Below are 72,089 nucleotides of genomic sequence, written 5' to 3'. Positions count from 1 at the left end.
CAGCCAGAGGCTTCCAATGTATCAGGGTAGATAGAAGGGAAGAGATGCAGGAGAGAACACATAGGGTCTATTGACTAAGGATTTGCGTGGAGCCTGGTTGGCAGAAAGCAATATATAGGTATATGGTATATCTTTAGCACAAACATGTCCATAAGGGAACCATTAAAAATGCCACGTGCACAGCATAATATTGCGCAGTGAGTGCCCATTGTAGATCTATGCACAAAGTCCCCAGTTTGTAATACTTTTGGGACATCAATATTAAATGTTTGATTATGAATGTGTATTAGTAAAGTACTTTACAATCATTAATTTCTTTTTTGTAAATTCAAATTCATTTTTTTCCTATTTGAAAATCCTCATACATTTTTTTCCAGCTATCGAAAGTAAAGATGTTCATTTGGTTGTTATATCGTTAAAAAACGTTGCAGCTGAATAAACCAGCTTATCTGACTTCCACACACAAAACATCTTCCACCATACTGAATTTGATTAGTGTACAAAATCTGACACTGGGAACCACACAACTCAACACACGAACAGCAGCCACACAACCAATTTCGGAGCTGTAAATCTATTTTGAACACAATCCCTTCAACTGTTTAAATCTTTGGGCCATATGTATGAAGCAGTTTTGCAATCGCAAACACTGCGAAACGCCAAAAAACAATGTTTGCTATCGCAAAACACAGCTTCGCTATGTAAGAGACACATTTGGTACGCAATGTTGCTAATCGCAAAATTAGCGATTAGCAAATTCACGAATCATACTTCATTGCGATTTATTTGCGAAATCGCAAAATGTGATACAACAATAGCGAAACTCGCAATTGCCAAGCTCGCATTTTGCGATTTCGCTAAACGGAATGCATGAAAAAAACGCAATTTGAGAATTATCGAAATTCGCAAATTAGAGAATCTCAATTACCACCAAGTCTGAGCAGGTGGTAACCAGGTGAAAACTATTTAAAGAGGCCCACAATGCAACATATTTTTTCAACAATGGCTGGGCTGAATGTGATAGTCAGGAAGCTGCGACTCAGCTGCTGCACAGAGAAGGAGACGCAAGGAAAGCATCATTCGAGCGCGCATAACCCTGTTCCAGCGGACTGAGAAATAGATCCATACTAACTACAGGCTGGATGAAGAGAGCATCCAGGAATTAGTAGCGGAGCTCAAACCTATACTTGAACCCTCCACACGCAGGACACACACCATCCCCACCCATATCCAGGTACTGTGCTCACTGCACCTCTTGGCATCAGGTAGCTTCCAGGGAGTGATAGCCGCAGTAGGAGGGGTCTCACATAGTGCATTGTCACACTTTTTCCACGCATTCCTTGATGCTATGGGACAGAGGCTGCATCACCACATCCACTTCCCCAGCACACTACAGGCACTAGACCAGATCAAGCAGGAGTTCTATCAAATTGTTCAGGAATTTAAAATCCTATCATTCCCTGAACATACAGGTGGTTTGTAATGTCAAGCACATTACCACCAACATTGTTGCAAAATACCCAGGCAGCACACACAATGCTTTCATCTTCCGCCACAGTGGGATACACCGTCGACTCACAAGTGGAGAGTTTGGTGAACGATACCTACAAGGTAATTGCATTTGTTCGAAGGACACACTAGTAGAGGACAGCATTGGCAGGACAGTGTTTAACCATATTCCTCCCACCCCACAGGTGACAGTGCGTATGCGGTCCGTGAATACATGCTGACTCCTTACCTGAATCCTGCCAACGCTGGGGAGCGGAGGTACAACAGTGCCCACATAGCAACCAGATGTACCATTGAGCGGACCTTCGGAATACTCAAGAGCTGTTTCCGATGCCTACATAAGAGTGGAGGGGCACTACAATACAGCCCCCAGAACGGTTGCAAGATAGTGGTAGCGTGTGCCATGCGGAACAACATCGCCACCAGGAAAGGCACACCAGTGGAGCTCACTGAATCGGAATCATCAGATGAGGAGGGGCCAGCTCCAGGACGCATGCCAGGCAGTGTAATTAGTGCAGCTGCTGGGCACCAGAGGCGAGATGAGATCACAAAGAACTAGTTCTAGGTAAGAAAAGATGACACAATGCTAAATATCTATTACAAGGCTGTGTTTAATTTCCTTTAGTACAGGATATATATCGGCACACAGCCTGTGTAGCACACAAAGTATTGTTCAATGTCCAGCACATGTTAGATTCACAGTGCAAATGAACAATCTTGACCAAGTGTCTGTGTACACTGGGTTGATGCACCCATCTCCATGTCCAAGTCTGAGCACCTCAACAGCGGCGCCGTTGGCCTGTAGCCCCTCGCTGTGGGTGCACCGTGCCCTCTTCACCTGTCTCAGAAGTCCTTCTGTGATGCACACTACGGCGCCTGTCCGGTGGGGGTGGGGGTCTAATGCTGCTCCTGCCAGATTTGGCGTCCTTGTCTGTTGGAGTGAGGACTCCTGGGTCAGTAGTGACGGCTGCCCGCAGCTGATCCACAGCACATGTCACCTGTACCAGGACCCTTTCCACATTCTGGCTGCAGTGTGCCACCTCATGCTGTATATTGATGCTGCACATTGACAGCACAGAGGAAAGCCGGTTGACCGCCCTGGTGTAGAGGTCTAGGCGCCGCATATCCCTGCGCCTAGCAGCATGATCCGCCCTCAGTTCAGCACCCGTCATGCCCATGAAACCAACCCTGATTTGCCTCTGGATTGACCATATGTTTCTTGCCTGCAGGCGCTGGACTTCTAACATGTGGCCTCCAGGCCCCTGAAGACTGTGTCCTCTCCTGTGACTGCTGCACTGGTGGATGCACATGCCCTGCGCCTGGATGGTATTGGCTGTATTGGATCTGCACGTGCTTGAGCACGTTGTTGTGGTTCTGACTGTCCCTGGACTGGTTGGACATTGGCATCGGTGTCTTGGGCTTCCTCCTCCAGCGGGGGAAATGGTGGCACTGCAATCCGCCTGCTGGCATTTTGAAGGGATAACTGGGCTTCCCTCCTCCTCCATTTCCTCCTCCTCCTCTTGCCCTGTCGCCTCTGGGTTGGGGGATTCATCCTCGCCTCCACTGATTGTTCCCTGTGTTTCTGCTGTTGCTATGGACGTAAATGCATTGATTGACTTTCTGTTCTGCCTTGCATTTGTCATGCATTAAATTTCACTGTTTGGAGTTACGTGGGTCCTGTCTGTCTGTATTTTGCCTTTCATGATCCACACATACTGGTTGAGACTGAGTGGGTGTCAATGCTCGACTGTTAGGTGCATGTGACTACATCTCCCATAATGCATTGCTCTGTGTGTTTGTGTACCTGCACTGGACCTATAGGTCTGTTGTGCCCCCGGGTCTCTCCTGGGTGTGTGGGGGAAGTAGGGAGGTATTAGGGGTGTGATGGCATGCTTCTTACCTTGTCTTTGTTCCAGGGGGTCGGAGCTGTCCAGGTCTGCCACGCCCATAACACTCTCTGGAAGCAGGGTCCTCTCAACCATTTCCTCGAGTGGTGTTGAAGCAGTGGCAGTAAGGTCCCACCACCAGTCTTCTTAGCCTGCTCCAACCTGGCAGCAACCTTCTCCTTTGAGCGGTGGCGCATGTCATACCAGTGCTTCCTGAGGCCTTCAACGCTTCGGTGGGTGATGAGAATTGCGTTGACTTTAAGCTGGATGTCTGCCCATAGCCTCCTCTTGCGTGTCTCAGGAACACGCAGGGACTTCTTGCCAAGGAGAAGCTCATGGCTAACAACCATCTCCTGAATCAGGACCTCCAGCTCACTTTCTGAGAACTTGTCTTTCCTTTTTCTGGGTGTCTCCCCCGGCTGCTTGTCCTTGCTGGCCATGTCTCCAATTTCTGCCATTGAGTGTAGCACTGCAGTGATGCCTCACCTCCACTCCTAGTCTCTCACTCTGCTTCTGAAACTCAGGTGCAGCATGGGTAGTCACACTTCCTGGTTGTGATGTCATCAAGCTGCACCTGAGTTTCCGATTCTTAGATTTGCAAATTCGCTATCTTGAGATTTTTTAATTAAGGAATCGCTATTTGGCAAATCGCAATGGAAATAGCGATTTTTACGGAATCACTATTTTTTTGTGAGTTTTTATTTAAATACTGTTTCTCGATTCTCAATTTGCGATTCGCTATAAATCGCTAATTGGGAATCGCAAAAAGGAAGTTTGATACATATGGCCCTTAATCATATAGGGCCAGATGTAGATAATTCTCATTTACCGATTCATAAATACCGAATTTTACCGATTCGGTATTTATGAATCTGTAAATGAGATGTAGATAAAAAATACCGAATTGCTAAGGGGGACAGGGTGTCACTTTGACACCCTGTTGCACCCCTGTAACTAGCTTTTGCGCCATGTGGCACACATACATGCCCTTAGGGTATATCTGTGTGCCACATGGCACAGGTGTACATGCACAGATGTGCATGTACACAAGAATTCGTAATTTACCATGCAATTGTATTGCATGGTAAATACCGAATTCTAAAGGCCCTGTAGCACAGTTAGAAGTGCTACCTACATCTCAAAATACATATTCGGTATTTTTACCGAATGTTAATTTTACCGAATCGGTAAAATGTACAGATTCTGTAAATTTACCGATTCTGTAATTTTACCGATTCGGTAAAATTACCGATTCGGTAAAAATACCGAATATGTCCTTTTTGTGAGCCCCTACATCTCCATAGCCCTTTACCAGTCGGAAACGGCCGAAAATCGGTATTTTTGGCCGTTTCCGACCGGTAAAGGGCTACCTACATCTGGCCCTTTGTGTATAAAAAAAAATCTTTCCTCTCTAAACGCTGCTAAAATCACTCATCATAATGTGCTCAAACAGAACAGAATCTCCTCTGAACTCTTTTCCTCTTTGTCGCTTATACTTTCACTTTTATTCTTCACTTTCATTGTTCTTAACCTCCAGTATGTCAAATTGCCCACTCTTTTATTTTTCTTTATATTTTTTCCTCTCCACCCCTGACTGTCCTCCCATTCTTGGACCCTATTCCTAATTCAATTTAGCCTTACTTCCTCTCCTTTCCACTGTCATGCACTCCCCTACCCTTACTCAGTTTCTTGACTTATCACGGCCCATTCTGGATCCAGCCGAATGATGTTTGCTCTGCTATTGTTTTTTTCTTGTTCAATTGTTAAGTAGGTGTTACTTCCTTTCCTTTCTATGTATGTTGAACAATATGTCTTCTCTTTTTTCATGTACAGCGTGCTGATACCTCAGGGTTGAGTGTGCTTTATCAAAATTCATGAATAAATGATAATCTAAAAACACTCTATTGTCTCTATGAGAATCTACAATGATTTAAATGTACCACTCCAAAAGGGGTCTGACATGCTGGAGGAGAGAGATGGCAAAACCCATACCATGCTGCACTTGTGTAGTATATAACAAGTAAAAGAACAGAATAGCATAATGGTTCTCTACAAAGTAAGGTTTTGTGTTCACTACCACATGTTAAATTTGGCCAACATTGAGATTAATTTGTATGTATTGCATACTTCTATAGCGCAACACTGTCACCCAAAGGGTATCCTGGCGCTTTGACCATACATAGCTAATGCACACCTACAAGGATCATACTGCTCTTGGAAAGAGGTAGGTCTTCAACCCTCTCTTAAATGGCAAAAGTTCTCCCTGACTCCTCAGGGAAAACGGGAGAGAGTTCCAAAGCTTGGCAGCTGAAAACCCGAAGGAACGGCCTCCTATCCTTAACCTCTGGATCCTGGGAACAACTACCAGACATGCAGAAGAAGATCATAGAGTTCGAGAGGTAGAATACCAGGAGAAAAGATTTTGCAACAAGACATGCCCCTGTCCATGCAAGGCTTTGAAAACCAAGCAAGATGCTTTAAAAAGAATACGCTGCTGAACAGGCAGCCAATGAAGGTCTAACAGTGCTGTAGTAGAAGAGGCAGCATGTGATCGAGAGAGTGCAAGTTTAGCTGCCATATTTTGTATGCACTGCAGCTTACCAATCAGATTTTTAGGCGCTCCCAGAAGCAGTGCGTTGCAGTAATCTAACCTACTAAGAATAATCCCACGCACTACCTCTGATCTAGCCTGTTCCGGAAGCATAGGAAGAACTTTCCGCAGCATATGCAACAGCATCATGCATGTGGACACCGTTTTATTAGCAAATGCGTCCAGTTGTAAATTGGGGCCAAACATGACCCCCAGGTTACGAGCAGATTCCGCTGCTGTCACCGCTCCCAACAAAGAAGTAGGCCAGAAGTCCTCTGGCAGGGAGCGCGGAACACAGTCGTTTGAACAGTACAACACCTCTGTCTTAGACCCATTGAACTGGAGAGAGTTGGAACGCAACCAGTCTGCTGTTGCTGTCATACAGCGATGAAAAGTCTCCAGAGATACCGCATCTTTGCCTTCCAGGGAGAAGACCAGCTGAGTGTCATCGACGTAATCAATTACTGTGACACCAAAAGATCCTATCAGGTGGATCAGAGGGTGGAGATATAAGTTAAACAGGATAGGGCTTATGGCCGAGCCCTGGGGCACACCCTGTCCCACTTTATGGACTCCTGATCTAAAAGGAGGCAATGCCACCACCTGTTGCCTATTGTGGAGATACGAGACTAACCAGTCCCGTGCCAACCCTGTTACCCCAATCACCTCCAGTCTACTAATGAGAGTAGTGTGGCTGACCGTGTTGAACGCGGCCGACATGTCGAGCAGCACTAAAAACGCTGCCCGTCCAGTGTCGACACTCGAACTAAGATGGTCCAACACGACCACCAGTGCGGATTCCGTACCATGCGCTGGTCGGAAGCCGAACTGGGCCACATCCAGATAGATGTTATCTTCCAGAAATCTGGACAGAGACTGGGTGACCACCTTCTCCATGATCTTAACCGGAAAAGGGAGCAGGGAAATAGGCCGATAGCTTGCTAGACAGGTGGGATCAAGCGTAGGCTTCTTCAGGAGAGGAGAATTCCCTTTCCAAGTCTATTACAGCTACATCATTGACCTTTCCTATCAATTGAATTGAATTGAAATTCATCTTCTTTTGTATGGTTAACAAAAACCCTTTACAAACACACAAAAAAAACACTAACACACACAAGCGAAACCAATAGCCCTCTAAAAAGAAGTTAAAAATAGTTAATGAACACATGACACACATGGGTTCTGTTAGACCTGGCATCATTGGCACGAGTCTCTCCTCCATTTCTTCAGTTTGCCTCCTCTGTTTACGATGTTTTTGCTGAAATATTGCTTTGGGCACTGTGCCACTGCTGATCAGTGCCTTAGTGCAAGTGCTCCCTATGGGAAATTGATATTGATTGGATTCCATGTTTGGCTTATTTGGTTTACTGTCAGTCCCTAGTATAGTGCACCAGGAGTGCCAGGGCTTGTGAATACAAATGCTGCTAGTGGGCTTGCAGCACGTGTTGTGCCACCCACAGAAGCAGCCTGGTAAAATATGTCTAAATGTCTGCCATTGCTAGACCTACGTGCAGTCTGGTACTGTCATGCGGGCTGCGCAAGTACACCTACTTGCCAGTCCCTAAACCTTCCCTTAACTTCATGTTAGTCACCCCTATGGTAGGCCCAAGGGCAGGGTGCATTGTAAGCGTAAGGTAGGACAAGCCCTGATGTGTGTGGCATGTCCTAATAGTGAATTACAGCCATCTTCGTTTTTCACTATTGTAAGGTTACCTGCTCTCCATAAGTTAGAATGGGCTGCCAGGATTATTACACGCTATAATCCTAGCGGGCTCAGGGAGCATGGTACAATGTCGAGTTTGGTACCCTTGAACTCAGAGTTTAATAACGCATCCGTTTGGGTGGATGGTTTTTAGACTCTGTGTTTGAAAATAGCACTATTAGAAAGTGGCTATTTTCTTCTCTGACTGACTACTGGTCTCTGCTGGTTTGGTGTGTGTGTAACAGGAGCTGGGTGGCTCCAGAGGTCTGAATGAGTCAGTGTGGGGTGAGTGAGGCATTTGCATTGAGAGTATGGGAAGAGTAGCTCCTGATAGCCTGCCCTGCCTGACACAATGGTGGCTCCACCTCCTGCCGGGCGACTGATGGCTCTGTGCCTGCCAGGGACAATCCTGGCTCCACCTCCTGCCGGGCGACTGATGGCTCTGTGCCTGCCAGGGACAATCCTGGCTCCACCTCCTGCCGGGCGACTGATGGCCCTGCCCCTGCTAGTGACAATGCTGGCTCCACCTCCTTCTGGGCGGCTGAAGACCCTGCCCTGCACAGTGAATAGGCCAGGTGCCTCGGCCTGGCAACACCCACAACAAACCCAGGATGGGGGGAATTCCCCTGCATGGACAAAGGGATCAAAGCAGAAAAGGGGTATAAGAGAAGGACCCCTAAACCAAAGATTTAGATCAATTCTGACAAGGAAACCTGAAACAAGGACAAGAAGCCAGCTGATCCAAGGACTTGCGTACCCCTTCTGCCAGTGTGCTGTTTGCTGGGGGGAATCCTGCAGTCACTTCTTTATTTTTGCCAAGGAACCAGGAGAGAGGGACTGAGTGTGTACTCTCAAGCTTTGCCAAGGAAATCTCAAAGGGCTGGAAGAGTGCCAGCCTCCTGTTGAAGTCACAGGGCTAAAGGACTTCACCATTTGCTGAAAGTGCTTGTTGCTGGAACCTGAAAGTCCAGCACCTCTGAAGGATCCAGCAATCCCGACGCCGACGGACGCCGCCGAATCCAGTTTGACATCGTGAGTGCAGCTCCAGTGTCCCGCACCTTCGACGCCGGCCACTGGGCCCGATCGACGCTAGTAGCGAAGCCGCTACCGACCGCCTCGACACCGAGCCCTCTCGACGCCGTGAGCGCCGCTCACTCTTGCAACATCAACATCGACGCCGCCGCCGTATCCTGCTTCGCCTCGTGAGCGCTGCTCCTGCCTGACATATGTCGACGCCGCTGCAGATCGCCCCGACTCCAAGGCCCGATCGACGCCGAAGCCGCGACGCCGGGACACCTCGACGCCGTAGATCATCGTTTCTTCGTTTTCCAAGGTACTGTGTTGTGGGGGTCTGTTTCGACTCCGGGCTCGACGTAGTGCTCCTTGCGGTCGACGCCGAACCTTTGGATTAACTTTGCCTCGACGTCGTGTGACTTCTGTGGGGGTTACATTGTTGCCAAGAACTGTGATTTAAAGAAGAAGAGTCGCTTTTGTTAGTAAAGACTTTGTGCTAAAAAGAAACTACACTTGAACTATTATTTTTCCTTCCAAGAATATTTATTAAGATTGAGGTATATTTTTGTTGTTATTTGGTCTTGTGCTAAGCCTTATATAAACATCCTTATTTTTATATTACTACTGTGTCGTGTCCATTTGTAGTGTATTCACTTTATTACTGTATGTGGTCATAAATGCTTAACGCACTGCCTCTGAGATAAGCCTGTCTGCTTTGCCAAGCTACCAAGGGGGTGAGCAGGGGTTATCTGAGTGTGTGATCCCCTTGCCCTGACTAGAGGAGGTGGGTCCCTATTTGTCAGAAGTGTATACCTCTGCCAACTAGAGACAGCCGATTCTAACATTGGTGGGTCAGCGGTGAGGATTTGAACTTTGCAAATATGACCCATGTGCAGTGATTAGTGTGCGCTACATAGTGAAAGCAGACCATAGCGCAGCCACAATCTGTTTTGGTTGGATATTCTATTTTTGTTCTCCGCTTTCCTGGAGCTTGATTTTTGAACACTGCCAGCTTTGACCATGAGTGATGCCAGAGGCACTACCCCTGTTGTTGTGGAGGAGTTTGATAGGAGTAAGATAAAGGACTACAAGAGGAAGCAATTAGACCATTTTTGCAAGCAATTGAAAGTTCCTACCACAGGCTGCAAAAATAAAGAGGAAGTTCTCAAAGCATTGGAGGCCTGGTTAGAGGCCAGAGATCCCTCTGTTCCAGTGGTGGTACCGCCAGGGGAAGGGGAAGAGGAGGTGCCAGTGAATGGGCCTGGGTCCTCTCCCGGCAGCAGTGTTTCCTCTAAAGGTCTTTCTCCTGAAGAAATAGAAGACAGGGTGAAGGAGTGAGCATACCAGATAGAAATCGCAAAACTTAAGATAGAAGGGCAGTTGGAGTTAGAAAATGCAAGAAGCAGGAGAGAAGCTGATATGGAGATCAAAAGGTTGGAGTTTGAAAGAGAAAAGTTAGCTTTTGAACATGAGAAAATGGTGAGGGAGATGGAGCTGAAAGCAAAGAGTTTAGAGCTGACTCCCTCTGGTGGCAGCTTCCCATCTGTGCCTGCAGAAAGTAGGTTTTATTTTCCCAAAGATGTGATAAAAGATTTTCATAAGAATGAAGATATTGGCCAATGGTTTAAAGCGTATGAGTTAGCATTGTTGGCCCACCGGGTCCCTGAGAAGGATTGGGAAGCAGGGTTGTGGGGTCGCTTTGTGAATGAGGGGAGAGATACCCTGTTGGACATGGCTGTTGAGGATAGGATGTCTTATACTCATATGAAAGATGCTTTAATGTTAAGATATGGCCTAACCCCAGAAAAGTACAGACAAGCATTTAGAGAATGTAAGAAATTGCCTGGTACTACGTGGGTTAAATATGTGTCATTTGTTTGCAGAGCCATGGATGGTTTGGTAAAGGGTAGCAAAGTGGAAAGTTATGATGCTCTTTATAATTTGTTTGCTTGGGAGCACTTGTCTAATAACTGTTTTCCAGAGCTACACCAGCACCTTATTGATAGCAAGATATCTAGCCCTAGAAAACTTGCTGAGGAGGCGGACCGCTGGGTCAGTACCAGGGTCCACAAGGGTCCAGTGGGAGACTCACCCAAAGGTGGGCAGGGTCCCAGCAGAAGAGTGGGGGGACAAGGGTAAACAGAGGGAGTTTCAGAAAGGGCCCCAAAGTAATCCCCAAGGGAACCAAGGGAAGGGTTCCCAGCCTCCCCCAGTGAAGAAGCCAGAGGCCCCGACAGGTGAACTGTTCATAGGGGCCCAATGACCTGCTACGCTTGTAAGCAGGTGGGACACCGTTTTTATGATCCCCAGTGTCCCATGAAGAACTCTAATGCACCACCAGGTGTACCCCCGTCAGTTGGCGAGTGTAGCCCTGGGAGGGGAGGAGATGGTTGCCCCTGGTGGGAGGGGCCCCGCAGAGATGTCCCTGGTCTCTTTAGGAGACATGGAAATGGTCCCTCCACCCCCTCTGCCTAGTAACACTAATAAATATAGGCAGTGGGTGACCATTAATGGCCATAGGGTGGACGCTCTCAGAGACACCGGAGCAAGTGTGACAGCTTTCAAGTGTCACTTGGTGTCCAGAGAGCAGGTGGTCCCTCATGCATTCTACCCTGATATAGCTGCTGACAACTCCCAGAGAGAGTGTGAGGTAGCTCAGGTTCCCTTTGAAAGGGGGGGGGGTCTCGGGCACTCTTCAGGTTGCTGTGAGGCCCGCCATGCCTGTTGACTGTCTCCTGGGCAATGATTTGGGGGACTCCCCTTGGGTTAAGGTGGAGCGAGAGACACATTTGAAAATGTTGGGTGTGCCATAGTGGGTGTGTGCAACCACTCGATCGATGACAGCAAGTAAGGGTGTTGTGGGGTCCCGGAGCCTGAAAGTATGGCCCAGGACCCAGCTGTGACGAGAAGAGGCAGGGGGTGCGGGAAACCATCCCCCATAGTTCCTGTGGTCCAGGAGGAGGCAGACTTTGAGGGGGATGCCCTGGAATCCACAGGGGAACAAGTTGCTGAACTGGGAGACCTGCCCGAGCTGACCCACTGGCAGCAGGATGGTGGTCCCTCCAGGGAAGAATTTTGTGCTGAACAAAAAGTGTGCCCTTCTCTTGTGGGTATGAGGCAGTAGGCCTGAGCCCAGACAACAGGTGATCAGTCAGGGTCACATTTGGTCTACTGGGAGAACGATCTCCTGCATAGCGTGCTTAAGGCTGCTGAGCCTGGGTCAGCCCGTGTGCTGGTGGTACCCCAGCTCTTCAGAGCCTTCCTACTGGGTTTGGCTCATGACGTTATGTTAGCTGGACATCCGGGGCAGGACAAGACCTATGCCAGGCTTGTCACCCATTTTTATTGGCCTCAGATGAGAAGGGATACAGATATCCATTGCAAAACCTGTCAAACTTGCCAGGCAAGTGGGAAAAGGGCGCAGAAGCAGAAGGCTCCCCTCCAACCTTTTCCCGTCGTCAGTAGCCCCTTTGACCGGGCAGGGATTGACATTGTTGGGCCCCTGGACCCCAAGACAGCCATGGGCAACAGGTTCATCCTGGTTTTGGTAGACCATGCCACACGGTACCCGGAAGCCATCCCTCTCAGAACAGTGGGGGCCCCGTGGTGGGACGGGCACTGATAGGTGTTTTCTCCCGCATGGGGTTCCCCAGAGAGGTGGTGTCAGACTGGGGCACCAACTTCGTTTCCAATTATATGAAGTCTCTGTGGAAGGAGTGTGGGGTAACCTACAAGTTCACCACTCCTTACCACCCTCAAGGTAATGGGTTGGTTGAAAGATTCAACCGAACCCTTAAAGGCATGATTATGGGTCTTGAAGAACCAATGAGGCGTAAATGGGACGTCCTCTTGCCATGCCTGCTGTTTGATTACTGTGAGGTGCCACAGAAGTCTCTAGGGTTCAGCCCCTTCCCTTTGAGCTTTTTTATGGACACCCGGTAAGAGGACCTTTGAGTCTGGTCAAAGAAGGCTGGGAGCAATCTCCCAGGAAACCTCCCCAGGATGTATACAGTTACATGCTGGCCTTTAGGAACCAGACTCGGCGCTTCAGAGATCTTGCTCAGGCAAATCTGGAGGCCAGTCAGGAAGAGATGAAGCGGTGGTACGACCGGAATGCCACTCTGGTGGAGCTTCAGCCTGGTCAGAAAGTTTGGGTCATGTCCCCTGTGGAACCTTGTGCGCTCAAGGGCAGGTGGACTGGACCGTTTGAGGTTGTGGAGAAAAAGAGCGATGTCACCTACATGGTGGACTTGAAGTCTCCCAGGAACCCCTTGCGGGTCCTGCATGTCAACCGTTTAAAGCCCCACTTAGAAAGGTCCGAAGTGGGCATGCTCCTAGCTACAGGTGCTGGAATGGAGGAGGAGAGATGCCTCTTCCTGACCTCCTGTATGCAAGAGAGCAAGATGGGTCAGTGGATGGTGTTGTCCTCTCTGACACACTGACCCCTGAGCAGCAGCAAGATTGTCGCCAACTGTTGGGACAATTCCCTGATCTGTTCTCCTTGATTCCTGGTGTCACTCAGTGGTGTGTCCATGATGTGGACACCGGGGACAGCACTCCTGGGAAGCACAAGGCCTACAGAGTGACTGACAAGGTCAGAGCATACATCAAGGAGGAGGTCTCCAAAATGTTTGCCTATGGGGTGGTTGAGTCCTCTAGCAGTCCTTGGGCCAGCCCAGTGGTATTGCTCCCGAAGGCTGCAGCGCCTGGTGCTTCACCAGAACTTCGGTACTGTGTGGATTACCGAGGACTCAATTCAGTCACCAAGACTGACACACACCCTATCTCCAGAGCTGATGAGCTCATAGATCGGTTAGGGGCTGCCAGGTACCTTAGTACGTTTGATCTAATGTCTGGGTACTGGCAGTTCACCTTGACTGATGGGGCAAAAGAGAGGTCAGCATTCTCCACACCAGATGGGCACTACCAGTTCCGGGTTATGCCCTTTGGGATGAAGAATGCCCCTGCCACCTTCCAGAGGTTGGTCAACCAGGTATTGGCTGGACTGGAGGATTTCAGTGCCGCCTACCTGGACAACATAGCAGTGTTCAGTGCCAGCTGGGAGGAACACTTGCGCCACCTCCAGGAAGTGTTGTTGGCCCTGCGCAGAGCAGGCCTCACAATCAAAGCCAGTATGTGCCAGATTGGGCAGGGTTCAGTGGTGTACTTGGGGCACCAAGTAGGGAGCGGCAAGGTGGCCCCCCTGCAACCCAAGATTGATACCATCCTGGCTTGGGCACCACCCAAAACCCAGACTCAGGTGAGAGCCTTCTTAGGTCTCACGGGTTACTACAGGAGGTTTGTCAAGGATTATGGCAACATTGTGCACCCCTTGACTTCGCTGACTTCAAGAAAGCAGCCAAAACTTGGGTCTGGACTGATGCCTGTCAGACGGCCTTTGACACCCTGAAAACTGCAATGTGCACAGCACCCATACTCCAGGCACCCGACTTTTATAAAGAATTTGTTGTCCAGACGGACGCTTCAGAGCATGGCATGGGGGCTGTTCTAGCTCAGGTGAATGAAGAGGGCCGAGACCTGTTGCCTTCATCAGTAGAAGGTTACTTCCCAGGGAACAGAGGTGGAGTGCGATAGAGCGAGAAGCATTTGCTGTGGTCTGGGCGCTGAAGAAGCTAAGACCCTACCTGTTTGGGACTCACTTCCGGGTTCAGACAGACCACAGGACCCTCAGATGGTTGATGCAGATGAGGGGTGAGAATCCAAAACTGTTGAGGTGGTCCATTTCCCTACAGGGGATGGACTTCACGGTGGAACACCGCCCTGGTACAGATCACGCCAATGCTGATGGTCTGTCCAGATTTTTCCGCCTTAGTGATGAGAACTCCCTAGGTTAAGGGTAGTTCTCCCCACATTTCAGCTGGAGGGGACATGTGTTAGACCTGGCATCATTGGCATGAGTCTCTCCTCCATTTTTTCTGTTTGCCTCCTCTGTTTACGATGTTTTTGCTGGAATATTGCTTTGGGCACTGTGCCACTGCTGATCAGTGCCATAGTGCAAGTGCTCCCTATGTGAAATTGATATTGATTGGATTCCATGTTTGGCTTATTTGGTTTACTGTCAGTCCCTAGTATAGTGCACCAGGAGTGCCAGGGCTTGTGAATACAAATGCTGCTAGTGGGCTTGCAGCACGTGTTGTGCCACCCAGAGAAGCAGCCTGGTAAAATATGTCTAAAGGTCTGCCATTGCTAGACCTACGTGCAGTCTGGTACTGTCACGCGGGCTGCGCAAGAACACCTACTTGCCAGTCCCTAAACCTTCCCTTAAGTTCATGTTAGTCACCCCTATGGTAGGCCCAAGGGCTGGGTGCATTGTAAGCGTAAGGTAGGACAAGCCCTGATGTGTGTGGCATGTCCTAATAGTGAATTACAGCCATATTCGTTTTTCACTATTGTAAGGTTACCTGCTCTCCATAAGTTAGAATGGGCTGCCAGGATTATTACACGCTATAATCCTAGCGGGCTCGGGGAGCATGGTACAATGTTGAGTTTGGTACCCCTGAACTCAGAGTTTAATAACGCATCCGTTTGGGTGGATGGTTTTTAGACTCTTTGTTTGAAAATAGCACTTTTAGAAAGTGGCTATTTTCTTGTCTGACTGTCTACTGGTCTCTGCTGGTTTGGTGTGTGTGTGACAGGAGCTGGGTGGCTCCAGAGTTCTGAATGAGTCAGTGTGGGTTGAGTGAGGTATTTGCATTGAGAGTAGGGGAAGAGTAGCTCCTGATAGCCTGCCCTTCCTGACACAATGCTGGTTCCACCTCCTGCCGGGCGACCGATGGCTCTGTGCTTGTCAGGGACAATCCTGGCTCCACCTGCTGCTGGGCGACTGATGGCCCTGCCCCTGCCAGTGACAATGCTGGCTCCACCTCCTGCTGGGCGGCTGAAGACCCTGCCCTGCACAGTGAATGGGCCAGGTGCCTCGGCCTGGCAACACCCACAACAAACCCAGGATGGGGGGAATTCCCCTGCATGGACAAAGGGATCAAAGCAGAAAAGGGGTATAAGAGAAGGACCCCTAAACCAAAGATTTAGATCAATTCTGACAAGGAAACCTGAAACAAGGACAAGAAGCCAGCTGATCCAAGGACTTGCCTACCCCTTCTGCCAGTGTGCTGTTTGCTCGGGGGAATCCTGCAGTCACTTCTTTACTTTTGCCAAGGAACCAGGAGAGAGGAAGTGAGTGTGTACTCTCAAGCTTTGCCAAGGAAATCTCCAAGGGCTGGAAGATTGCCAGCCTCCTGTTGAAGTCACAGGGCTAAAGGACTTCACCATTTGCTGAAAGTGCTTGTTGCTGGAACCTGAAAGTCCAGCAGCTCTGAAGGATCCAGCAATCCCGACGCCGACGGACGCCGCCGAATCCAGCTCGAATCGTGAGTGCAGCTCCAGTGTCCCGCACCTTCGACGCCGGACGCCGGGCCCGATCGACGCTAGTAGCGAAGCCGCTACCGACCGCCTCGACACCGAGCCCTCTCAACGCCGTGAGCGCAGCTCACTCTTGCAACATCAACATCGACATCGACGACGACGCCGTATCCTGCTTCGCCTCGTGAGCGCTGCTCCTGCCTGACATCTGTCGACGCCGCTGCAGATCGGCCCGACTCTGAGGCCCGATCGATGCCGAAGACTCGACGCCGGGACACCTCGACGCCTTAGATCATCGTTTCTTCGTTTTCCAAGGTACTGTGTTGTGGGGGTCTGTTTCGACTCCGGGCTCGACGTAGCGCTCCTCGCGGTCGACACCGAACCTTTGGATTAACTTTGCCTCGACGTCGTGTGACTCCTGTGGGGGTTACATTGTTGTCAAGAACTGTGATTTAAAGAAGAAGAGCCGCTTTTGTTAGTAAAGACTTTGTGCTAAAAAGAAACTACACTTGAACTATTATTTTTCCTTCCAAGAGTATTTATTAAGATTGTGGTATATTTTTGTCGTTATTTGGTCTTGTGCTAAGCCTTATATAAACATCCTTGTTTTTATAATACTACTGTGTCGTGTCCATTTGTAGTGTATTCACTTTATTACTGTATGTGGTCATAAATGCTTAACGCACTGCCTCTGAGATAAGCCTGTCTGCTTTGCCAAGCTACCAAGGGGGTGAGCAGGGGTTATCTGAGTGTGTGATCCCCTTGCCCTGACTAGAGGAGGTGGGTCCCTATTTGTCAGAAGTGTATACCTCTGCCAACTAGAGACAGCCGATTCTAACATGTTCAAATAAAAAATCTAAAAAAATGTCACAGTTTCAAAAAGTTACCAAGCTATGGAAGAAGTCTCGGAACAATAACCATAAACATTACAAATGTACAGCCTCTCTGAGAGTAGTCTCCTTTCATAGAGAAAAGAGCTGCATTATGAAAGGAACGCACACTATGCCATGCAAACAGGGGCCTCAGTCAATCTCTGTGATCTCTATCGAGCATCAGGCAAGTAAAAAATACTCAGACTAAGGATTCTCTTTGTAGTTGCAATACTGGATTTCCTCCTTAGCAGAGACAGATTTTCACTAAATCTAATGTAGCCAAACATTGTTACAAAACATTTTAAACTGATTAATTAGTTTTTACCACAATAAAGTCTAATTGTTAATGATATACCAGTCTTTGGCCCGGTCTATTAGAGTCTCGTGCCAACCTTAGGCCATCTTACAGTTATATTAAGTTAAATTCTCAGCTATCTGATTTTCTTAATATTCCATATACTGGCAATTTCTGAATTATCAACAACTGTAGCACTCTCTCAAAATATTCAAACTATATGATTTTTGAATGTTCAAGATCAGAGGTGATTTCTGACCACAAGTACAGTTTTAATGCTGCATGCATTGCCCCTCGACTCCATAATGTGGGAAAGTTTGCTACCATGGCTTGAACTTGTTTCAAAACACCAAAGTGATTTCCTTTGAGTTTAGAGAGCTAACTTGAGGGATCTCAATTATAAAGGTGAATGTACAGCACGGAGCAAGGTTCAACCATTGTAAGAGAAAAGCACCTCTTCCATAGATTAAAGTAAGCATCAATTATGCATGATAGCCTGCAGAAAGGGGTTATCTTCACTCAAGTATCACTATAGAGGGCCTGGTTGGTATACAACAAGTTCTTTGCTATCCTCCTTCCCACTAACTTATAGCAAACCAAAGTTCTCTCAGTTCTATCAAAGGCACCTGTTAAACCATGAAGACAATAATACATTCTTCGAATGTTGAGCTCAGAATTAAATTCAGTAAACCCAGAAGTTTATCAGTGGTTCACAATTTTCATGGAAACCATTTTGTTATTAGATAAGCACACTTTTCTGTTAATCAAATATTTCCAATACACCCACCAAGATTCTGGCAACACAGTATGGTGCAATATCTAACAGGAGGATAAATCAATAATTGGAAGGATGCAAGGTAGACCCTTATTAAAGCTGAGAACTAAAATGTATCCCCTCCAGAAATATGGAATGATTTAGGTCAAAAAGCAGATTATTAACAAAGGTATTAGGATTTTCATTAAGGATGCTTTCTTTCCAGGCAAAGGCAGACCTAGCAAGGCAGCACCTGCAATACATGTTGCACCTGCCCAAGGTAGGGCACTTCTCAGAGACACAGAAATATTTGTAGGCAGATTTCTCATAGCAGCACTAAACGGACCTCCACGAAGTGGCAAAAAAACTTTGTCGCACTGCGCAGAGTTCCATAAGCGGGCAGAGTTCCTTGTCCAGGCTGTATGCATGACGTTTTTGCTGTACCGCAATGTGGATTGCATGTTCGGGTGGAAATATCGCACAAACTCCCCCACGCGGTCGAGCATGGGCTCAGCCATCTTGTTTCTCACTCTGTTTATGGTGCCGGGGACTACATTTTGATACTTCTTCAGTCTTTGCAATCCTTGGGTTCTAAAACTTTTTTCCCCTCGTTTTTATTTATTATCTTACACTTTGTCTTTCTAAGTGTGTATTTTGCATCTATTCTAATTTTTTATGTGTTTTTGGTGAGTTTTGACATTATTTTTTCTCTTTACTTCCTTCCTAATTTTTCTTACTTTCCTACCTGTTATTCCTGTTTCTATACTTTCCACATTTCCTCTCTTCCGCCCCCAGCATCATGGCAGATAGAGGAGCCCCACAAAAAGGGTGCAACAAGGAGCCGCCTTCCTTGCAGAAGGCGGTGCCAGGAATTGGTGCAGCCCTGGGCCTTGTTTTCTGACATGGGGGTGGCATCGCTAGTTTTTGAGTCCAGCGCAACCTCTCCTTCACCCTGGCAGCAGGCGACAGGCCTGGGTCTGGAATTCGGGAGCACCAGTAGTGCTGTTAGAGGTTGTGCCGGGCAGTGTATCGCTGCTCTGGGGTCTGGCACACCCCTAATCAGTTGACACACAGGTGGTCCGACATACTGGACCGAGAGCAGGACCTGCTGCACCTTCTTGGGGTTGAGGTGCCAGGGCACGGTGAGTACCTAATTAATAATATTATTATTACTTGTGTGTTCTATGTTTTTGCTAATATTTTTCTCCCAAATTGCAAGCATGCTACTCACATGTAGGTAAGTTAAGTTTACAAATATTATATTGTGTTATCGTTATTCTAGACAGGTGCCCGGCGCTAACTAATCGTACTTGTTGGTGTTCGCTTGGGCTGAATATGTAAGAACTTAAGTAATAAAGAGTCTCCTTTGTCCTGTCACTAAGATGGTGGTAGTTAGTATTAATAATTTAGCAGCACTCATCCTCTTACTGTCTGTAGCTTCCTTTCTTCTGCTTTGTCAGCCAGCTTTTCATCTCCCCTTATATAAAAACTAAAGAGAGTTGTGTAGGTTTGTCGTTTAACTTTAGGGCACTTCAAAGTCATCCTCAAATCGGTTGGGTTCAGTGAAATTAAAAACTTCCTTCTTCTGGTGGCAGTTCTCGAAGCAGTCACAACCAAGTCCTAAGTCATTCCATCATCTATGACCTTTCTGAGTCTGACTCTGAATAAGGTGTCCAACTCCGTCAAAACTGTGTCCAAAGTCCCAACTCAAATAGATGGACCTGTAGTACAATTTTGTTGTTGCACAACAAGAGAATCATTAAATCATTTTAATGTGTAGACTAGATTTGTGTTTGCTTTAGATAAGGAACTGATTGGTTCTGACTCTTTGAGGAGCATTAAGCAGAAAACTACCAAACAAAGCAGTGTGGAGTGGACCCGGTGCAGGAATCTTGCTATCTCTCACAGAGAAAGGAAAAAAATCACCTTCAGGGGAAAATTGGTCAGCCGTTGGTAGGCCACCAATATTGTAAATCATCACACAAACACATTTCAAGTGTAATAGTTACAGATAAACAAACACCCAGTGTCCCTCTACCTGCAACCACATAAAGCATTACTCAACATACATCACAAGTTGACAACAAACACTCAGTATGTAATGCATGCCATTTACCTGGTCTTCTGGTGTGCTCACCGTCATTAATTTGTTGTACATTGCAGAATGCAGATCCATTTGTTTAGGAAGCAGATATTGGCCTGTGTAAATCAAATATTGTCACGTTGGGCGATCCGGCTAAAGTAATAAACTAGGAAAGGATAGATAATCACGTCCCAGTGTTGGAGGCAAGCATACATTTGTTTGTATTCTCCATCCAGTGCCCTTGAGGGAAATGAAATGGGTGTGGGGAGGGGAAGGAGTCAGGACTTCTTCACTGCTCACAGTTGCAACTCCAATCAGGCAATAACATGGGGCTAAGAGTAAGATGGTGGGGATGAATTAGCCAACCAGACACAAACAAATAAAAGTAAATAATAATGTTTCCCTAGCTCGATCATTTTTTTGGGGGGTGCCAAAGAAAGAAAGCAGATCAGCGATAGACTAGAGGCTGAGAGAGAAAGTTCTTCTATGGTTGTTGGCTCAAACCTAGTAGTCAGAGAAGGAGAGCTTGTCCTCAAACTCTGGTAGTTCGCCAAGAAGTATGCCATCTAACACACTGCTTCCATGATCTGAGTCTCCCTCATCTTCCTCCCGTTGTACTTCAGGTATAGAGTAATCCAGTGGTATAAAGTACTGATTCATTTTGATCATGGTTAATCTCTCCCCATTTTTGGGGTGAGAGACTGGTACTTCTCACTGTGAAAATGGTACCAGCAGCACTGAAAGCATGCTCAGTGGAGACACTGGCTACCAGGCAAGCCAGATAATTTATTGTCAGCCTGCTGAGCACTGGCTATTTGCACCTCTTCCCATGCCAATACACCAATGGGTTTTGATCAAGATAGAACTCTATTGCGGCATCCAGATACGCCTGGACTATCCGCTCAATGGTCATTGCTGGTGCTCCTACTTGCTCGACCTCTTTTGCCTTCACCTCTGCACTGGACTCAGTTGCAAATTTAGGGGCAGATGCTCCTGTTCTTGTTGTTGATGGTGTTCTTGTTGGTTTTGGCTGCTGTGAGCTAACAGCACTGCCCTCAGGCTCTGGACTTGAAGGCTGCCTGGCAGGACTCGTGCCCTGGAGGAGTGGGCCTCTAATTCTGCTTATTTCCTAGCTCAGCTATCCTTGTATTGTATTTTCCAACATCCCCGTCTGAAAAAGGAATGCAAGTGGACAGTAATGGTCTGTGCCATGGATCAAGAATTGTGGCACAGATGTAATGTTTGGTTGACACAATGCCTCTTTGCACCCTTGTATTAGCAGCAAGCAAAGGATTAAGCCCTCCACCAAGTCATACATATCTTTTTTCCCTCCACACCTATGTACATTGCAGACACCTTCTTTAGCTGTTCCTGTAGCCTGTGAAACAACAGAATACCTAGGCCCATGGTACTGTCCTCCTTGCTGACTTTCCATGTGAACACCTCAAAAGGAAGCAGCATCTCTGTCAGGCATTTGACTAGGCCCCATTGGTCCATTTCAATGATCATGCCTTTCACAGTTGCATCCCCTCTGTGTATGACATATTCATTGATAGGTCTGTACTGCTCAAACAGGCACTGAAGCATATAATAAGCTGAGTTCCAGTGTGTTGGCACCTCCTGTCTGGGTGCTTTAACTGGTTTTCTATTATCACACTGAATGACCGTCAGCTATTTCTGGGCTTTAAATGAATGGCTGAAATGAGTGCTGATTCCTCTGCAAGTGGACCGTAAGTTGATTACTTGGTCTTTTTATTGTTAGAAAGTCCTGTACCATGATGTTGATGCAGACCCTGAAATAGCCACCATCGACCATGGCCTTAACCACTTCCACGCGGGGCTAATTCCCCCGTGGTGCGGGGGGGGAGGGGCCGCACGCGGCGGCGCAGTTCTCATGCCAAGTCCAGTTCGTCATGCTGCACAGTGGAGCTGTGCTCATGACGAGCTGGACTCGTCGTGACTCCGCCCACTGCAATAGAACCCACGCACAGTTGGGGAATTAGTCGCGCGTGGGAGTGCCACAGCTGAGCTTGTCATAAGCATAGAAGGAGTTAATCTATTGATGCCATTTTCTGTGGCAACAAATCCAATCGTAATCCCTCTTGCTCGCAGCCATTCAAAGATCTAGCTGCTAAAGTCTTCCAAAATGTTTGCAGCTGTATTTGATTTCTTCATGGTGAACATGGCTACTGTTGCAGGCTTCCGAGCAGCATTAAAAATCTGAGCAGTGTCAACTCCTTCAAATATCTTTTCTTTAGCCCTCACAAAAAAGATCCAATGCGCAGTGAGGCACATGTAATCAGTTGCTTGGTAACTGGTCCACATGTCTGTAAGGTGGATACTGTGAACATAACTCTTATGCTAAGCTTGTCCAAGCAATTCTAGCACATCGTGATGTAGCGCTGGAACAGCAACTCTGGAAAAATAGGACCGGCTGGGAACCTTCCATTACAGACTGCCACAAATTCAAGAAAACCCACCCCTTCCACAAAATAAAAACTGAGGAGTTCCAGCGCTAGCCTTTTAGCCAGCTTTGCTTTATACAAACATGCCGTTGGGTGTATGCGTTCATACTTAACTTCGGGCCTAAACATGGCAGGAATAGTAGCCTGGAATTTTTTATTTTCTGATACTACTGATGCAGGTGGCTTCTTGAGAGCAGGCGGCGGTAGGCTCAGTGTTCTTTTCAGTGGGGCAGTCGCTGTCATCTCTTGCCTTGGTGTCCTGACCTGAATCTTGTACCATTGCAATGTTGCTGATGTGGGCGATACTACTGCACTGCTGGGGAGAGGGCTGCTTTGCATAATGAAAATGACTTTCTCGTCCTCACCTTCCACTGTGATAGGATTGGGATTCCCTGCTCAGCTGGCGTTTCACCCCTTCACCAACAACACCCGCAGTTTTTTGGCCGCTACGTTATGCCTCCCAACAGATCATATGGTACTTTCTCAAATGGGTGGTTTGGCCTCTGGTACCATAGTTTGTACCAAGCTTACCCTGACTAAAATTTGCTCCACAAAGGGAGCATATGGCTATGTTCACCTCCTTCTTGCTAACCTAAAAGAACTCCCAAACTGGGGAGCTCAACTTTCTGACGGTGCTGCCACTGCCAATTTCAGATGAACTAGCAGTAGGTGGGCATTTTGACATTTGAATCTCTACTGAGGTGATGGTGGATATAGGTCGCTGCCGGGACTTTGTAAATATGGCAGCTGGCAGTATTGTATCTGTGGTGCCACTGCCACATTCCTCTCGGGAAGTTGAGATGGGGTAGCGTCGGTCTCCACTGAGGCTACGCTAACATCCATAACTCTTAGGCTTTCTGGAACCTTCCTTTTCCCTAGCCTCATCTTGTTGCGTGTCTCACTCTCAGACTGAGAAGGGATCCAAGTGGTGTCCTGATCAGAAGGGGGATTTGAAGTAGAAGATGATGCCCACTAACCCTCCTTTTCTAGCTCTAGATCTGGACAACAATGGATCTTCTAAAAGTGCAGATTCCTCTACTTCCTTAGCCTGAAGCTCAGTCTCTTGAACTGCTCCCAGATCAGGTGGAACTACTGGTGTTTGTGGCTGTTGTTGTTGTCCACTTCCCTGACTTTCCTGCAACGATTGGGTACTACTTTGCAATAAGTCAATTTCAACATCACAGCTCGTCTGCGTTGACGTGATTAGACTGGCTGTCTCTGTGACAGACATGGGCTTGGGCCTAGATTGGGGTGGGTCCACTGATGTGGGGGTGCTACTCCCAGCCTGCTCCTCGGAAGCCTGTGCGGCAGGCACAGTTTTGTTTCTCCCAAAAAGATCTCGGGCATTATATACCAGTAGCAGTGGTGGTAAGCTCCTTCTTCTTTCTGGGCACTTTCTTGGTAGCACCTTTCTTTGGGCCATCTAGAAGCTGTCAGTTAGCAGTGGCACTTAGCTTCACAAGTTGAAGAGATGTCTGTAATGTGTGGATCACACATCACAGCGTGCACAGGCCTTCTTTCTAGCAGAACTGTGGGTGATGTTGTCTTTTGTGCACCTAAAAGAAAAGAAGCAAGAGGACATCAGAGAAACATGGTATTTTTGCAGTTTAATTATTAGTAAACACAAACACAATATCATTTAGTGTGGTCACTGGTTATTCTTGTTATGAATAATTAACAATACAGTGTATCTATCTATTCATAAAATGGACACCACATCAACATAAACTTTTATGGTGACTGACTTTACACTCAGGAAGGATAAAAGAGAGGAAAAAAACAACAACATAGAGATGTAACTGTTTGCTTTACGTGCATCACGTCATGTCACTCATGTTGGTTGTGACACTAATGGAGGTGCAGCTTACAAATGACAATGGAAGTAATAATCCTTAGGCAATGAATGCTGTTTTGCACCTGTAGCTGGCATGGGGGCATAAGTACAAGGAGTTAACGCCACCTTAGGGGCACTTTTCTGAAGGTTTGGCGGCGATATTTTCATCGCCATATGTACAAGCTGTTGCTGACCTCTGTTAGTGGTAGTTTTCTGGTGAAAACATCCATAGAAAAGATCGCCAATTCTGTTAGCGATAATGACCTGCAAGGGGGGCGTTCCCATGCAAAAATGTCCGCTAACCCCACTTTACGATAGTTACAATGGAATTCTTGAAGGTAGGAGGACCAAACAAATTGCAGTTAGAGGCAGTTTTTTCAGACCAGAAAATAGTTGGTCTTAAAAATGGAGATAACACTTGGGGACTCATGTCAGCATGTTTTTATGCTGGACAGTACTGCAAGCAATGTTGCTGCTCTGCCCAGCGACAAAACTACAGGGCAGGAATCCACACCATCAATAAGATAGTGCACATTCCTGGGCCTCAATCATGAAAAGTGTTGCAGAGCTGCGACAAGACAGCGTTGCAACACTTTTTACTACACCCTTCTTGCAACACCATGGATCGACTGTATTCACTGGACATTGCTCCATGATGCAAGTAATGACAGAAACGTCTGGAATCCTGACGTATGTGTCTGCCCCAAAGTCACACATTGCTGCAGTTGTGTCACAAGCATGACACAACTTCACAAGGTCACGCATATGCCTACATGCGTCACTTTGCAAATACGTTGCAACTTGGTGCTAGATTTTGTCTGGTCATTTCTTGAGTTGTGACAGGGTGTCGGTGCAATTGTAGATCCATTGGTGGTGGTTGCGCGGTGTGGTGTTATTGCCTGTAGGTGTTGGCGAGTGGAGCAGCTGAGGGAGTTGACGAGAGGTTCTTTGGTTGCCTTGATTGAGCTGCGAGGAGGGCGATGATGGCGATGGACTACAGTGGGCATGGTGAAGACCAAGGATGGCCGGTCCAGGAGAGTCTGGTGCTGCGGCTGTAGTTGAAGTTCCCACTGGCGAAGGAGATGTGCTCGACCCTGTGTCCTGCTATGTGGCTTGCTGCGGTGACTAGCTGCTTGAGTTTGATGTTGGTGAGATTCCCCAGGAAGGGGTGATATTCTGGTCACTGGGGTTGTCCAGGTGGAAGTAGAGTTCACTCGGTAGGATGTCGTCTGTAGATGTGAGAGCCTGGGGTGCAATGAGGTGTACAATGGCATCAGAGAATGGGGGTCCATGGCCCAGGGGGCCTGCAGATGAGAGTGCCGCAGAGGATGGGGTTAGGGTTGATCCGGATCTGGAAGTTGAGGTGTTCCATGGTCAAAGTTGGGGCATTAGAGTGTGTGGTCAGTTGGAGTGTGCTTCTGTAGGTGATGGCAATGCCTTCTCCTGGACGATTTAGTAGCCGTCAGTAAAGGCAAAGGCAATGTCCGGTTTGAAGCAGAGATTGGTTCTGGCATGTGATTTTGCATCCAGGGTTGAGGGCGAGGAGGGTGCTGCCATCATAGCAGTGAAGTGTCCGAGAGGGGCAGACAGACACAGACGGGCTTGCCCACGGCTTCCCTTTGGCATGGGAGACGTCAATTACAATGGAGGCATTACATCGTAATGCCTTTACTATACAACTACAGCAACACATTGTGAGGTTAGTAATGGTGTTTTTAAGTTTTTAAATTTGGGGTATATTATGGGTTAACATATGAAATTTGGGGGGTGTTTTGTGGGGTCAAAGATGTATTTCAGAGTCCAGGGTGTGTTTTGAGATGTCATATGGGAATTTTAGGGTTCAGGGTGTGTTTTGGGGTGCAAAGGTTAGTTTTAGAGTTGCACTCACTGAAATGGGAATAGTAATTTTTTCATCTCCGCTATCTAGCACTTTCCCTACTGTTGCAATATGCATAGTCTTAAAATGCATTGTAATGGAATGTGATGTAATGGTATGTGTTGTAATGTCATATGTACCTATATACCTTTGGCACACCAGTGGAAGGCCCTCTGCGCACGGGTGCACAGCGCCCGCCATAGAGAAGTGGGATTTCACAAGCCTGAGTACAGCAGTCGTTCTCGAATTCACTGGGGAACCTCCTGATACAGGTGATGCAGCAGCACCCCCTTATGCGCTTCCGCCACACAAGTTTGGCGCAGCTCAGGGTCCTCACCCTACACAGCATCCGGCCAGCGCAAATTCATCCGGCCTGTGCTGCAGAGAGGTGCCGCCCACCGTTGGTAATCCTCTCCATGCACCCCGGTGTAGGGGTGAATCGTAGTATGCGATGCAGACCTCCCTATGTTTGTGAACAGTAGTGCCTCTACTATTCACAGCTCCAAAGGGCTCAAGGCGGTCTTCTCACAAAGTTCAGCAATGTGTCTCTGTGTGCCCAGCCAGACTTCACCACCAAGTAAGGGCAATAGCTGTGCCTCAATGGCTACGGCCACGGCTCATCGACTCCACAGCACCTCCGCATTTCACTTCAGGCTCCAGACGCAGGACCAGCAAAGCATCCAGGTTCCAGATGCAGGACCATTGAGGCATCCAGGCACAGGACCAGTGAGGCACCCAGGCTCCAGATGCAGGAAAAGTGAGGTCTCCAGGCCCCAGGGTCTGTCCGGGCTTTCAAGTATTGGATGCCATGGTGCTGCGAAGAGTGTGCAATGAGAAGTGATGCATCACTGGTGTTGCACCTAGATGCGCCTCTTTACATTGATGTGGCCCTGCATTTCCTCTTCCCCTGGCCTGGTCATCCAGGATGTTGGGGGGCTTGAGGGGGTTGTTGATTTGTGCTGCACTTGGCCCTGGAAGCTCCATTCTACATTCTATTGTTTTTTTGCCTATTTTTCATTGGAGGACAACTGATAGGTTATTTTTGGCTATAGAGGCAAAAACAACTCACGCTGAGCTATCTAACGTGCGTTTTTTTGCTGCTAATGGACCTTTCACCCACTAACGCTGGAATTCTTATCAACATCACGCTAATGTTACTGGCAGTTTTCACCACTGATCCCTGAAGCAATTGCCCTATAGTGCCGTCTTTAGAATATGTCGCTAACAAGGCAATAGTTTTCAGCAGTACACAGGAGTAAGAAAACTGCGGCTAACTTGCGTTAACTGTAGTTATCGCCAGTCCTTGTACATATGCCCCATGGTGTTGTTTGATACCAGATGTAGTGAACATGGTATAAAATAAAAAACTAAACCCAAAACTAAAAACATGATTACAATTATTGGAAAAATATATAATTGATCAATTCATTGAACAAAAGTGAAAAAATAAAATAAAAAATTATCAATAATTGGAGTTATCCTCAAAGATATAAAGATTTATTAAACTGCTATCTCATTGCACAACCATCCATGCAAGCCTGTGGCAAAGGGCCACACTGGCTGGATGCACATAATGGCTGCCAGCCAGTGCCACATGGTCATCAAGAAAAACAACACCGAGAAGGAAGGCTTTGGGAACAAAGAGAAGACATCTAGGCCGACGGGAAAAGCACATTGGCTGCATACATAAACTGGCACCCAACCGCATGATCACAAGAGAATACATGCAGGCCTATGAGGAAAGCACACTGGCTGGCTAGTGGTAACACAAAACATCTGCCAGCCACGTAGTCACTCACAACTACAAGAGGCAGGTGGGCGAGCCCTGGAAAACAAAGAACAAATGCATGCCCATGGACACTGACTGTATACAAAATGGCCCCAGGCCACATGGCATGTGGATCAAAGGCAAATGGAGGCCTATAGCAAAACACGCACTTGACTTACTCTAAAAAAGTAAATTTTGTATTTCTATCCAATAGCATCCGTGATCTAAAAAGCTGTTTCATCCAACAGACAGCACCAGACATCACAGAAACAGTTGTTTCATACACTGCGATGACTTGTACAGGGCTTACTGGCTGGAAGGCCTATTGGCAGACTAGGCCACATAGTGATTTCAATTTACACAGAAGCCAGTATGTCCTCTGTGAGGTATTATCTGGTGTTCTCAGAGCAGTTCATTCCTAATACATTCCCCAGCTCATAGTCACAGACATTCATGAGAGTCACTACACAGGGGTTCTGGTTCCCTTTGAGTTAGGGGGATTCTTGTTCTCTAAAGGTAGCTGTGAGCCCTGCCATGCCTGTAGATTGCTTGTTGGGCAACAACCTTGAGCACATTGCCTGGAAGGAAGTAGACATCAGGTCACAGCTGGAGATGTTAAGCTTGCCTGAATGCGTCTGAATGACCACAAGGTCCAGGGTTATCCAAGAGGGGAACTGTTAGATATGACAGCCATAGGGCGGTCTTTTCCCAACTTTTTGCCTACCTCTATCCACTCTCTGACCTCTTTTTCACTGAGTTTAGGACTCTGGGCACTTTACCACTTCTGGCCAGTGCTAAAGCATATTTGCTCTTGCCCCTCAACATGTCAAATTGGGTTACACCTGTTTAGGATATTTATTTCACTTGTAAGTCCCTTGTACAATGGTATACCATATACTCAGGGCCTATAATTAAATGCTGCTAGTTGGTTTGCAGCAATGATTGTGCCTCCCACACAAGTAGCCTTTCAAACCTGTCTCAGGCCTACCATTGCTTGGCAATGAAAAAGATAGGGCATGTACTTTTATGTTTTAAATGCCCTGGTAGTGACAAATAGCCTATTTTGTTTTCATTAATATGAGACCTTCTCCTCTCATAGGCCAAGATTGGGAATTCCATAATACACTTTTAACCTGTAATTCTTAATCAGAAAGGAACAGCCTTTTAATTTTTCATACATTTGGAATGGTCTTGACTAATTATATTTACTGGTGAAGTTGCATTTAACATTACTGTGTCAGAAATCACACTTTTGTGAACATTTCTCTGCTCTTAGCTCTTATGCACCTTACAGCCTGTCTCATCTACATTCTGATGGGTCTTCCTGGGCAGGAAGAAATGGGAGGGGCTAACACTTACACTTCAAAAGGTAGTGACCTGTCCACACACGAATCACTGATTTACCCTCCCTTCAAGGTGAGCCTGGCAGACAGGACTAGGTTGAAATAGAATCTGTGCACTGCAGAGACCAGCCTTTGACATCACCTCCACTTAAAAATAACTTTTGGGTATAAGTACTAGGTCTCTGACCACACCAAAAAGACATTTCTGGACCTACACCTGAAACTCTGTCAGAAGAAATGCTGTGCTGCTCAAAGGACTCAGCTGGACTGCTAATCTGGAAGGCCTGCTTTTCTGTTTGTCACCATGCTGCCTGCATCTTTCTGACTCTGCTGAAAAAGTCATGGGCTCTTCTTTCTTCCAAGTGATCTCCAAGGGTTTGTTTGCTTGCCTCCTATTTCTTGAGACAATGTTCTCTTGAGGGTTTGAATAGTACAGTGTAAGGCGCACTCACAGTGCAATGGAAGTGTGTGGTGATGGACAGAAAGAACAAGCGTTGGACGGTGCTACGAGTATAGAGGTAAATCCTGAAGCCTCTCCAAGCTGAATAGACACAAAGTGCCTGCCCGCCACACAAAATATACAGTAGGTACTGGGCACACGTTGGGTATAAACAAATTTTAAGTAATTTGATACAATGTAACAAATCAAAGGACACCGGTTTTAAGGTGAAGGCAATATATTAAGCTTTATATATGTCTTCTTTCTTGTGAATTTTTATCGAACGCCAGACGACACGTGTTTCGTCAACAAGCATGTGCCTGTGACTCATCAGGGCTGCGGCGCGCTGGTTCAGGAATCGGTAGTATGGTGGTGTCGGTGAATCGCGATGAGAAGATGGACCCCAAGGGTGATGGGGTGCCGGATAGGTGGCGCGAGCAGTAGTGTGCGGCTGCCTCGTGGTCTCCTGGTGGGAAAGTTGTCCTTCCTGGTCTAGGTCGGGTAGCAATCTTGGAGAGCCAAGATGGCACCCCATCACCCTTGGGGTCCATCTCCTCATCGGGATTCACAGACACCACCATACCACCGATTCCTGAACCAAAGCGCCGCAGCCCTGATGAGTCACAGGCACAAGCTTGTTGACGAAACACGTGTCGGCTGGCGTTCGATAAAAATTCACAAGAAAGAAGACATATATAAAGCTTAATATATTGTCTTCACCTTAAAACCGGTGTCCTTTGATTTGTTACATTGTATCAAATTACTTAAAATTTGTTTATACCCAACGTGTGCCCACTTCCTATTTCTTGAGACTCAGGGACATCAAAGTCTCTACCCCTGACTCCTGTGCCTGGCTCTTTGGAAATGGCCTAGATACTTTCAACACAGATTTCAACAACTCTCCTGTCTGCGTGTAGCAGAATTGGTGCATTGACACGGTTGCAGGCGTCAAATCACCACATTGCTTTAGAGCCAGCACTCTCCCTGCAGAGATTGATGCAGCTTGGTGAGATTGACGCATCCCCTCAAGTGGGTGACAGATTCTGGAAATTCACTCGAGGCCTCTGGTCTTTGGAACTGGCACACTGCCTTTATTGTGTAAAGAAGATCTACGCCTCTCACTGCTTGATACCAGGAAAGGTACTTAGTTCACCTGGGCTTGCATGGATACTGTAGTTGGCCCGTGCTCCATCGCGGACAGCCCAAACTTTCACTTTGTCCTGGGTCAGCACGACGGAAAGTAACTGTTTTAGCGTTACATGCTTCTAAATGCTTTACTGCATTTATTCAAAATTCAATATCTCATCTTCTACACATTAGATCCTTGTTGTTCTGGCCTTATTTTACTCAGATAAATATTCTCTAAAGTGTTGCGGGGTATTTTTGTGATGTTTTCACTGTGTTACTGTATGTTACTGTATGAGTGATTGCACACATACTATACTCATGGCCTAATAAATTAAGCCTGCCTATTCTGTGCAAAGCTACCAGAAGGGGAGCATGGGATAATTTAGGTTGTGTTGTGACTAACCCTGACTAGGATTATGGTCCCTACTTGGACAGGGTGCATTCCTCTGCCAAACTGAAGACCCAATTTCTACCATGAGTTAAGGAAGACAGGAGCGGAATCAATGGATGAGGCAGCTGCCAAGAAGAAAAAGGGCAGGGGATGTGGGAACCCACCACATGACACTCCCATGGTGGAAACAGCCTATAGAATGCATGCTTTACATCACATGCCATTACAACGCGCATGTTACAACAACCGCATTGTTACAACATTACCCATTACATCACAAGTCGTTACTACGACTTGCTGTAGGGGGCGGAAGGTATTGGATTTACAATCCAACATCTTCCCTGCTGTAGCACAAACAGGAGTAGGACTAGTAAATTATACTATTCCTAAGTCCAGTTTGCCACCTACAGCAAGTCGTTAAAGTGACTTGCGATGTAATGGTTTGCGTTGTAACAACTCTGTCGTTATAACAACTGTGTTGTAATTGCATGCAATGTAAAGAATGCTTAGTTAAGTTATATATTCGTCCCATGGTACCAGTTGATGAGGCATCTGAAGAGGCTGCCCTTGAGTTCCAATGGGAAATACATTGCCACACTGGGAGACCTGCTTGAGCTTGCTGGATGGCAAATTATGGGTGGGTCCACCAGGGAGGAATTCTGCAAGGTAAAGAAAGAGTTCCCAACTCTAGAGGCCATGAGGTGGCAAGCTCAGGCCAGCCAAGAAGTGATACCTCTGGCAATCAACTTATCTATTGGTACAATGACCTCTTGTATAGTGAGCAGAAAGTTCCTGGACCTTGGGCAGTTAATATGCTGGTGGACCCCCAGTGTTACATGGCCTCCCTACTGGAGTTGGCTCATGACATACTCTTGGTAGGACATCTGAGGCAAGACAAGACCTTTGCCAGTCTTGGCCTCAACCTCTATTGTTCCCAGATGAAGACAACCATGGTGTCACATTGTCTTGGTGGCCATTGTCGTTTTCCCTATGTTAGCATGAGCCCGTTCCAGACTGTCCTCTGCTTTGCGCTCGTTACTAGACAAACATATTTTTGCTTTGTGCCGCACTGAGATTTTCACACAGAACATACTGTTGTTTTGCGTTATGCACTTTCCTGGGATTTAGTCCAAACACTGCAGACAAGTTCAAACAACAATGCCCCCTCTTATTCTGTTCTGGTCAGGCCCTAGCACCTAGACAAAACACGCAGATGCAGCTGTTGTTTCGGAACATGTACTTCGGTCACATAGGTATACACAGGTGATTAAAACACAGTAGGAGAGGGATCTTTCCAGAGAAGAAAGCATGACAGCACCTGTGATGTAGATCTTTCATCTATAGACTGAGGTATGGGGTCTGCTGCAAACACCCAGAGTTCTTCTAATATGTAATAATTTTGTTTCTATAGAAAGGGGGGAGGTTAGGGTATGCTGTTGTGTACAATGACAGCCCTTTTATGATTGCCGAACTACTTGCTATGCTAACCACACTTGTGTTAGGCATTTTTCTACTCATTATGGCACGTACACTACACACTAGGACACAATAGTTAAAATAAGCATTTTTAAACTTATTTCATGTCTTTGTCAGATCTTATTGTGGAGTGGTATGAGACTGTGTGTGAAAGGATGTGCCTATAACTGTGGTTCCTGAGAGGGTCGGGAGTGTTGTGTTCTGGGGTGTCTAATCACTTGTTTTCTCTGTGAGTCAGTAGGAGGGCAAGTGAGACACTATAGCTAGTCAGTCCCTGGACCCATGAGTACTCAGGTGGCAGGATGACTCAGTCCCTGCCTAATAAGGTTCCATGATCCCAAGAATAATTCTGCGACGCCGCAGGATTCCTGCAACAACGGATGCATTCTGTACATTTTGTCTAACCTGGCAGGCCAGCGGAAAGACAAAATAGAAGCTAAAACCTACCCAGGTTCCCTTGCCTGTCTTTGGCACTGCTTTTGAGAGGGTTGGCATCAACATTGATTGTCCGATGGGCCCCAAAAGAGCCTTAGGCAACAGGTTACTTCTTGTTTTGGTGGACCATACCACCCAGTACCCAGAGGCCATCCCTCTGAGGGCGTTGACTGTGCCTGCAGTGGCCAGGACCCGGATTGAGATTGTACCCGAGGGGTGTTCCCCAAAGAAAAAGTGCCTGAGAGGGCCACCAGCTTCATATCTGCGTACGTGTGGAATGTGTGCAGGGTAGCATATAAGTTCTCCACACCCAATCACCCCCAAACAAATGTGCTGTTGAGAGATTCAACAAGACTTTCAAGGGCATGAGTATGGGCCTGCCTGTGCCCAAGAGGTGGAAGTGGGACATTCTTTTACCATGCCTTTTTATATGCCTACAAGGATATACTGCAGAAGGATGTTGGGTTTAGTCCTTCTTAGATTGTCACCCTACTAGGGGACCCTTCAGTTTAGTGAGAAAGGGGTGGGAGCAAGCTCTCAGGAAGCACCCTCAGGATGTAGTCAGCTACATCTTGGCTCTCCGCAACCAGATTCAGTACTTCTGGAACAAGACTAAAGAGAATCATGAGGCAATTCAAAAAGTAATGAAACTCCACTATGACCAGAATGCCTGGTTCAGCCTGGCCAGAAGGTGTGGGTTGTGGAGCCAGTGGAACTTGGAGCTCTCCAAGCTCATTGAACACATCTCTATGAGGTGAAGGAGTGAAGGTGGGACACCACCTACCTGATGGATCCTAAAACTACTAGAAAATTTCAACCAGTGTGCCATATCAACCACATTTATGACTTTTGGTATTCACTACAGGCATTAAGGAGTAGTAAAGTTAGGATTCCTAACTTTACTACTCCCAAACTGAGACAAATCCATAACTTTACTATTTTCAGTATTCACAAAGGGTATTTAGGAGTAGTAAAGTTAGGATTCACAGTTTTACTACTCCTAAATGCCTTAATGGGATTTCCACTCTTTACTTTCCCCTTATTAGTGAGAAAAAGGCTAATGTTGGGTCTCAGGGTCAGCCTGTAATGTAATTAGGTGTCAGAAGGTATGTCATGTGACATCTGGCTAGTCCAGGTATTTTTGATTAAATTGAACCTCAGTTGACCAGTGTCCCCTGTAATTCCTAAGGTTTAAAAACAAGCTTTCTGATATATGCCCGATGGCCGAATGATTGTTAAAATCTAAACTGTTGTATTTTACTAAAATTGAGAATATATGCTACTGTTAATTGTACAGTCATTCTCTCACTTCGAGACAGAAGAATTCAAGTAAACCACAACTCTGTCATCAGTCCGAGCTTCACTTATGCTATACATGCTAGTAAGAAGACCTCAAACGTCTGAGCATGGGATACACTGAACACATACTTTGGAATGAGGGACTAATTGGCCATGTAACTCAAGTAAGTGAGGAAGCCAAGAGCAACACAATGCATGGACTGATACTCTAGACTGTATCAAATTAGAAACTCAGGGCACGTGAGAACACAAATCCAGTGTTGTACAATGTTTAATATTCAGCTTGTCCATCATCTTCCCAACTCTGTTGCTTCTGCCCACAAAAGGAATCTGAAGTCAGAAAGCATGTCAAGCAACAGCCGACTAACACATTTTATGAATTATCAAGTAGTAGACAATTTTACACAAAGTATTGCTTCTAATATTAACTTCTCAAAGCCATAAGCTTAATTGCATACCTCAGCAAAGCCAAAATAGTACGCCAAGAAACACGCACATGTTTTATGTCAGCAGAAGCAGTTTGTCGACTCAGTCCTAGAGTGTTGTTTAAATTTTCTCATCTTTGGGCTTCCACTTGTGTGTAGGTGGGGTAAAGCATGTTGTAGAGTCTAGTTTTTACTTTTGTTGCCCTCATTGGTGCCGTGAGTGAAGCACAGGATCAGATTGACTGACTGCCACTGTCTACTATTAGTTGCTGCTGAAAAATGTGACCGGCCTCGAAAACATGCCTAATGCTTCTTTTGTTGTGCTCAAGTTGAAGAGGATGTCTTTGATGTGCTAATATTTTAACTTTCAATTCTCTGCTATTTAAGATCCATCTGTAGACACAGTTGTATCAAAGGCTCTTAATGGACCCCAGACTTGTCTTTGCTCCATTTAATTGATGAGCAGTAAGGACGAGGAGCAGCTGCTGATTAATTCTGCCAACCCCATGTAATACCCTCTGGGTTAAAGAATGCCCCAGGTACCTTCCAGAGGTTGGTAAACAGGACTCTGGCTCGCAAGGCGGCTTTCTGTGCAGCCTACCTAGACAAAATTAAACTTCAGCTGGGAGTAACACCAGTACCACCTTCAGAAGATACTTCAGGCTTGTAACAGATGGGTCTGACTATCAAAGCCAAAAAGTGCCAAATAGGGCAGAGAACGGTGGTTTATCTGGGCCAACTGGTGAGTGGAGGCAAGGTGCAGCCCCTTTCAGACCAAGACTAAGACTATCCTGGCAAACCCCAAAATTCAGACTTAGGTGAGGGCCTTCCTCAGTCTTACAGTATATTACAGGAGGTTTGTTAAGGGATGTGACTCCATGTTGCCCTTTTAAACTGAGCAAGCTTCCAAGAAGCAGCCCAAAAGATGGATCTGGAAAGAGGCCTGTCAGAAAGTCTTCGACACCCTGAGGAAGGCAATATTACAACACCTGTTCTCAAGGCTCCTGACTTCTCCAAGGAACATATTGTGCAGACACACTCTTCAGAGCATTGCATAGGGGTTGAAATGGCACAGTTAAATGAGAAGTGCCTAGGCAAACCTCTTGCATTCATCAGTAGGAGATAACTTTCCTGGGAACAGCAGGGGAGTGCCACTGATAGGGACACCTTTTCTGTGGTCTGAGCACTGAAGAAGCTGAGACCACACATGCTTGGGACTCTTGAGGTGCTCCATCTCCCTACTCTGAATGGACTTCATGGTGGAACACACCAATGCTGATGTCAGTCAGTCAGTCAATCCACTTTATTCGATTAATTAAAATCAGAAAAGTACAATACACAACACACACAAACAATAAAAACATTGAAACAGAATATATAAGAGCAGTATCACTTATGAGATCATGATATACACATTTTCAAAATTTAAAATTTCCATACACCCAATTAATCTTATTTAGGCAAAATTGATCATCAGGTTTCTGTTTTTCTTGAGCCTATCAGCAGCCACAAGAAAACACGTAATGTAAAAAATATCACCTGGGTTACTCAACATCTGTAAATAGGCTAACGCTGGTCTGACCTGTAAAAAGCCCCTTCCTCTCAAAATAGGTATCAAACATTTTATACGAATGTCATTATAAAAATGACAGAACATCATAAAATGTAAGGTATCCTGGGGTGAAAAGTTGTCACACTGACAAGGATCTGCATCCTCCGGTTTACACCACCCCGAAAAGTCCCCCAGTGAAAGATGAATCAAGTTAAAACGGAACGTAGTGAGGAGCCATCGATGGAAAGGCTTATTCACCAATACCAAGTAGGGTTCAATAAGAATAGTTGTTTTTATCAAAAAGTGTGCCCTAACTAAGGGTTTGCGTAGCTCCTGTTCTTCCCGCTCCAACATCAATAGGATCTTAAAATTCATTTTCAACCATATCACATCCTCCTTCCGGATCTTTTCAGGTGCTTCAAATAATTCAGGCCGCCCTATTTTGGATAACATACATTTAACATAGGACGACTACTTTATTTTACGAGACTTATCTAAATTGACGCAATCCCTTAAGATCTGGTGATTCAGGGTTAAATTGGGAGTTAGCCAAGTTTCGAGCCAGCAGAGCAACGGAGCATTGCTAAAAATGTCAGAAACGTAGCCTATCCCCAATTCCTGATGTATAGCAAAAGTTGGGGTAGAATGTGGTACAGACAGGAGGCTTAGTAAAAATTTATTTTCGACTATCTGAACCCTTACCTGCTCTTTAAAACCCCAAATAGAGGAGCCATAGGCCGCGATGGCAAAACATTTTGCTCTATAAATCTTTAAAATGACCTCTATGGGTCTACCCCCTAACACTGTGCAAACCCTAATAAACCTAGGGAGAATTGGATGACTGCATTTGTGTTTTAAATGTTGTTGGGGTAACCAGGAGGACCTATCACCAAATAAATCCCCTAGATAAGTAAAAGAGGACACTGAAGAAACTTCCAGCCCATTACAATAAAAATATTTGACTTTTCTAGCTCTATTACCTGTTGACATAATATGTGACTTTTCATTATTCACTACCAGGTCCAAAGACTGCATATAGGCTCCAAAAGGATCTAAGAGCCGCTGGAAACCTACCGCAGTATAGGCTAAAACGACATCTTCATCCGCGTATAGGAGAACACAGATTGGACAGTCTCCTACACGAGGAATATCCAGGGATTCCTCCACTAAGGACTTGTCCAGGTCATTAATGTAAAGAGTAAAAAGTAGGGGGCAAAATACACCCCTGATGGACACCACTGCCTGATTTAAAAGATCCTGTACATTTACTGTCCTGGGTGATCCTAACCGATGCTTTGAGGTCTTGATGAAGATTGTCCAGGAAATGTACTAAACCCACCTTGTTCAAGATCGACTCTATCAAGTGTGTGGTTTTAAAATGTAATATAACACAATCACCAGCCAAGTCTTCACTCCCCCTCCCTATCCATCTCACCCTCCTTGCCATTTTAAACTCTTGAAAGAGTCTATCGGTTTGGCCTACCCTGTTCCCGAGCCAGGATAATGATTTATTTCTCAGGCTCTCACAGTTTTCAGACATCCCCTGTTGCAGTCTAGGGACATTGGCTAGTATCACAGTGTACGGGGTAGACGGCGGTGGTAAGTCTATGCATGTACTCAGATTTTCACACACTGGTTCCACCGTACGTGTTGTTTCCTTCTCTTGATACTTTATAATCCCACTATGGGCAGTTAACTTGTGAGGTATCCCCCTAGCACTTTTACCAACTGGCGGGAGTTCAGCGGGGGTAAAGGCATTTGACTGGGTACAGGTATTAGTATTTATTCTACTGTTACTCTGAACATCATTGGAATTGCGTAAATTATGCTTACATTTATTATAGCATTTGGATAATAATTTTTCCATTGCCCCAACTCTTCCAATCAGATTAATTAAAGATTTCCTAAGAAAACCATCTAGAGAATCCAATTTATTTTTTAATTTTAATACTTCGTTCTACATTCAGGAATCAGAGCTTGCTAACACTGTCTCCCACCAGGTTAGTTTGTTCCCTATTGGAACCTTACATTTTTTGGCACTCTTTTTTGTGCAATACATGGCGTTACCATACCCTTTATACAAGAATCCTTACTCAATTTAGATGCAGTATCTGGATTTCTAGGGCGCTTTGATGGTGGTTGGGGATCACTCTCAGGCTCGCTATCAATAATGTGATCAGAAGTATTCACAACACAACCATTATTTGTATCCATTCTATTCTGCTTTACCACCAATTTTCCTTTATCATTAACCGGTTGAGGAGAACCTTCTGTAATACTATTTTTTCCGGGTTCATTGCCTCTTCTACCGTTAAGATTTCCGTTTCTATTGCCCCCATTGCGCCTGTCAGGTTATTCAGTAATGATAAACAGGGTCCTTCCCCCTCTTTACTCTGTTTCCTCTTGTTTGGTATGGTCGATGTTTTCCTCTTCCCCACGATTATTCCAATTTGTGTTTCTTTAATAGTATCTAAAAATGAATGCAATGCAATGCAATTCAATATGGACCTCTTATTTGGCAGTACTTTAGTCAATCACAATGTTAAAATCACACAGGGACAAACAATGTCTCTAAAATGTCCGCGTAGCTATTAATATATCATACGCCCTCAATATAGTCCTCCCAGTTGTTCTTTTCTCAATGAAAACAAAATCCTTGCGCTTTTTATGGACGGAATCGAACTATGGACACAGTACCTTCACACATGCAGGTTGCGGCAAGGAGCCAAGAGCCGTGACCCAGCCCAGTCTCCTCCGGTCGATGAAGGGTGCCGCGCTTTTTAGCGCTTTCGATCATGCAAGCTCCTCCCTCCTGGGGGGAGCGCTGGGCACTGGGTGGCTTGTGGGACGTGTAGGCAGTCCCCAGGAGCAGCAGCAAAACTTCAAAGGAACCATAACAAGAGCATCGATTCAGACATAGCCCGCATGCACACAGAATGCACAGGACACAACCACTGTTTAAACAACTTCTGCCACAGTAGTGGGACTGGTGACAATGCAGTGGTATTTCCCCGCACACTATGGTGGCAGCACAGGCAATGCAGCAGCAGCTCATTAAATTATGAAAGCGCCACTAAAGTGAAGCAGCAGTCCGAAATGTCCATCAGCGTAGGCACAGTAGAATCCCAGCTTCTCAGGGTGTTACAATGCAGGCGAACAGCAGATAGCCGGTCACAATACAACAGTTCGTCAGACCCAGCAACAGTGTCAGCATTCAGGCCCCTCCAAAGATCTCAAACTGAGACCTGTGCAACATACTCACTGTGCTGAAGAGCAGGCCAACGTGAAACCAGAGTGCCGCTTCATCCAGTCTCCTCATTCATGCAGCTGCCCAGGTAAAACTCCGGCCGTGATCAGATCCGGGTGGTGAGCCCACAAGTCTTTCAGCACCCCCGGGACAGCACAGAGCACGTCGTCCTCCGTTGTCATCCTCCGATCACCCAGTCCAAAGCAGACCAATCTCCCGGTAAAGTCAGCTACAAGGCCGCAGGAAGCGAGACAGACGCCCGTCAGGAACCAGATCAGTCTAGCTATCAGAGCTCTATCACGAGGTAATTTTTTCAAGGCTAAAACTAGGGAGCGATGAGTACACAAGCAATTATCATCAAACCATCTTAAACCATAGGTGGATCTTGGTTTGGTGTTAACGGTTAGATCACGTGCTATCTGACTACAGATATCCTTAAAGGCTCCTAGAACCGCGTCCTTTCTACTTGAGGGGTCAGCACAAATTGTAATGTTCCCTATACTTTTCTCACATAAGTCCATTAAAAAAGTGTCAGGCACAACTTTGGACCATCTAAGCCTCCTCCCTGATCACATGTTACCACGGTCCTAGGGATCAAGTTCTTCCCTCCTTTGCACGTTAAACCACAACTTTTATCCCGTTCTAGAATGACTGGATTATGATCACTAAAAGGTGAATCTTGGGCATTATAGAAGACTACCTTGTCTAGTAGCGTGGGCAACAGGGAAATGTAATCAACAATGGTGTTTCTGGCCTTAGATTTAAATGTGGGACACTGTTCCTGAATATCAACGAGGCCGGGTTCAAAAAGGTCAGCTTCAGTCAAAAGGGACTCTAGACCCCTGCAGCGTACAGAATTTTCAAAATAGGGACTTGTCGCAAAGTTATAGACATGCAAGTCATCAATTAAGCAATGCAAATCACACAAATGATTATTAAAATCACCCATAACGAGTACATGATAAGAAGTTGATTGCTTTGTCCTATAGTCTTCTAAAAAAGTTTCAAGTTACTTAGGTGTTGGTTCGTGAAATCACTCTCTCTCGAATTATAAAAATTCACAAACAGTAACTTTGGGGAATTTAACTTGCTATCTTCTACTACCAGACAATTAGCAGAGTCTATCTCTATCTTTTTTGTATACCCCGTTAATTTAAGAGAGAAAAGGAACATAAGACCACCCTTTGCTCTACCCGCTGGGGATGGGCGGGCAGGTAAAAAGTAAGAACTAAAACCATCCAACCAGAAAATATCCCCCTGTCCCAAGTCTCCTGAAAAGTGATTATGTTGAATGTTTTTAAAATATTTAGCCAGTTTAGGTCATCTCTTTTGTACCTTAGGCCCACAATGTTCCAGCTCATAATTCTGCAGTTAGTGGGGTTTTCACCCCCAGTGTCAACCCTAGCCAGATTATTAGGCCTTAATACAGATAAACAGGACTCTACCCTAATATCCCCACCAACGAGATTACTAGAACTTAATACTGATATACATTCCTCTTTCTCCTCTAGTCAGTCAGTTGTATCCAGCCGGCTGAGTGGGGAGAATCTGATTTAAAGTGGTAGGCCTTAACAGTAATCCTGACAGTTTAGGCAGTACCTCTACCCCTCCACCTAAACTTACAGGGCTGGGAACAAAACTTGCATTAGACGACTGACCCCACATGGACTGCTGAGTGCTGTTAGTCCTTATCTTGACACAGGCATGATTAGCCCTCACTGGAGGGTAGAAATAGCCCAACGGAAGGGCCCTTATACCTCCTACAAGTACATCAGTAGCGTCCCAGAACAACCTGTCGACTATATTCCGTTTGTTAAAATTAATTATGATACAGTTGCCGGGAACTTGCTTGGGTCGACTACCCATCCAGGACAAACGTCTAGCCATTATGATGTGATTAGAGATCTGGGGTTGACCAGAACAATAGTTATCACACCAACTTTTGCATTACGCAACAAAGCCACTATAGATTCCTTATCAGAGGTATTTAGAGGTGAAACCTCAACAAGAATTGCAGCCAGAGGAGTAGCTTCTGGGGGGAAATCAATTCTACTATCAGTAGGGGTTTTGTGGTTCTTGTGATGAATAAGGTTCACCCTATCTACTATAGATGGTCTCCTTAATTGTGAGCTATCAGTACAAGAGCCAATATTAGATGCCTTTACTCCCTCAAGACCCAAATCTTCAAGCCCACCACCCAGATTCAACTTTGCTTCCCCCCTGGAAATGGCAACAAATGAGTTCCTAGAATGTTCCTTTGCATGTTGTTCCTAATTGCTTCTGGGGATGTGTGCAATGGGCCTGAGTTAGTGGTAGCTTCCGGGGGGGGCACAATTTGTTCCTCGTGCATAAGTCTATAAAAATGTCTAAACACTCAAATTTTTTCTTGAAGTCTGTCACACAAGAATTCATAGTGTCAATAACATCTTCAGCAATAGAAGTCAGTACGGATTCAAATTGTTCAGTGAAAATATCCTCAATAAGAGTTCGAACCGTCAGTTTGATATTCTCATCAATCCCAAAAGTCATCTTTGAAATGCTGTTCTTGGGCCGCTTGGTTGCTTTTCTATTGGTACGTTTTGCCCCTGTAGACTCCTCAAAAGGCACCCTTCGAGTCCTACCCTCTGCCAGTGTAGAAACCCTCAGTATTTTGTTCTCACCATCAGGTGCTACAATGTCAGGGAACTTGGCGTTGCTCCTCCTCACCATTGGGGGCCACTAATCAGTACCACCGGTTCCAAAGGTATGGGGGTGGGATACAACGTTACCATTGCATTAATCACCTCGCCAAGATCTTCACTTGCACCCAAGCCCAGTTCCTTTCCCGCGTTGGCTATCTCTTTATTCAAGGCACCCACAGCCGATGTCAATATGAGATTATAGAGGGTGATTTCCTGGGAATTTTAGCTTTTAACCCCTCTGATCTTGACTGCCCAAGTGTTTACGCTTACCCATTGATGTACGTTAGGGTTGGCCCAGCCCAGCCTCTTACAGGCTCTGACGGGCACGGATGGGCCCACCCTGGGTCCGGGTTTTGCCCGGGCAGCGCCTGGGCACGCCTGCATGCGTCGCCCACTGCGGGAGGGCCACGCTGGCTATGAGGTCCTCTGGTGCCCTCCGATGACATCACTTGTTAGCACCGAGCAAGGCCTTCTGGGCGTTGTAGTTGCCGCCTACCGCCTAGCTGCTTAGCTGTTCCCCTCACGGCGGTGTGGCGGTACAGAAGCGGGCCTCAAGAGCCGTTCTCCTCACGGCAAAAAGTCAGGGCAGGATGGTGGCAATGTGGAGGGTAAGTAAGTGGCTGTTCCCCTCACGGCAAGACTAGCAAAGGATTAGCGCGTCCCGCGCTGCGGGAGGGGGGCGCTAGCTTTGAGGGCCTCTGGCAACCTCCGAGGATGTCACTTGTTAGCGCCAAGCAAGGCCTTCTGAGCATTGTAGTTGCCACCTGCTGCCTAGCCGTTCCCCTCACGGCGGTGTGGCGGTACAGCAGCGGGGCCTGAAGAGCCGTTCCGCTCACGGCAAAAAGTCAGGGCAGGATGGTGGCGATATGGAGGGTGAGTAAATGGCCGTTCACCTTACGGCAAGACTGGCAAAGGATAAGCACGTCCCCAATGCTGATGGTCTGTCCAGGTTCTTCTGCCTTAGTGAAGAAAACCTCTATGAGTTTGGGTAATTCTCCACACTTTCAGCTGGGATGACGCATGTTAGACCGGTCAGCCTAAGGGTGGTCGTCCCCCATACTTTTTGACTGGCTCCTCCATTTTTGCTGATCTTTTTTTTGTCAGCCTTAGGACTCAGTGCACTTTACTGCTGCTGATCTGTGCTAAAGTACGTGTGCTCACTCCCTCAAACATTGTTAAGTTGGCTTACACCCAATGGGCACATTTAATATGTCCAGGCACTGTAAATATAATGCTAGTATGGGTCTGCTGCCCCCACTGTACCCCCACTTAGGTAGCCCTTTAAACATATCTCAGGCCTTCCATGGCAGCCTGTGAGAGCAGTTTGTAACAAGCATCTCGGCCTCGCAAAATAAAACTAATACCAGGCCCAAACCTTACTTTTTAATATATATAAATCACACTTAGGGTAGGTTCTAAACAGTCCAATAGAGCGGGGTATATTGTATTTAAAAAGTTGAACATGTACTTTTAAGGGTTACATGTCCTGGTAACATAAGCATCCTAAATGTTTTTTTCACTACCTTGAGGCCTAGCTCTCCTATAGAATAATATTGGTTTAACTTATTACATATAACAAGTGATAACCTTTTTGGGAATATGTTAAAATGGCTATGGTAAATTCCTATTTTAAGTCACAATTATGAAAAGGCCTCTGTTATAATGTTGTTTCAAGGAACAGTGGTCCCTAACAAGTAGAGGATGATGGAGAATAAATATAGATCAGAAATTGAAATCTATACAAGCTGTCCAGCCGGACAGGGTTTAATAACACAATTGTAGAATTTGTCAATCAATTAAGTACAATATCAAAGTGGGACACAGCCTGTGTCCTACTACTGTATAAGAGAAAATTGTGACATACATGAACAAGAGTGAGGCAAGAGCAGGCAGTCTGTATATATTCCAATTTTTTGCAGACAATTATTTGCACAAGGTACACTGTTGTGATTTAACTAATAATGAAATCAAATCATCCAGTGTGAGGTGTCGACGGCGTTTCGATCCCCTTAGGGCACAGCGGGATCATCATCAGGACATTCAAAATTCATGCCTTTTTATACTAAAAACCAGAATCAAGCCCAAACATTTAAAGTGAACCATATAGACAATAGAATAACACAATAAGAGCGATCAATATGGGAAAAAACGGGGTGGGTAGGGGGGAGGAAAAAATACAAAGATTAAGAAAAACGATCTTATAAAGGAAAAACATACATGGTCATGTCTGCTGGATTGAGTACAGCCCATTTAAACAGTACAACGTTCGAGTATGGTTTGTACACGCATAGTGTTATAACGATGTCTATCCGTGTTGGGCAGGTGAGGATCCAGCATTGTGGAGAATAATAGTGAAAAAATGAATGAAAGTGAAGAGTAAAAACCGCGGCGTGGGACATAGATTTTGGAGATTAAAAACAGCGGCGTAAGGATGGACCCGTGCGATTAAGGTGATTAAATCCGGTGAGTGGGGAGAAAAGGGTCCTCCGAGGTGATAGTAACCGGGAGGTGGGTAGTGTGATCAAGAGGCGGGGGCTCGGCTTACCGTAATGGTATGAGAAGTAATGTCAATGACGATTTGAATTTAATTAGCAAAGACCTGTTAGGAGAATTACAACGTGAGGGAGGCGTTTATAACATAATGGATAATATTGCGTGAGCAAGCCTGAAATGCTTACGACAACCGCAGGTCTGCTGGGAAGGGGGAACAGGATAGTAGCCCCTATGGAAAACAAAGCACAAGGCTTGTTGGTAAGGCGCAAGCCAATGGTTACAGAAGCTTGCTCGCAAAAGCCGAGGTGAGGGGCTGTGCTTACCAGAGATTGGTGCCGGTGCAAATCCACAATGGGATTCCAAGTGCCGCACAGAGTCGATGCTCGGGTGGACTGTAAGGCTTAGGGGGGTCTCCATTAAAATCGCCGAACGGTCATGTGATTAACGTCACGTGAGACACAAGCTCTAATGGAGGCATTAGGTTGGAAACTACGGCGGCCATCTTAAAACGTGGAATTCTGTGCAGCAAGGTGTGGGAAAGAGATTTATACGTGCCCAGATGGTGAAGCATGCATGTATTAAAAAAACATACAGTTAAGTCAACATAAGGCTCAGGTACATTTACAAAATACAATGACTCAGGGTGCCAAAACTGTGAATTATTGTACATAGTCCGATCAGAAAGTTCAGATCAGAGTCAAGGGTTATAATAACGAAGTCCAGTCCTCCAAACGATTAAGGCCAGAATGGATACTTTTAGTCCGGAGTATCCATTTCAACTCCTCTTTGTTCAAAAGTACACTCAGATCTCCTCCTCTTGGTGGGCTTTTTACCACATCAATGATTGTCCATTTCAGGTCAATTTCACTGTGATCTTTCTCCACAAAATGTTCAACTAGAGGTGCATTGGGTGTCTTGCACCGGATTCTGCTTTTCTGTTGGCCAATTCGCAGGCGTGCCTTTTGAGTAGTCTGTCCTATATAAATCAGTTCGCAAGGGCAGAAGGATGCATAGATTATATTGGCACTATTACAGTTGGTAAAGTGTTGTCTGTGAAAAGTAATAGATCCAAAAGTAAAATCCTTTCCTTCATCGTACAATCACACACAATGCATGACCCACATTTAACATGCCCGGTAAGCCGAGGGAGCCCCCACAGTTCGTCAATTGTACCCTTGTTGTTTTCTGAGGGGAAAGCCGCTCTCACTAGATGTTCTTTTATATTTTTAGATTTTTTGAATGCAAAAAGCGGGCAATCAAGGTTCAAGGGACCTACATTGAGTGTTGGCCAATGGCTTATGATGCTTTTTTTGATGGCATTTGAGACCGGTGTGAAAGTAGCGACACAAACTAGTCGGTTCTGTGTTTTTTTCTCTTTCGGTTCTAATAGGGTCTCTCTAGGGCAGTACCAAGCATGTTTCATCGATCTGCCGATTAGTTTCCTAGGGTAACCTCTGGCAAGGAGTTTGTTGATCAGGATCCCTGCTTCCCTGAAATAGTCTTTTTTGTGAAAACAATTTCTTCTGATGCGTAGAAATTGTGAGTAGGGAAGGGAGTCCCTTAAAGCCCGTGGGTGGTGGCTTTGGTAGCTAAGCACAGTGTTACGCTGAGTTGGCTTGCGGTACAGGCTAGTAACTAGTTTTCCATCGTTATTTAAGATGTTGAGGTCAAGGAAGGGGATTTGCTGTTGATTGGTGGATAGAGTGAACTGAAGACCATTGCAGTTATTGTTCAGCCAATGTTGAAATTATGAAAGGAGATCATGAGAGTCACGCCAGATGAGGAAGATGTCGTCTATATATCTCTTCCACAGGGCAATGCCACTGTGGAAGGGATTCATAGGGGACAAGATACGGTGACATTCAAGGTGGTCCATATAAAGAATGGCCAGGTTGGGAGCAAAAATAGCTCCCATAGAGGTCCCTCTCACCTGGCCATAATACTGGTCATTAAACAAAAAGAAATTCTTGGTGAGACAGATCTCAAGCAATTGCAGTATAAACAGAGTAGGTACTGCATGAGGGCGCGGACGTGTGTCCAAAACTTTTTCTATGACCAACAGAGAGTCTACCTGGGGGATATTGGTATAAAGGGACTCCACATCCAAGGTACAAAGTATCTCGGATGTGGAGTCAAAAGGGTATTCCTCAATCATGTTGATCATAGCCATGCTATCTTGTATGTAGCATTTCGTGCCAGGTACAAATTCCTTTATGAAATGATCGACATAGTGTCCAAGGGGCTCAAGGACAGACCCGCACCCTGAGACAATAGGTCTACCAGGTGGGTTTTCAGTGTTTTTATGAACCTTTGGTAAAGTGTAAATCACAGGGGTTCTCGGTGATTTTGTATTAAGAAATTGAAATTCCTTTTTGGTGAGGTATCCTGCATTGACAGCCTCAGTGGTGACTTTTATTATCAATTCTTGTATTTCTTTTGTTGGATTTATAGGCAGCCTACAGTAGTGGGCAGTATTGCCTAATTGGCGTAGGATCTCTGTCTGATATTTATCTTTTTCTTGCATTACAATTCCTCCGCCCTTATCGGCTGGTTTAATGATTATAGAATTGTTTCCTTTAAGATCAGCCAATGCTTGTTTCTCTGCTAGTAAGATATTGTAAGGAATGAAAACTCGGCTATTTTCTAGTTTGGTCAGATCTTTCAATACCAGTTTTTCAAAAGTTATAACCTCACTGGGTATCATATTCCCTGTTTACATTTGGATCTATTACTTTTCACAGACAACACTTCACCAACTGTAATAGTGCCAATATAATCTATGCAATCTTCTGCCCTTGCAAACTGATTTATATAGGACAGACTACTCAAAAGGCACGCCTGCGAATTGGCCAACACAAAAGTAGAATCCGGTGCAAGACACCCAATGCACCTCTAGTTGAACATTTTGTGGAGAAGGATCACAGTGAAATGGACCTGAAATGGACAATCATTGATGTGGTAAAAAGCCCACCAAGATGAGGAGATCTGAGTGTACTTTTGATCAAAGAGGAGTTGAAATGGATACTCCGGACTAAAAGTATCCATTCTGGTCTTAATTGTTTGGAGGACTGGACTTCGTTAATATAACCCTTGACTCTGATCTGAACTTTCTGATCGGACTATGTACAATAATTCACAGTTTTGGCACCCTGAGTCATTGTATTTTGTAAATGTACCTGAGCCTTATGTTGACTTAACTGTATGTTTTTTAATACATGCATGCTTCACTATTTGGGCACATATAAATCTCTTTCCCACACCTTGCTGTGAGGAATACCCTTTTGACTCCACATCCGAGATACTTTGTACCTTAGATGTGGAGTCCCTTTATACCAATATCCCCCAGGTAGACTCTCTGTTGGTCATAGAAAAAGTTTTGGACACACGTCTGCGCCCTCATGCAGTACCTACTCTGTTTATACTGCAATTGCTTGAGATCTGTCTCACCAAGAATTTCTTTTTGTTTAATGACCAGTATTATGGCCAGGTGAGAGGGACCTCTATGGGAGCTATTTTTGCTCCCAACCTGGCCATTCTTTATATGGACCACCTTGAATGTCACCGTATCTTGTCCCCTATGAATCCCTTCCACAGTGGCATTGCCCTGTGGAAGAGATATATAGACGACATCTTCCTCATCTGGCGTGACTCTCATGATCTCCTTTCACAATTTCAACATTGGCTGAACAATAACTGCAATGGTCTTCAGTGCACTCTATCCACCAATCAACAGCAAATCCCCTTCCTTGACCTCAACATCTTAAATAACGATGGAAAACTGGTTACTAGCCTGTACCGCAAGCCAACTGAGCGTAACACTCTGCTTAGCTACCAAAGCCACCACCCACGGGCTTTAAGGGACTCCCTTCCCTACTCACAATTTCTACGCATCAGAAGAAATTGTTTTCACAAAAAAGACTATTTCAGGGAAGCAGGGACCCTGAGCAACAAACTCCTTGCCAGAGGTTACCCTAGGAAACTAATCCGCAGATCGATGAAACGTGCTTGGTACTGCCCTAGAGAGACCCTATTAGAACCGAAAGAGAAAAAAAACACAGAACCGACTAGTTTGTGTCACTACTTTCACACCGGTCTCAAATGCCATCAAAAAAAGCATCATAGGGGCGTGGCCAGCAGCCGGCGATGGCGGCAGCTTAGGAGGAGAGCTCCGTGACTGAAGCGGCCTCCTAAGCAATCCGAACACTTATCCGTTCTCAAAATTTCCCAGGCGGGAAGGCACAGAAGCCCAGGACCGGGCGGCAAGGACACAGACTAGCGGGACTTCCATCCGTGGCCGAGAAGTCCAGTTTTGAATGGACCCCGTGTGGGCCTGAGAGGAGATTGCGGGCCGGGGAGTGGACTGCACTGCAAAGCCGGCAGGAAGTGAATTCATCCGGGCGGAGAAACACCGGAAGTGCCCGCCCGCGGCCGACGACTACGAGGGGAACCCCTCGGCATCCTGATATCGCCACCGGAACTTGAGAGCCCGGAGTGCGAGCCCAGGCACCCCTCTGAGGTGCGGAGGAGAAAAACCCTGACGTCCAACAGGGAAGGGAGGTAGCGCTCGGAGTGGCGACATCGGAAGGAGAGACCGCCATCTTGGATTCACGCAGGGAGTCCGGCATCGGCCGCTGCGGAGCCGGCGTCACAAGCAGAGCGCTGAGAAAGGCTGAGAGCGGTTCCCCGCCGCCGGATAGCGCGAAGAATAACTCCTGGACTCCCCCACTGTTTAGGGGCGCGCTGCGCTACTAGAAGCCCGAGCGGGCACCGGACATTATTGGGCCTCCCCCCCCCCTGGGCAGACTCCGGGAGCTGTGGATCATCCACACGGGACTTTCTCTTCGGACCCGGGCCGGCTGACCTGCCAGTGCCGCGGGCCCTACAGGCGACGCGGGGGTGTCAGACGGGAGATTCCACGGCCGCACCGTGAGAGCGGCACGTAAGCTGTTAGCGAGGGGCAAACATCACACCCCCAGAGGAGAAAGACTGTCGACCGCCCCGTGCCTGAGTCTACTCATCCGCTGGCGGATTCATCCCATCGCTCCCATAGGCCACTGCTTGAACGGCGACGAAGTAGAAGAGCCTTGTGACGACTGGTGTCACCATTAATCGCGTGGATCGGAGACAAGCCTCCGAGGCCACGCCGAAACACTATTGGATTGTGCCCTGTGATTATCAGGGGGAGCTACAGAAGAGTCTGCCCCGACGGCGCCAGGTGTGAGTGCAAACGAGCAGGTACGCCGGCTCTGGGGACTGGGCTATAGACTACCTTTACCTTTGGCGAGCCACGCTGCCAAGATGGCTGGCAGGGGGCCGAAAAACGGAGTGGCGCAGTCACGCCTTGACCGGTTTGCATACGAGAAACCCGCTACCCCCCCTGGACGCAAGAACACAGCCGGGCAAAACTGCGGAGGCGGCGGGGAGCAAGAAGACTACCCTGGATGATGTCATGCGGGCCCTCACGCAAGTCCAGGCCACGGTGGGGTCGATCTCGACCGAAATCACTCTGATAAGGGCGGATTTCCATAAGATGACGGAGAAAGTGAATAATATGGAAGTAGTGACCAAGTCCTTGGTGGAAGACGTGTCGGAGCTGCAGATTAGAATGGATCGCGTCTCGAAGGAAAATAAGGAACTACGTGACAAGCTCGAAGACCAGGAAGGGCGCTCAAGGCGAAACAACATCCGTATCATTGGTGTGCCGGAATCGGAAGACACGAGGGCGATGGACCTGTATGTAGAGAACTAAATCAAGCAGACCCTGCAGCCGAAAGGACTCTCCGCTTTCTTCACGGTGGAAAGGGCACACAGGGTCCCTGGTGGACGCCAGAAAACGGGCGCTAACCCCAGGCCGATCATAGCGAGACTCTTTAATTTCAGGGATCGGGATGCCATCCTGCAGACAGCAAGGACCTCACCCCCTATTAAAATTCAGAACTCCACGCTGGCCTTTTTTCCGGACTACACAGCCGAGGTCGCGCGAAGGAGGAGAACTTTCTTCGAAGTGAAAAAGGAACTGCGTGCCAGAGAGATCCCGTATTCGATGCTTTTTCCGGCCAAGCTTCGAATTGTGGCGGATAACAAAACGTGGTTTTTTGATTCCCCGGAGATGGCGCAGGAATGGCTGGAGGGGTGGAGGTCAGTGGACCCCCCTCGTTGCTCCAACAGGCAGAACAAACACCGTAATGCTGGGTCCCGTCCGGGCTCACAATCCACCGGCGCAGAAGCAGAGACCAGCTCCCACTTGGCAGAAACTCAGGAGGAGGGCGACGAGGAGGAACAGTGATGCAACGCTATTGTCTGACTGAACGGACTGCAACGACGACCGGCAGTGCCGCTTTGGACACTGGGCTGAGGGCCTCCGCGGCCGAGAAGGGGGGCCGCTGACGCCGGAGAGCCCTTCACCCCAGCGAGCAAGTACTATGTTATGGGTTGGGGTCAGGCACTCTGCTGAGTTGGGGGGGCGGGCAGTTTTGAGTCCATTGAGCAGGGGGGCATGGAGGGGGGGAGTTGGGGGTAGGATATGTTTCTGGGTTTTAGTTAATGCACAGGGTCAGACGCGGTACCATAGGGCACACGCGCGTAGAGTAGAGGTATCATGGCACAGCGCTCGTGCCCACTCCGAAAGCTGCTTGCGTCTCTGCGAACGTAAACTAACTGTCAGCTCATTCAAACATGGTAAGGGGGGACACTAGTATGGGACAGGCACCCCCACTGAGCCTCATCTCCTGGAATGTGAGGGGTCTGGGAGACAAAATAAAGCGTGGGCTGGTCCTGCAGAGCATAAAGAGATTGAATCCCGCCCTGGTCCTACTACAGGAAACACATCTCACTGGCACAGCGACACGGGCCCTAGATAGGAAAGGGTACAGCATGGTTGTCCACTCTGAGTTTACAAGGGGGTCCCGGGGTACGGGGATATTAATGCACCGCTCATCCAGGTTCATAACCCAATCCGTTAGCGTCGACACACAGGGGCGCTTCGCGGCGATACATGGACAGTGGGAGGGAAAGCCGCTCAACGTGGTCTCGGTGTATATCCCACCGGCACTACACGCCATAGCCCTCCCAGAGCTGGGAAAATTCTTGTTGGACCTTCCAGAGGGGGATCTCATCGTAGGGGGCGACTTTAATGCGGTGGCACACAACTCCCTAGACCGCTACCCCGCGCGCACACAAACGCCAGGGCCTTCCAAATTGCATGACTTTATAGAAGCACAGGGCTTAGTAGATATATGGAGGCAATTTCACCCTGAGGACCGACACTACACATACTATTCGGCAGTTCATGATAGCCTCTCAAGAATTGACTACTTCCTCACACTGGGAGGGGGCCTCCTCAATTTCACTGACGCTCAAATCAAACCACGAGGGGTCTCGGACCATTCCCCGCTGACACTGACTCTTTCCGGCCAGGAACAAACCCTTAGACGCATATACCCTATCTACCCGGGATACCTCAGAGAGCCTGTTATAGCCAAAGCTTTAAAGAAAGGCGCGAGGTCTTACCTAACCGAAAATGCGGGGTCGGTGGCGTCCCATACAACCTTGTGGGAAGCATACAAGACGGTCCTTCGCGGGCAGGCAATCTCTGCTATCACGCAACATAAACGCATGCAACGTCAGGAATTATTAGAGCTAGAGGAGCGCCTCGCTAGGGCAACACTGGAACACGAAAGGGACCCGACTGGAGCCACACAACACGCGCTCAGAATGTGTCAGCAGCGTCACACCGACCATGTGCGCCGCAGGGTGGTGGACAATATGGGAGCGACGGCGAACAGGATATATGACATAGGCGATAAAGCGAGTAGACTCCTAGCCTGGTTGGAAAAAAAATGGGGAGTACAGAGGGCCATACTGCAACTAAAAGACTCAGATGGTGTGTTACAGACCAGCCCGGCACGAATAGTAGAACTCATGGCAGACCACTTCCAATCGGTATATTCCCCTGAATCCGAGGTCACACGGGAGATGGCAGAGGGATCTCTCATAGGAATATCTACCCGTACTCTCCCCCAGGAAAGTCGGGACGAGCTTGATTCAAACCTGACGGCCGCTGAGGTACAGGCAGCTATAGCGGCGCTACACCCAGGGAAAGCGCTGGGCCCCAACGGAGTGCCGATTGAATGGTACAAGATCATGTCCGAATCGTTGTCCCCACCCTTACTCCACATGTACGAGGAATGCCGGGAGCGGGGGCGTTTGCCTCCCGATCAGCGCACGGCCACTATAGTCACAATACCAAAACCTGGTAAACCCCCTGAAGAATGCGGATCATACCGCCCAATTTCCCTCCTTAACGCCGAAAATAAAATTTTGGCGAAACTACTGGCCGCTAGACTCATGCCCCATCTGGCGCACTTGATTCACCCGGACCAGTCGGGCTTTATGCCACACCGCAGTACGGCACTGAACTTGCGGCGGCTGCACGGGGTACTATCACGCGCTCCACTGTTGACGGGACCGGCAGCAGTGCTGTCATTGGATGCCAAAATGGCGTTTGACATGGTTGAATGGCGCTATCTCTTTGCGGTCCTGGAACATCTGGGTATTGGCCCGAAATTCATATCATGGGTCAGGCTACTGTACACCGAACCTGTGGCTAGGGTGACGGCGAATGGACATATCTCGAGAGAGCTCCCGCTGGCGAGGGGCACGAGACAAGGGTGCCCGCTCTCACCGCTATTATTCGCCTTAGTGCTAGAACCCCTGGCCACGATTCTCAGAACCACCCAACTGCTGAAGGGCATACGGTGGGGAGGAGACTGGGAGGATAGGGTTTCCCTATATGCCGACGAAATGCTCGTCTACCTCACGGACCTCGCGAATGGCATTCCGGTCCTATTGGCACTGTGTGAGAGACAGGGTGCGGCATCAGGGTATAAACTTAATTGGTCCAAGTCCATACTATATATGATACAAGGCGATCCTCCAGTCCTACCTGATGGTTGCCAATTACTCATAGAACCCTTTTCCTTCAAATACCTAGGGATCCACATCACGAGGGACCACGCAACCTTTCTGGAATTGAACCTTAAGCCCCTGCTGGACAGGTTGAAGGCGGACGTGCGCCACTGGATGACCCTCCCCTTGACATTGCTAGGGAGGGCGGCACTCTTCAAAATGATGGCACTGCCTCGCTTCCTATATGTCCTGGAGAATACGCCAGCGGTGGTCCCAGTGTCGTTCTTCCGCCAAGTGTCAGCACACTTGTCGGGCCTACTATGGGGGGGCAAGCCGGCCAGGGTGGCTCATTTGAAACTAATTAGAGACTGGTACAGCGGGGGGATAGCGCTCCCGAACCTTGAATTGTACTACTGGGCGGCTCACCTTAAGGTGATCAACCAGTGGATTCATGGTGCACAGGATGACCCGGCCTATCTGGCGGATAGGCGCCAACTGGGCACGAACACCCTCCTGGCCCCGCTCTATAACAAGGGAATGGTGACGAAGCTGGAGGGCCCTACCAGGCACACTGTGTCTTTATGGCATAAAGCTCAGAGGCGGCTTGCTTGGGAGGGAGTGATTACCAAACTTACACCACTATGGGATGCCAAGGCCCTAGGTAACCTGCGTAGCTGCAAGGGGTTTGACCAATGGGATAACATCGGGATCTCCACAGTAGGTGATCTATGGACGAGAGATGGAGTGCTCCCCTTTGCGTCTCTGAGGGAACAGTACGACCTTGCTGTGACGGAAACGTACAGATATATACAAATTAGGCACGCTCTCATGTCCGTGTTACAACCAGGTGTGACAGTCCCGGAGTCTGCTCCGTTGGAGGACCGACTGCTTACGGACTATATGGAGGCAGGTGCTACATCCCTTACATACCGTAAACTGCTGAACAACCTACCGGATCCACTGGGGAAGCTGAAAGAATATTGGGAGGATGAGATCGGGGACCTGGATGAGGCGGAATGGAATGCTGCACTGGCATCGCCCAGGGAAGCGGGCATATCCACCCCATTTAGATTGATCCAATTTAAAATATTACATAGGGTTTACTACACCCGCACGACACTGCACAAAATACACAGGGCGGAACACCCGTACTGCCTAAGAAACTGTGGGGAGGAGGGTACGCTGTTCCATACGTTGTGGGCCTGTCCTAATATACGAGATTACTGGAGGCGTGTAACACGCACAATCAGTCAGGCCTTACAAAACTCGTTCACACCTGACCCTAGGGTTTGCTTACTGAATGTGTGGGGCCCGACCGACCTGACACCGCATGGGAAACGGTGGGTGATCATTGGTATGATGTTGGCAAAACGGGATATAGCAAAGAATTGGGGGGCGCAGGAAACCCCGACCCTGGCTCAGTGGTGCAGGAACATGGACATGCTTATGTTGACAGAGAGGGCGGTTTACCAACAAAGACTCAACCCACGTAAATGGAACAAAACATGGTCACCTTGGAATGCATATAGGGGAGATATTTGTGAGCCTCTGCCTGAAGATGAGGATGGGGACAGCTCAGGGGAGGACGAGGATGTGGAATAGTGGGGGGGAGCGAAGGGGAGGGCGTCATACGAGGCGGACTGCACAGAACATATGTACCGAAACTGCAGACAGGACTGTAGATGCTCTTGATTCTAGTCACTGTATTGAATTGCTTCTATTCACGCATATGCTGTACTTGATTTATGTCGAGAATCGCGTACTTTGACCCTTATAGTTGTAAGTTGAAAGGTTGGGAGAAAAAACAAAAAGAAAAAAATTTGAAATGTTGCCCTACTGATGGAATGCGGCGGAATGTTGAAGCTGCTACGACAACTGTTTAACCATTGATGTATATCATGTGAAGGCGACAATAAAAACAAATTAAAAAAAAAAAAAAAAAAAAAAGCATCATAAGCCATTGGCCAACACTCAATGTAGGTCCCTTAAACCTTGGACACCCGCTTTTTGCATTAAAAAAATCTAAAAATATAAAAGAACATCTAGTGAGAGCGTCTTTCCCTTCAGAAAACAACAAGGGTACAATTTACGAACTGTGGGGGCTCCCTCGGCTTACCGGGCATGTAAAATGTGGGTCATGCATTGTGTGTGATTGTACGATTGAAGGAAAGGATTTTACATTTGGATCTATTACTTTTCACAGACAACACTTCACCAACTGTAATAGTGCCAATATAATCTATGCAATCTTCTGCCCTTGCGAACTGATTTATATAGGACAGACTACTCAAAAGGCACGCCTGCGAATTGGCCAACACAAAAGCAGAATCCGGTGCAAGACACCCAATGCACCTCTAGTTGAACATTTTGTGGAGAAGGATCACAGTGAAATGGACCTGATATGGACAATCATTGATGTGGTAAAAAGCCCACCAAGAGGAGGAGATCTGAGTGTACTTTTGAACAAAGAGGAGTTGAAATGGATACTCCGGACTAAAAGTATCCATTCTGGCCCTAATCGTTTGGAGGACTGGACTTCGTTATTATAACCCTTGACTCTGATCTGAACTTTCTGATCAGACTATGTACAATAATTCACAGTTTTGGCACCCTGAGTCATTGTATTTTGTAAATGTACCTGCGCCTTATGTTGACTTAACTGTATGTGTTTTTAATACATGCATGCTTCACCATCTGGGCACGTATAAATCTCTTTCCCACACCTTGCTGCACAGAATTGCACGTTTTAAGATGGCCGCCGTAGTTTCCAACCTAATGCCTTCATTAGACCTTGTGTCTCACGTGACGTTAATCACATGACCGTTCGGCGATTTTAATGGAGACTCTCCTGAGCCTTACAGTCCACCCGAGCATCGACTCCGTGCGGCACTTGGAATCCCATTGTGGATTTGCACCGCACCAATCTCTGGTAAGCACAGCCCCTCACCTCGGCTTTTGCGAGCAATCTTCTGTAACCATTGGCTTGCGCCTTACCAACCAGCCTTGTGCTTTGTTTTCCATAGGGGCTACTATCCTGTTCCCCCTTCCCAGCAGACCTGCGGTTGCGGTAAGCATTTCTTGCTTGCTCACGCAATATTATCCATTATGTTATAAACGCCTCCCTCACGTTGTAATTCTCTTTACAGGTCTTTGCTAATCAAATTCAAATCGTCATTGACGTTACTTCCCATACCATTATGGTAAGCCGAGCCCCCGCCTCTTGATCACACTACCCACCTCACGGTTACTATCACCTCGGAGGACCCTTTTCTCCCCACTCACAGGATTTAATCACCTTAAACGCACGGGTCCATCCTTACGCCGCTGTTTTTAATCTCCAAAATCTATGTCCCACGCCGCGGTTTTTACACTTCACTTTCATTCAGTGTTTTCACTATTATTCTCCATAATGCTGGATCCTCACCTGCCCAACACGGATAGACATCGTTATAACACTATGCATGTACAAACCATACTCGAACGTCGTACTGTTTAAATGGGCTGTACTCAATCCAGCAGACATGACCATGTATGTTTTTCCTTTATAAGATCGTTTTTCTTAATCTTTGTATTTTTCCTCCCCCCTACCCACCCCGTTTTTTCCCATATTGATCGCTCCTATTGTGTTATTCTATTGTCTATATGGTTCACTTTAAATGTTTGGGGTTGTTTCTGGTTTTTAGTATAAAAAGGCATGAATTTTGAATATCCTGATGATGATCCCGCTATGCCCTAAGGGGATCGAAACGCTGTCGACACCTCACACTGGATGATTTGATTTCATTATTAGTTAAATCACAACAGTGTACCTTGTGCAAATAAGTGTCTGCAAAAATTTGGAATATATACAGACTGCCTGTTCTTGCCTCACTCTTGTTCATGTATGTCACAATTTTCTCTTATACAGTAGTAGGACACAGGCTGTGTCCCACTTTGATATTGTACTTAATTGATTGACAAATTCTACAATTTTGTTATTAAACCCTGTCCGGCTGGTCAGATTATATAGATTTCAATTTCTGATCTATATTTATTCTCCATCATCCTCTACTTGTTAGGGACCACTGTTCCTTGAAACAATATATGCACCCAAGGTCCCTCACTTATTGCTCCTTTGGGTATCCCTTGTACCTTAAAATAGTCTGTTATAATGTTGTCATTTTTTTTTATAACCATTTGATGCCTGCAGAACGTGTCATATGAATGTTAACATTTGGGTCCTCATCCCAGATAGGGAGACAAAGGATCATTGGGTGTGGGCAGGATGGGCCATCCTGCCAGGATGTGTGGGGCAGAGGTACTCCCTGCTCCACTTACATTTAAGAGGAGCTGCCTCAGCACCGTCACAAAGAACTACACACAAGCCTACCCTGAACTTCTGATTGGCTTAAGCTTCACATTCTGTGACATACATTTGACTTTTGCCTCTACAAGACCCACTTTCCGAGAATTGTGAATTTTCTATTCCTGCTGTCATGCTAGGTTCTTACCTACATGTTTGCACATGCTAATCATTATTATTCCATGCCATGTATATTTGGTTCCGTCTAGAGCTATCTGCCATTCTGCAGACTCTCCACCATGCCATCTTGTCCAATAGAATCCTCTTGCCCCACCCCCTCGTAGCATCACCTCTTTACCCTTCAATGCAGCCATCTGTAACTCCTACAATCCCCATTTCCCCACACTCACATCCTGGATACCTCCTCATATTTCCCTTTCAACTGACTCAACCCAGTCTAGCCTTTCCAGCTCAAACGATATAGCCCACTGCCAAAAGTTAAAAGTTAAGATAGATGGATTGTTACTTTCCATCTGTTGCCAAATATGGTTACTGCTCCTATCCAGATGTGACCAGGTGAGCACAGTAACACCCAACAGTACTCCCCTTCATTGCTACCTCAATTGTCTCTGCACTGTGCCCCCCCTTGCCAGATGTGATATAACATTTATTTTTCCATACACCTATAGGTTGACTTACATCCCTCCCGATTCCCATTGCCACAGCTGCTACCTCATCCTCCCTACCTCTAAACATAGTGACCAATTGCCTGTCACTCAACCAGTGTGACCACCTACCTCATCTAACCCTACCACTGTCATTATGTAAATCACTCTAAGTACCTGTAAACCGCCTACTCCGACTTCCCTCAATGTCAACAGCTTGACTCACTTTAATTAGGCCTTAGAAAGTTCTCCATTACCTCCATAAACATTTGTACTCATCCACGAAACAACATTGTCTGCCAAGAAATCTGTCAAATTGAAATGAGAAATGGTGCTACAATGCTCAGAATGAATTTAGACAAACATTTCTGACTCCACGCTAAATTGTAAACATTACATACGATCTCAATCGTAGGTTCTCTATATTTTCACAGTACTTCTAACATGGATTTCCTCCATGGGTTATCAAGACTCTACCAAATGTAGCCCACTCGGAGTTTAAGTAAGCTAGGACTGGAACATGGTACTATACCCACTCTTAGACATGGCAGACCTTGCAGATGGACGGAATTATATTGAGAGATCTACCCTCAATGACATTATTGATTAAATAGGTCTAGTAGCCATATAAAAACAGCTTCATTATATTGATCATGAATGCACCTTCACTTTGAAGTACATAGCATGTCTTCCTGCCTAGAATATTTCCTGATGCATGCCTCACTCCTCTTAAACATGCCCCCAAGCGACATCTTCGAGGGAGGCATATCTATTTACTGATTAATGTGCATCAGACTGGACCAAGGCCATGTTTTGCTGCCCACTATGCTTTGGTGTATGCGAGCTAACGCACAAAAATGCAGAGGACAAGAAGCACCTAAAATCCCATGAAAACATGTACAAAATAGACAATGTGACCTTTGTTTCCTCTGGTCACCTAACGCGGGTAACAGGCAAGGGAAGCTGGCAGAGCTAAATATAAAGGACTTTGTTTATTTTAGCATATTTATCCCAGTTTACCTCTCTCCCTGCTGCTCAGCCAGTGTGAGTGTTGAGAGTGGAATGTTGGTGTGACTGTAATGCTTGGAATGCTTGGGTGACTGTGTGGATGAGGTGTGACAGTTGGAAGATGGTCTGAGCAGCAGGCAGGCTTCTCCTGGTGGGGCTGTAGTATAAGGTAAGGATTACCAGGCTAAAGTGTAGATGTACATGGAAACCTACTAATTGTACTTGAATGCCATCCTGCAACGTGATCCTTATAAAGAAACACTTAAAATACAAATCGGCTATGTCTGGTAAGATACAACATATTTTGGCGATGACCTGGACCAAGACCCAAGCGTACTACAACTTTTAAATAACCTGTCTATGGGATAGACATGGAGAAACTAAAGAAATTTACTGACAAAGAATAAGCATCTACAATGAAGCTCCAAGCATGCCAGACACAAGAGTCCTTGTCAGCGGACAGCCCCAGCCTAGACATAATTCATTGGTCTTCTAAAAATGACTTAATTTGAGAGAATGACTCTATATCTGGGGTGCACAAGGAAAGAGTGTGCCCAGAGTTGTAATACTTAGGTGAGAGGTCGCTCACCGGCGAAGGGTTTCGTTCTCTATTGTGCTACAGTGTCTTGACTTTATTCTTGGCGTGTGCGCAGTCTTAAACGATATGTGCACATCTTTTGAAGTGGACACTCTCTAATTTTGGTTTTGTGGGTGCTTATTGCCCATTTATTCTGTTTAGATATTTCCCCTTCGTGAGGGAGGGCTTAGTGGGTAGGGTCACCCATGTTTATGTTGTACAATTACACTCCCTTACATGAGGGACGGGTTTGGAGTTTGGTTTCATTTGTATACTACATACTCCCTTACTTGAGGGAGGTTCTAATCTCTTAGTGGGTGGTTTCCCACATTTCTGATTTGTAGTTACACTACTTTACATGTGGGTTCTGTAAACGGTGTATAAGTCGCCATGCGCTACACGTCTTGTCTGTACGGTGTGTAAGTCGCGATGCGCCACGTCTTGTCTGTACAGACCCAAACAACAGCACCAGGGACGCCTTCAAAAACGCCACCCGTTTACACCACCAACTGATCCGGACAGCCAAGAAAGCCGCATTCAAAGACAGACTTGACAACAACGCCCACAACAGCAAGGAATTATTCAACATCGTCAAAGAATTTACCAACCCCACTGCCAACTCCAACGACATCACTCCCTCTCAAACCCTTTGCAATGCCTTAGCTTCGTTCTTCCACGACAAAATCGCAGACATCCACAACAGCTTCGACAACCAAACCGGAGACCAACCCTCCCAATCGTATGCCGAACCTTCACCCCCCTTGAACATCCTTAATGACTGGAACCCAATCTCCACGGAGGACACCATCCGCCTGATTAACTCCATCCACTCAGGATCCCCCACTGACCCATGCCCTCACCACATCTTCAACAAAGCAGACTCCATCATAGCACCACACCTCCGAGACGTCATCAACTGCTCCCTCAACACCGCCACCTTCCCGGAAAGCTGGAAACACGCCGAACTCAGCGCCCTTCTGAAAAAACCCACAACTGACCCCACCGAAATCAAAAACTACCGCCCCATCTCGCTCCTTCCATTCCCGGCCAAAGTCATCGAGAAAGCAGTCAACAACCAGCTCGCCGCCTTCCTCGAAACCAACAAATCCCTCGACTCCTCACAGTCCGGCTTCCGAGCCAAACACAGTACTGAGACCGCACTCATCGCAGCAACAGACGACATTCGAACTCTACTGGACAATGGAGACACAGTCGCCCTCATCCTCCTCAACCTCTCTGCAGCCTTCGACACAGTCTGTCATAGCACCCTGTTACAACGCCTTAGAAACATCGGAATCCAAGGAAAAGCACTTGAATGGATCACCTCGTTCCTTGCCGGAAGAACTCAGAGAGTCCGCCTCCCACCGTGCAAGTCAGAGGCCACTGAAGTCATTTGCGGCGTGCCACAAGGATCTTCACTCAGCCCCACCCTCTTCAACGTATATATGAGCCCCCTCGCGACCATCGCACACCAACACAATCTCAATATCATCTCCTACGCTGATGACACTCAACTGATCCTCTCACTCACCAAAGACCCTAACACCGCCAAAACCAACCTACATGAAGGAATGAAAGAAGTAGCAGAGTGGATGAAGCACAGCCGCCTAAAACTGAATTCAGACAAAACAGAAGTCCTTATCTTAGGTACCTCCCCCTCCGCCTGGGACGAGTCTTGGTGGCCAGCAGCCCTTGGAAAAGCACCCATCCCAACAGACCACGCACGGAACCTGGGCGTCATCCTGGACTCCTCACTCTCGATGACCTGACAAGTCAAAGCCGTCTCATCATCTTGCTTCAACATTCTTCGCATGCTCAAAAAAACGTTTCGCTGGATCCCCACCGAAACCAGAAAAACGGTCACCCACGCACTGGTTACAAGCCGCCTGGACTACGGAAACACACTATACGCCGGTACCACCGCAAAACTTTAGAAAAAACTACAACGCATCCAGAACGCATCTGCCAGACTCATACTAGACATCCCGCGTAAAGACCACATTTCTGGTCACCTGAAAAACCTCCACTGGCTCCCTGTCAATAAGAGGATAACATTCCGCCTCCTCACCCACGCACACAAAGCACTTTACGAACTTGGACCCGAATGTCTCAACTCGCGACTCTCCTTCTACACCCCCTCCCGCCAGCTATGCTCTTCCAACCAAGCCCTTGCTGCTGTTCCTCGCATCAACAAAACCACCATGGGAGGAAGATCCTTCTCCTACCTGGCAGCTAAAACCTGGAACTCACTCCCCATTCACCTTCGCCTCACTCAAAACCACCTAGCATTCAGAAAGCAACTTAAAACCTGGATATTCGACAAGTAATTCCCCACCCTTCTTCAAGCGCCTTGAGACCCTCTGGGTATGTAGCGCGCTATATAAATTATTTGACTTGACTTGACTACAGTGTGTAAGTTGCCATGCGCTACACGTCTTGTTTGTGCGGTGTGTAAGTCGTCATGCGCTACACTTCTTGTCTGTACGATGTGTAAGTCACCTTGTGCTACACGTATACTTTCACTTGTTAAACGGTGTGCATGTCAATTTGCATTACATGTAGGTTTTCCTTTGTGTGTATAAGTCGCTCTGTGCTGCACATCTTGTTTGCTATCCCTATGGGTGTCGTTTCCAGATACACGGCTTAAGTTAAAAACCCTTACAGGAGGGAGGGTGTCTAATGGGTTTCTTAGTCTCATTTTCTGAGTGTACATCATGTTACTTACATTAGGAATTTTGTTTCCAATTTTTGTTGTTGGGATCGTAGTTACATACTTTTCTAAATTATTCTATTGGGGAGGATAGGTTATATTGCATGTCAATTTATGTTATATTGCTTGACAATTTCTTCACCCTTCCTTAGGTTACTTAAGTGTTCAGACTCTCTTGTGATGTTGTTTTTTAATTTGCATCTCTGAGTCTTGAACTATTTTCTGCTGTTGTACTTTCTTGTGTATAGTTCCTCCCATGTTGTATTGGTCTTTTCATGTTTCATTTAAAAGGAGGGGGATATGTTATATCATGTTTATTTAAGTGTATGGATCCCAGTTTACCTCTCTCCCTGCTTCTAAGCCAGTGCGAGTGTTGAGAGTCAAATGTTGGTGTGACTGTGATGCTTGGAATGCTTGGGTTCTTGGGTGCCTGTGTGGATGAGGTGTTACAGTTGGAAGGTGGGCTTGGCAAGAGGCAGGCTCCTCCTGGTGGAGCTATAGTATAAGGATTACCATGCTGGAGGGCAGATGTACATGTATTAATTGTACTTGAATGCCATCCTGCAACGTGAGCCTAATAAAAAAAGACTTAAAATACAACTCAGCTACATCTGGTAAGATACAACACAGATTGCTGAGGACAAATTGAACACTCTAATATCCATGGCTCATAATGACACTGCTCATCGGACTCACCTCAGTCTCTTTATTTGGAATAGAATTCAGGTTGTGAAAATGGTGGCTGCACTATGATATACGAATAAATTAAGGACGTTTTAGTGATTGAAACAATCTGCTGACATTAACAAACAATAGCACAATTCCCCTTGAGGTGGGGCTCCAGGTCTTCAATGGCAATGTATTGTCCTACTCCCACCTAGTGATAGTGGAAGTAATTATTCACCATTCACTGTTGGTGCTATCCAGGTGCTCTACTCCCAGTATGTGTTCCAGGAGGCCATTCTTACTCTTTAGTTGGAGTAGAAAGTGTCCTAGGGCTTCAGCGCTTTCAGCAACAATTTTACCAGGGGCTGATTAGGGTGAAACACGTCTTACCCACTCCGGTAGGAGTGAAGTCTGCAGAGTACTGGAGTGGGCCCTGCCCGTGGGTGCTTGCAGCAGCTCAGGATCCAAACAGGTGAGTTAGCTGCACGTGGACTCAGTAGCTGCACTAGGCAGACACAGGCATCACACTCCAGCAGCAATCCAATGTTTACTGCATTCCTCCTGCAGGTTAAGTGTCTACACGCTCCCAATGGAGGGAGGTGATTCTTATGCTCCGGTCGTTAATCTCAAACTTGTTTGATGATGCTCCTGATGGAGCAGGGTTTTTGTGAAATAAAACCTGCTCAGGTCAAACTTCTTATTGTGTGGATTATTTAAAAAAGTCATGGGAAAAATAACAGTGAAAAACTAAAAAATGTGTAAAACATGAAACTGTGCAAATGCGTGCTAGAAAGAGATTAGTACTTCCAGTGTTTTTCGAGTAGGCCTCAACCGCAAATGATTAATGCAGAAATAACAGCCAAAAGAAATAACAATAGGAATCATGAGTTTTAAAAGAGATATTTTCCTTTGCACTAACTATTCAATACCACATACATAATGAGTAGAGAAATACAATGCATTAATAGTGGGGTTTTGTTGTGTTATAATATTTACTTGTGTGTGTGTTTTTCCTAGAGAAAAGGCACACTTTATTGTTCTGCAGAGAAGGCCTCAAAATTCTTTTTTAGATTTAATTTGCTTTCTAAAACGTAGGCTTCAAAGAAATGTATTTTGCCCTTCGAGAGTTCCTGATGATGACTATGGTTGTGCAGAGGAAGTAATGAATGCTATTAATGGAATTTCCTTGCCAACCAGAGAATGTATGCTTGTGGAAAATTGTACTGAGGGATGGATACAATAATACGGAGAGCCATGTGCAAGCTGCAGGAGAGATTATCAGAGTTTCCTCTTTCTGAAGGATGATGACTATGGTTTCCTAAACACAAAGGAACTGTTGAGAGTCAGGTGCACTGAAAAGTGGAGTGATCAGACACCCCCTCGTCTAGTCCGATAGAAATCATAGATTTATGTGTTTTGATACATGAGGGGGCTGGATCTTAGTAAATATAAGTATAATTACTAGTGTTAGAATTTTTAAGGGAGAGCTAGAGACTTTGGGCCAGATGTAGGTAATTTGTATTTTCCAATTCTTAAATACCGACTCATACCGAATCAGTATTTCAGAATCAGAAAATGGTATGTAGCTTAAAAATCGGTAAAATTTACCGATTCGGAATGACTCGGTATCTGATTTCGGTATTTTCCGAATCGGTAATTTCCGAATCGGTAAATTCCGAATTGGTAAAACCCATTCATTCCTATGGGCCTCCTGGCCCATAGAATGAATGGGTTTTACCGATTCAGAATTTACCGAATCGGAAATTACCGATTCGGTAAATACGGGATCAGTAGTTTGAAAATCTACATGTGAGCCTGCCAAACAATCAGGGACACCCTACACACCCCACAACCAAGGCCCAGAGAATCCAACCAATCAGAATGAAGCACCCCTCCCCAGTACCTGGGAAAGGCCACACCCATGCAGGTGCACAGCAACTGAACAAACAATTGAGCTGAGGTGAGAGGAGCTGAGCATCCAGAGCTAAGCAGTGCAACAGAATGGAGTCTCAGGAAGGGCAAAAGGATGGTGCGGAGCGCAAAAGAAAGATAAAGTTCAGCCCAGCAGTACTGCAGGTGGCTGTAGAAGAAATTGTAAGTCACTACAAATATTTGGAAGACAGTCTCTGCATGTTGCAGAGTCTGTGAAGAGGAACATATGGCTTGGCATACAGGGCAAAGTCAATGCCATTGGTGTGACGCACCGGGAGATCGAGGACATTAAAAAGCGATGGTATGACCTGCGCATCCTAACCAAAAAGAAGATTGCTGCACAAAAAAAGGATGCTGGTGTGACAGGAGGTGGCAGGAGCAAAGCACCAAAACTGTCTGAGATGGAGGAGCTTGTTGAAACAACCCTGGAGCCAGAATGCATCCATGGGATTGGAGACCTGGACAGTACAGCAAGAGCATCAAAGAAACAAGGTAAAATGCATGTACCCTAATCCACAACCATTACCCTGAGCCCGTACCCCACTGTGTAGAATCGTTACACTGCAGAACAGCTCATACTTGGGGCCAGCAATGCATCATGGTAGACGTAGTCATGAGTACATACATGCAATGCATACACCACAAGACTCAGCAAGGCATGCCACACACATCTCCAAACACACAATGTACACTGGGCAAAGGTGTGTAAACTATTTGTTTAGGAACTACACACAGGTGAACAACAACATTGACCCTATGTCAATTTGATTTCACAGGAGAGTCCTCACGCAGTACAGCACCAGCAAGGGAGGAGAGGACACCAGCAACTAAGAGAAGAGAAAAAGAGAAACAAAGCACAGGTGATAGCGCTGTAGAAGGAGGAACACAGCCCAGGAAGCCTCAACACCAGAGCGAGCCTCAACACCTGTCCCGCTATCACCTCTATTGTTTGGATCCCCTGATTTGGTAAGCACACCACTTACACCCAAACCCACGTCCAGGTCATCCATGCAGGGAAGGGCAAGTAGGCCTGATGTACCCCCTCAGAGAATCCTGCAAACCTCTTATGAGGAGGATGAGGATGTTGAAAATCAAACAATTGCACCTCTGGCTGACAAGGCCAGACCACAGATTTCAGCAGGCGCTGCGCGCACCAGTGTCCTTGGCAGGAGGACACGTGAGGCTAGCGATGAGCAGGAAGATGGGAGCGTATTCTGTGGCCTGGAGGCCACAATGGTCAAAGTTCAGCGCATGCAGGCCAAGGCACTGATGGCTGTGCATAGGCAGGTGTGCAGCATGAACAATAAAATGACAAACATGGACAAGGGAATAGGCCACATTGCATGTAGTTTGGAGGCAATTTCCAAGGGGATGTCAGACATCTCTACATACATGCGTGTACTGTCTGATAAGTGGGACAGGGATCAACTATAGCGTCGCAGGGAGCGGCAGTATATGCGGCAGCAGTCCAAGGCACTGAACAGATTTGCTACAGCTACATCACTACAGTGCCGACGCACAATATCCATGCAGGATGCAATTGTGCACTGCTACACAGACTTGTCACGGGGAATGGGAAGAGTGACCTCTGCGATAGAGCAGATGCTCACCACTCACACAGGCAATGCTGGTGACACGGGTGTGGAGGAGACAGAGGGGTCCACCAGCCGGAGTGGCTCCAGCACACCTGTACCAGAGGTGCGCAGGAGCGTCAGGCGCAGCCATGCTGAGTCAGGCCCCAGCCCAGATATGGAAACCCAGCCACATCAATCCCGCAATGTGGTGCGTGGGAGTAAGCATTGAACATTGCCTAAAATCCACAGGACTGCACACAGTGACGGCAACTGAGCACAAGCAGTCATGGACATGGACATTGATGGACAATGGCTTTTCCTATGTAATGATGATGTAGTGAATATTAAACTACACTCGTCAAACACTATACCTGTCTGTGTGTCATACATTAGCTAGAAATATCGTCGTGTAATCTCTGTCCGTCTCAATCTTCCATCTGTTGCTGCTGGTCCTGTTGCTTGGGGGTCTGCATGTTGTTGGTCATCATCAATGTCCTCGTGATGTGTCACCTCCACCTCTGTGCCTTCTTTGGTGGCAAGATTGTGCAACATGGCACAGGTCACTATTATCTTGCAACACAGGATGGGGGTGTACTGTCGTGCACCTCCACTTTTCTGTAGGCAGCGGAACCTGCTTTTGAGGAGTCCAAATGTGCGCTCCACTATGTTGCAAGTTGACCTGTGTGCCACATTATAACGCCTTTTGCCTCTGTTAGTTGGGTTGAAGTACGGTGTGAGCACAAAGGAACGCAGGGCATATGCACTATTGCCTAGGAGGGAATGAGAGGTCCATGAGTTACATACACATGACACATACATCTGCCATTCATATCAGGGTGTGTTATACTTATTTACCTAGCAGATATCCATCTCCAAAATCTCCAGCAACAAGCCGTGCGTATAGTCCGCTGTTCTGGAAAATGTAGGAGTTGTGCGTGCTCCCAGGAAATTTGGCCACTATGTCTGTGATGATGTTACCAGCATTGCATATCACCTGCACATTGATGGAGTGCGTTAACTTACGATTTCTGTAGATGTGTTCAGTGGCTGCAGGTGGGCATATTGGTATGTGGGTACCATCTATGCAGCCTATCACATGCGGGAAGTGTGCCAGTTCATAGAAGTCAGTTTTTGTTCTAGCAAGTTCAGCAGGTGTGTCAGGGAACCGGATGTAATGTTCCATTCTCTGCGTCATGGCATCCAGGAACTTCCTGAAAAAACGGGACAGGCAGCTCTGGGACACACCACCTACTGCAGCAACCACACTCTGGTAGCTCCCAGAGGCAAGCAGATGTAGGCTACACAGCACCTGCACATGGGGTGGGATGGCATGGGCCCTGGGTGTTGGGTGATCCAGGTATGGGTGGAGGTCCCTAATTAAGTCCAGGATGGTTCTGGGATGTAGCCTGTACCTCTGCAGTATCTCAGGATCAGTCAGTTGGAACAGGGTGATCCTCTGCCTGTACACCTGCTCCTCCCTTCTCCATACCCTCTCTCCTGCTGCCTGTAGCCTTTGCCGCCTCGCAATCACATAGAATGTCCCATTCTTGCAACACTGTTGCATTTTGGGCCCTTTTTTATAGCCTGCACCTGGTTACCACCTGCTTTCAGTCCATGGTAAATACCGACTCTTAAATGCCGAATTTCATGGAATTCGGTATTTTTGGCCTTTCCTACATCTCGATGGGCATTTTTTACAATTTCTTATTTCCCGAATCGGAAAATAAGGACTCGGTAATTAAGGAATCGGTAAATACCGATTCAGGAAATAAGGGATCGGTAAATACCGATTCGGGAAATAAGGGATCGATAAATACCGATTCGTTTTTTTACCGATTCATATTTGCCGGTTCGGAACATTTTTAACACCTACATCTCATTTTCCAAATACCGGGCGGTAACGGCCGAATTTACCGATTTTCGGCCGTTACCGACCGGTATTTGCCTACCTACATTGGGCCCTTTGACTTTTCGAGAGGAGAGGGCTGAGTTGCTGTTTCTCTTACTTAGCTGGCTGGCTTTTGTTCTGCTGATCCTAACTCTTTAACTTTGCTCTTCATACCTTCATGTGCGCGCCTAGCTTACTCTTCTGGCCAGAGAGTGGCTTTCCTGACTAATAACATTTTGTGCTATAATTAATCCTAGGTATGTATAAATATTCTGAATTTGCATAGATCTTATTTGCAAATGTTGTTTTGTCTCTTTACCTATCCACTCACTCATGGCTTGTTATGAGATGTTATTATGAATTTCTGTGTTGATGTTTCTCTTGTGTGATGACTTATGATTCAAGCTGTATAGTACTTAATAAGCATTCAAAATTACTTTAAAATTAGATCAAAACAATCGTTGATAAGTAACCAGAGTTTATCATTATTAATGTCATTTTGGTGATAGTGTTAGAATTCTTTCCCTTGTTTGGTCCTCATAAGGTTCGGATTCTGTCTATTTTTTTCAATTCCCTGACAACTTTCAAAGGTCCATAGGAGAGTGAGGGCCACAAAATATTATAAATATTGGTGACTTGTTTAGGTATCATGTTTTAAATTACATAGTGAAAGGGACTTGTAAGTGTTGAAATTGACTCCTGATGGTAAATTTTGGCAAAGCCCCTTTCCGCTGCATCTGTTTTTTGTAGCAGAGAATGGTTTCACTAATCAAATTGGCAATGGATTAGGACAGAATTGATCATCTTTTTTATTAATACTGTGTATTTCTGTTATATGTTGTGGTCTGCCGTTGACCTTAATGCAGATGAGTAACGGGTCCGAATTGGCCTAAGATCCCGGTATATTTAGCCTTGGGCGTGTCTTAGTGTGGCATACACTAAGAGGTATTGCGTTGTCTGCTGTTGATGCAGTACTAAACAATAGTTGCATTGTTAGTATTGCACAGTGAACTTTGGAGTTAGTATAGTGAAACTTTATTTGGGTACCTTTAGAAAGTGCACCTAAAGAAGTCACAAACATTTTCACTTTAAAGAGGGTAGATCAATGCTGGTTGATATTCTGCTGGTAGTGAAAGAATTCTTAGAATGATTGAATGTATTTTTTCCTATTAGTAGAGCAGACAAGCAGGATTGTTCATATGTTCTAATCTTGTTTGTCTCATAAGAAAACTGTTTAATTTACTGACGATTATTTTTGTAAAAGGAGGATCAGTCGCAGGAGTTTTACTGACATCATAGAGAGTTGCGCTGGCATTGGTCAGCTAGTGTGAATCGTCACAAAAGGGTGCTGTGCTGCTATTGGTTGGTTGGTGTGAGTAGGCCTGGTATTGGATAAGTGTGAACGAATAGCTTTTGTGGAAATAGTGAAGATTTTTCTCTGTTTGCTTGAGGGTTTTAGTGTAGCAAATGAAATAATAAAGTTATTGAAATTGTTGAAGACCTTGTTTAGAAAAGATGAACCTATATCTATTAGAGAGGGAATTCCTATACTGCCTGAGGTTACACTTGCTTCCTTTACTTGTTTAGAAAGAAGATAGCACACATGTACATGGTTGGAAAATTGGGTGAAATATACAGAAGGAGATGGCAATATGGTGTTTCCAGCGTATGATACTCTTAAAGTAAGGATTTTAGAAAACCTGAGACATCATAATGAATGAATTGAGATAAAATCCTAGACCTATGCAGTATGAAGCGCTTGAGGAATGGCTTACAAAAGGGACAGAGACAGGTCTGAGAACAAAACACTGAAATGCAATGAGTAGATACTCAGAGGTGAAATGGGATGCTCAAATGAAGAAGCGGAGGGGTGACGTGATAACAGTAGGTGAAGGACTGTATCCGGTTGTTTTAGTAGAAAATCAGGAAGGAGGAAATTGTTAAAAGAAAAAGAAAAATGCTGTAGAATTGTGTTCAGATCCAAATGATGTAGAATGAGTTTTTGGATGAATTATTGGTAAATAGACCCCCCCCCCCACCACCATATCAGGAAGAAAAATAAAGAATTAACCCAAGTGCTCTGCTGATTCAGGTAGAAGTTCTTCAGTATTTCTCGGAGTAAAAATATGAATGTAGTGAGCCAGGTGAAAGATGATTTGACACAAAAGATTACTCAGTTGAATTTAAATGCAGAGACTGTCAGTTCCAGTGACTATTGGTGCTATATTTCCATTGTATAGTGAGGGTCAGAGTATTTCACAAGTGTATGCATTGACAGTGCCTGTTAACAATAGGACTGGTACTGGTGCTGGTGCAGGTGCCGGTGCAGGTGGGACAGGATCATTGATTGGCATTTCATAAAGGTCAGTGGAAACCCCAAAGCGTAATGTGCAAATACAACTAGGAGACTATTGCAGAATGAGAGAGGAGTGACACCTACATCAGGAGGTTCAATAGGGCCATGTCCAGAAAAATTGGATGAATGGATTAGTGGGATGGTGTTTAACAAAGTCGATACGAGCATGGATGTGAGTAGATTAAAACCGGATTTGGAGGTAATGATTATTGGTACGATTAGTCGTGAAAGCCTGAGTAAATATCAGGAGGAATATTACCATGAGAGTGAAGACCCTTCATGAGAGAGTTGCTGAAGCTGCGCAGACCTTTGTTGTTGACATAGAAAAATCGAAAGCTTTACAGAAGACATATAGATTGGATTTTATTGTCCAAAACTTGGAGAGTCTGAATGCCTCAGGAAAGCGTTTGCTAATCAAAGTCTTGATTAACACATTGAAGCAATGGGGTGGGGTGGAACTTTGGAAAGACAGATGGGCTAAAAAAAGAAGAATCGATTGCAAATCAAGGGGTTTCATAAATGTTTCCGGTAAGAGAGACAGGAAGAGAGACAACGACTGAAATGATATATCCAATGAGAGAGAGGCC

This window comes from Lissotriton helveticus, chromosome 2_1 (assembly GCF_964261635.1).
Source record: "Lissotriton helveticus chromosome 2_1, aLisHel1.1, whole genome shotgun sequence".
Lineage (NCBI taxonomy): Eukaryota > Metazoa > Chordata > Amphibia > Caudata > Salamandridae > Lissotriton > Lissotriton helveticus.
The sequence above is the reverse complement of the archived record's forward strand: the minus strand, read 5'-3'. Positions refer to the sequence as shown.